The 72,089-nt window shown below is 37.0% G+C and overlaps 2 protein-coding genes across 2 annotated transcripts; both read left to right on the top strand.

Annotated features, from left to right (window-relative positions):
* The first annotated feature begins 23,765 nt into the window (after positions 1-23,765).
* On the top strand, positions 23,766-45,787 carry LOC129579435 (dynein beta chain, ciliary-like). Its single transcript, XM_055469517.1, has 42 exons — positions 23,766-23,876; positions 24,032-24,628; positions 24,715-25,291; positions 27,860-28,177; positions 28,309-28,460; positions 30,499-30,761; positions 30,937-31,187; positions 31,292-31,468; positions 31,616-31,825; positions 31,935-32,099; positions 32,164-32,337; positions 32,498-32,770; positions 32,998-33,951; positions 34,055-34,477; positions 34,610-34,732; positions 34,821-34,890; positions 34,959-35,032; positions 35,364-35,445; positions 35,509-35,532; positions 35,641-35,867; positions 35,949-36,173; positions 36,287-36,585; positions 36,731-36,876; positions 36,947-36,990; positions 37,121-37,576; positions 37,660-38,465; positions 38,529-39,228; positions 39,331-39,492; positions 39,654-39,902; positions 40,010-40,121; positions 40,271-40,533; positions 40,678-40,779; positions 40,908-41,102; positions 41,177-41,346; positions 41,435-41,573; positions 41,661-41,827; positions 41,935-43,639; positions 43,798-44,010; positions 44,074-44,912; positions 45,104-45,298; positions 45,410-45,519; positions 45,588-45,787. The coding sequence occupies exons 1-41, from the start codon at positions 23,791-23,793 to the stop codon at positions 45,507-45,509; spliced, it is 12,507 nt and encodes a 4,168-aa protein (XP_055325492.1). The 5' UTR covers positions 23,766-23,790; the 3' UTR covers positions 45,510-45,519; positions 45,588-45,787.
* An 11,432-nt stretch (positions 45,788-57,219) lies between these two features.
* On the top strand, positions 57,220-61,846 carry LOC129577946 (uncharacterized protein K02A2.6-like). The gene has a single exon (XM_055465823.1). The coding sequence runs from the start codon at positions 57,577-57,579 to the stop codon at positions 61,588-61,590; it is 4,014 nt and encodes a 1,337-aa protein (XP_055321798.1). The 5' UTR covers positions 57,220-57,576; the 3' UTR covers positions 61,591-61,846.
* Positions 61,847-72,089: the final 10,243 nt, after the last annotated feature.

Below are 72,089 nucleotides of genomic sequence, written 5' to 3'. Positions count from 1 at the left end.
AATGGAATAATAAAATTTGCTATGATGCACACACTGTCGTCCGCTGAATTTAATGAGAACGCACAGGCACACATTATGCGCTGCCAAATAAACAGAGCCGTTATGACGTTGTAATGTTTGACTCTTCATTTCGGCACCCATCACCTTCATCATCATCATCATTTCAATCTGTTCCACTGTTTTCTCGTAAGTCAAACTTCGTTGCAAAAAAATAGACACGCGCAATCATGCAATTGAATGAATGGCATCTTTTGAAGGCCGGGTCTAAATTCAAATGCGTATCATTCCGTTTGATGTTTTGTAAAACGGTGCCTTTCGCCAAAATGGCAATAGATTCACATTTTATCAAAAAGCCATCAAAATCGAATAGAACACATTCCCAGACTGCCTGCAAACATGTCGTTTATCAATATCAATATCAATATCCATGTCAATAAAAGCAACAAAGATTAAGAATCAGTTTAACAGGCATTTCTGTGTATGAATAAAAGCTGGCATTCACCGTGCTCAGAGAGAGAGAGAGAGAGAGAGACAGAAAGAGACAGAGAGAGAGAGGAAGAGAAAAAATATGCAAAAGGGGAAAAAAGTAAAATGCAACCATTATACATCATATATTAGTGCCGAAGAGTCTGAAAATTAAAAAAAGAAAAAAAAGGAAAATGAAAAGAGAAAAGACGGATCTTGCATGAAAAAAAGTGGATTTGGTTAAGAAAACCCTCGTTTTCTAATCAAATTCTTGAGTTTGTGTTATTTCTTCAGCTTCAGACAATATGTACACGAGTGTGTGTGTGTGTGTGTGTGTGTGTGTGTGTGTGTGTGTGTGTGTGTACATAGCGCAAACATGTCACGTTAGGATTGATTGAGGAAATGAAGAAAAGAAACGTGAATATTGTGTACTTGCATGACTGGATGAATGCAGAGAGCGGACTATTTGCTACTCGTCATCTTATTGTGTGATTATTCTCCAAGCTTCTCCTTTTTTTCTTCGGCTTAACCGATTTCATGGAAATATTTATATAGCAGAAATCGTTGTATTGTTTATTCATCGCATGTGCTGATATACGGTCCGGAACAAATTAATAGATAAGAAATGTATACCACATTGAATTTACTTCTCTCTGAACGTAATTTGAATGTCCCTTGTCCCCTAACAACGGGGTGTAAATCAGACACTACGATTATACAAAACACGACCAAACTAAAAAAATGAATCGCTGATGAAGGGATGATTGGGGAAATACAGTGAACGCACGGCACAATATTGTTCCGATGTGTTTGTGGAAATGAAAGCTTCCATTGTATCTTTGGTATTCATTGAATGTGTTTTGTTCAAGCATTCCATGTCCAGGGGGCCACTCATTACTCCACTTAGCAATTTTATTCATTTCAGCCAATCAACAACAAGATCAACAACAAATAATTCAACGCAACGGCTGGAATCAACACATTTTTCACTTTTTCATACTATAATACGTACACATTACACTACAAAATTGGTTTGCTGATTATTGTTGTTCGCTCTCATTGTTATCCAATTGTATGGAAATGGGTAAAAGTTGGCAAACGAGTGCGTGATTGTGCTTTGTTCTTTTAATGATTTTTTTTTGGATTTTCATCCACTGGGTTTTGTGTCAAAACAATCGCATAAATTAATGAACAATCCGAACCGAGAATTCATAATCTTACCAGGAGTATATGTATATGGTTTATCCTTTGCAAACGTACGCAATGGCGAAAATCCATTTGAAAAAATCAATGCCAAACGCTTGGTCACTCTCTTTCTCGGATTATTTTCATTTGTATGGGGGAAAAAATTGATGGTTTGACCCAAAAAGCAGGCGACCCCTTGAGCCTGTTGCTGTTCTATTGCACATTTTGTGAAATATCCAATGTCATTTGTTTGTTAACACTGTCGCGTTAAGGAAAATTACATATGCACGAGTGAATGTGATTATGTAAGATTGTCTATGTTCGCATCTTTTCATACTCCTGCGAATGACATGAAATCGCATTTTTCTCCACTTCGTTTGTCATATGTATGTACTTTTCGCATTTTCTCTCTCTTTTTTTCCTTTCCTTTTCTGCGTTATTTATTCGAGCAACGGAATACCAATGCCTTAATAGGAATGTGCTTATTTGTCGTAATCTATTGTTAAATTGGGTGCTACAAAATCGTACTTCTGCTACAACTTAGTATTGGGGGCATATTACCTCGTCTTATCGACGGGCTTTTTCCGCGTTTTTCCGGGAATTTTTTTTTAGTATCAAATCAAAATATAAGTGAAGCAGTGTGTGTGTGTGTGTGTGTGTGTGTATATAGTATGTGTTTGTCAGCACCGAGAGCATTAAATGCCCATATAAAAGCCGTATCACGCACGCGACACATCATAACACTGTGCCATTTTCCATTCTGGCTGTAAATGTGTGAATGACATGATGGCATTAATACTACGTTCCCTTCGAATATACATGAATGTATATCCCGGTGGCAGGCGTTTGGCAGCCAACGAGTAGCGTATATATTTTTTTGCATAGTTATATTTCAGCGCCGCTTTCCGCCAGTTCGCTTTTGGCCTTCATTTCACTCGCACTTCCATTGAATTGCAACAACGATAACCCGATATCTCTGTTCAACATTGCTCAACTCTTTTTTCCTTCTCTCACTCTCTCACTCTTCTGAACATCGATCAGTTGGGGTGAGCAATATGCAAACGCACATCTAAACCAATTTGATTGAAAGAAAAAAGTAAACCGTTTGAAAGTTCCCTTTGTGCGTGGAATCAGTTCGTTTTTCATCTTATTCGATTTGCTTCTTCTAACGAAAAACTGTTAAGCACGTTTTCCTTCAAATGAAAAGGGGAATAAAAGCCATTTTCGTTCTTATAGCAGTTATTTGTGAATGAGCTTATTGAATTGGGTCTCCAATGACATTGTCAAAGCTGAACAATCTGAAATTCATCAAATATTCAAAGTGCAACCAATAGAACAACGAATTTAATATGATTCTCGTTCTGTTGATAATTATGCATTGTGCACGCTTTCAATATACAGTAACTGTCACCAAAGGCATAAATTCAACTGGCACATCGACTCAGGTATATCATATACCCTAATTCATGACAATATAATATCGTACAAACAAAATAAAATGTCCGTTTAGCATTATGTATAAATATTTGAAAGAATAAGGACGCAAATACAACAAATCGAAACATGAGCTACGCCCAATGGCACTTTGTCTATTACCGTCTCCGCCTTCCTCGAATCGATATCAAAGTGCTGTTCATTTGGTGTGTCAACGAAAATATTCCACGAACACTAATAGTCGTTGAGCCAATCGAATTCAAAGTTGGGTTTCAGTGAAAGTGCACTAAAAATCGTCCGAAAAAAAAACGCTTCAAGAGTTCTCAAATGCAGTTTCGGTATTAATTACGATTTCAAAAGGATTCGTAGTGTTACATTGCTATAATTGGAAATGAATGAACTTATGCCATAAAGGTGGAGTTTTGTATTCTACTCTCGCTCTTATTTCTTTTTCTTTTTGTTACAAACACCTCATCTGGCTGAATGGAACATTAAGAAAATGCACTTGATGTATTTTACTTCTGGATAAACATGTTGAACTGAGGTATTTTACGTTGAACGAAAAAAAAATGGAAATTTCTGCAAAATGGCGATTTTTTCCAATTTATTCTCTTCTATTTTTGATTCCGCTTCATTTTTGGCGTGAATGATGTCCATTCGAACTGTACCCATCACGCGCAAATTCCTTTTTTCCATGGGAAACCATTCATATAAATCGACCTAACCCACATTGGAAAATAAATTTAATTCTTTGAAAAAACCATAAATTTCCGAGAATTAATTTTCATCAAATAAAAATAAAATGGACTTACACATGACATTCATTTGTTGAAATGTGGGCAAAATTCATTTATGAATTATAATTAAATGGACAGTTTGTTATGCACTTTGTTTATCATGTGTGGATGTGGATGCGGTGGCACTGTATCAAAATATATGAGCTGTATGTAAATGTATATTCAATAGTCAATACAAAGTTTCATACAAATGAGAGTTCTGGCTACAGCCAGTTTTCATTTACGGTTAAATTTCTGGCGAATTTTTATGTTGTTTTTGCCAAAAAAATTTTTTTGTTCCATTCTCCTTTTTTTTGTTATTTTAGCTGCGGAATTTCGCGTATTTGAGTTTTTTTTCTCTCGATCATGTGTTCTTGTGTCCTTCAACATTTTCACAGTTTGGATATAGCATGAATAGAATTGAAATTGACCACCATCACTCTTAGCGCCACGCTTTTCATATGCAAAAAATGCCATGCTTGCTGCAACGATGGCTGTGGCATTGTTATTTCTATCGTAGTTAATCACTTTTCGCTTTGTGTCGCATTTTCGTGGAACGACTCCATTCCAGTTCTAACAATGGCATCAATTTATTTAATCTCATGATGGAATATATGGAATGTGAGTCATTTTTTGTGTGTTCGTTGTTGTTGTTGTTCATTCAAAGGATAACAAAAACATAAATTATTCCAATTGCATCAAAAACAATGGAATAGAAATTAGATTTTTGTAGAATGGAAATCAAAAACAAACCAAATTACTTAAATTTGCATTCTCGCTTCTTTTTCCTCAACTATGAACGTTCCTGTCAATCATCAATTTGGAATTCATTTTTGCATTGCATTTTTTTTCCTCATTTATGATTTAGAGAAGAGCATATACTTTATGGAATTGGCTATAAAACATATTGCTGAATTCACTATCAATTTCATTTTCTTGCAATCGAGCAAAAAATAAAAATATAAGGCCATCGAGAAATGTCTTTATGTCGAGGTTCGGTGAATAATGATGGAAGTAACCAAAAGCCAATGATGTAAAATAAAGTTGGAAAAAAAAAGCTGAGCGCAGCTTCATGACCGCAGTCAAGTGTAATTTAAGTTGAAGAGTTGCACAAAAGTTCATGCACACGCGGTTTTATATATACACCGTGCGCCATACTATTGCCACAAAGAAAGCGAGCGAGCGAGAGAGAGAGAGGGTGCGGGAAAGGGAGAGATAGAGAACGATCTGACGAGACGCGAGAGCAGCTGAAAAATGAATGAAGCAAAAACTAAAAAGCATTAAGAAGAAAAATCGAAATAGAGATAAAACAACAGTTGACTGATGTCAAATGAAATAAATCGATTTAAGAATTTAACAATGCTTGCATCGTAAAAGATGGATAAAAAGAAAAGGGAAAAGCATCGTTGCCCCATCGCTTTTTATACACCGTCCGCATAAACTGAATTATTAAATTACACTTTTTATGGGTCGCAATCAAGATGAACACCATCAACATGCCTTCATGTGTAACATACACAACTATTTTTCTGCTCGAGCATGATCACGTCTTGAAATCGTTTTTCTCTCGAAGAGCGTTTTTGCCGATTCGTGGCGGAGCGCAGCGCGAAGCATCGCCGATGTGTGTATACAATAGTACGGTGGGAACACTAGGGGCATATAACAAAAAATTCAGTCGAATGAATATCTAAATTTTTACTCAAATATCGGAATTTGTGACGAATATTGCATATGTTCTGAATATTTTTACAAATGCTGTGAATGTTATGAATATTCTTACAAAGAAAAAAAAATAAAATCAAATTTCTGTGTACAGAAATTCACTTTTTTCACTGAACACTGAAGCAATGGCTATTTTAAGCTGCAGTTGTTGTCTTTTCTTTGCAGTTGTGATTATTCATTGAAACGGCAATTTTAGTTATATTTTAACCTTCTTTTATCTTTATTTATTGAGAATTTCGGCTCGCTTCGCTCGCCAATATTTTTAGCTAGGTTTTAATATTGCAGTCATTTTTTATTTCTGACACTTTATACTGCTCAATATAGTACTAGAGTTCCGAATGTGCAATAAAGGAAGTTCTACTACAATTTATTAGATTTCAACGAAAAACCTCACGAATGTAAATGAATGTGAGTAAATGTTTCAAATTTAACGTAAATTCGTGCGAATGCAATATTTATTCATTAAATATTTATTGGATTTTAGATATTTCATAAATAAAACGTTATTTTCAAATTTTTTTGAATGGTCATAAGCCCCTAGTGGGAACAATGTCGAAGCTTTTGGAAGAGCAAGCACACCATTTGCCCGGCGAGATAATTTAACTGAAGTACACGATGAACGACATCGTGCCATTTCGAATGTGATAAAAGAGTGAGCCATACGCAGTATGTACAGGCCCCCACACATATGTGCTAACAGCGGAACGCAGCACATACAACAAGAGTTGAAAGCTACTTATCGATATTATCTGAACAATTTTATTTATTCCATGGAATTTTCGTTTGGTTCAGCTCTCGTTCAATTTTTTTTCTTCTCGTCTCTTTCTCTACCTACCATCCCGCTCTCCTGCCTCTTCTTCTGCTCTGTCAGTTCTTCGAGCGCTTTGAAGAATAAAATTGCCGTTATTTATACTGTATACATTTCAAATTTACAGTCATTCACTCCTCTTACATTATGTCGATGATACGACGCATCCATGCCAAACTCCGCAATTCCTTTTCCCACAATTTTATAATGCAATGAAGGGAATAAAGAAGCAGAAAAAAACGAAACAAATTAAATGAAAACACAATAAAAACAATAGTCGGGTAGTTCACTTCAAGTGAGACGAAGCGGCACGCTGGCAAGCACGACAACAGACAAGCGTATAGCATCAAATTGCTCTATAACACAAAACGTAAAATGAAATCAATAGCTGTTACAATTGAAAAAAGTATGAATAAAAGCGCGCGAGTGCAGAAAAAAAATAATCCAGGAGATGTGGAACGAATTTGAAAAAAAAACGCGTCTAATTTTGTTTATGAAACGAATATTGCTGTTTGCCAATGTCATACAGCACATATACGCAAGCATTCATCAGCCGTTATTGGCATTCGTCGAAACATATTCAAAATATATATGATCCTCGTTTTGTTTCGTCGCATTATTTTTAGAGATTTTTTTCCCGAACATTCGGCACTTTGATATTCTCTCTCTTATTCGCTCGAAACAGCAACAACGCTTTGTTTATATTTCAGATAAGTGTAATTTCGGTAATTCATCAGAGAATTTAAATGGCAGAGCTATGTTTGCGTGGATGGCGTTCTGAGAATTGCTTTGCCAGTTTTCTCTTTTAGCTAAACTGTTTTGATTACACCGATTTTATGATGGAAAACGATGAGATTTTGCGAACGTTGTGGTACGTGTTCATTCAGAGTAATGTTGCTGTCATTTCATTTGCGAAATTGCGACAAAATTCTAAACAAAAAAAAAACAAATATTCGATTCCCACATTAAGCGGAAATGATGCATTATAAAAGATATGACGGATTGGAAGTAAAGGTTATCTAGTTCACTTAACCCTTTAATATGCGAATTCTTATTCTTGAATGATTTTGTTCAATGTTGTGTGCGGTAAAGAAAAATCTCCTATTTAGTTTTTTTCTGAAGATCGCATTATTCCAGTGAAAATCGAGGAACCATCGCATTTGCTCTAGAAATCTCCAGAAATGTGATATCATCAAACTAATGTTGCAGAACGATAAATTAATTTTCATCGCAACTTGCAATTTGCGGGAAAAAGCACACACATTTAGCCACTTTAAGAATCAATCCATATCAAAGGGTTAACAACACACGGTGACTCTAACGGAAATTCATTGCGTTGAGAACTGAACCATTGAAAAACGGATTTGAAATGGCGAAAAGAGAAAAAAAGCCGTCTACACAATGACAAAATTAAATAAGACGCAGAGCTTTACGCTTTTGGCAAATTTTTTATACGACTCTGATGATATACACTTTGTAATTAATTTGGAGTTTTGTTGTTCATGGGTTGCGACTTGCATGATTTGTCGCCTGTATTTTTTTCTCGCTGAAAACGAGCACCGGCAATAACAACAGCAAAAAGAGCAAGCACAAAAATCTGGATTGATGTCGACGTCGAAAAATTTCAATGCGATCCAAATTGCAGATATAAATTAACACTGGAATTGAAAATGATGGCGAAAATTAAATCAAGAGAAGCATACGCAGCTCAAGCGCCGTCAACTGTCTGAGTGATATAAAATACAAGCACATTTTTTGAAGATCTTAGCTAATACATTCGTCTTATACAACCTACACGCAATTGATCTTGTGCGGCCGCTGGCGTCACCACCTCCACTTCATGGGATAAATATGAGCATTACACATCAAATCAATTTATCACATAGCCCTTTTCGCGCGGTCTAACAAGAAAGTTGTGTAAACTTTTTGTTGTAACTGTAATTGTTCTTGTCGCTTTAGTCATTGTGTGTCTGGCGTTTAAATTGTGTGTTGTGTGTAAGTTTTTTCGTCGAAAAATTCCTTACCTCAACTCCACACACACACACACACACACACACACACACATGCGACGGTACAGTGCAGTTTAGCTGTAATTCGCTGGCATCATGACAATGATATTCGCAATTCGTACATATGGCTTTGGAATGCGTTGTTGTGCTGAACTGATGGCATGGTCTGATGGCATGCTCTGATGATTAGTTCAAAAACTTGTGAAATAGATAACAGCCAAAGTTTTGGCAAGAATGGCAGCAGAAAAACTTAACATTTTCATCGAATCCATTGAAATAAAGCATGAACTTCTAGCCTCATGCTTTTTCTCATTTTGGGATGGCTAATTAAAAGAAACCACAATGTACGCGACAGATTTTCCCTTCTGAATGCTAGTTATTTGAAGTACGACCACAAAAACATTCTTTGACTGAGTTATGTTTCATGTCTGCTGCATCAGACTAGAGGCGGGCATGCATACAGCATACATTACGAAGATAATACAAGCAAATACGTAGACACATACATGTTTTTATAGGAAGAAAACGCATAACAAATTTCGCAATGCGTCGATTTAACGCTCATACAGTGTTCAAACGGACTTGCAAATGAACACATACACACTGCCGGAAATTGTATGATAAATTCCACTTTGAATCACTTGAAACACGGGTGCGAAGAGCTTGAGTCAGCTTTTTATTGGCCGTTTCTTTCTCAAAGATTTGGAATAGAATATTCTGACTGTTTTATAGCACACAATAAAAGTGTGGGGAAGTAAACAAGTGGAGCCATTGACGAAAACTCTTGATATTCAGTGCTCACCAGTGTGCAATTTTGGCGATGCGGCGAAAGACGGTGTGTACGCATCCATTGCTTTTTTTTCCTTTCGTTTTGGCTAGATTTTATGTGAAGATAAATGCGAAATAAAGTGATTTTAAGCGCTCTTCAAATTGAAAAGGGGGAAAAATAGCAAAAACGGCAAACACACTCAACCATAATTGACATACATTGTTATATAAGTTGGAAGGAACTTCTATTTCTGGCGGATATCGAGTGGGAAAGTGTTTTGAAAAATGAAAATCTTGTTAAGTGCTAAAAAGCCAGCATAGGGATCGCCAGAAACTGCACACCAGCAAATCCTATGAATGATGAAATGAGAGTCTAAATACATGATAATTAGATTCCTTCAGCATTTTTTTTTCTTCGGTATCATTTACAGCTAGATGCACACATTGGGCCGACACAATGCGTGCTGTCAAGTTCACATGGCTGTCACGACGGAAGAAATGGGGGGTGGAAAAAGAGAGAGAAAGAGAGAGAGAGAGAGAGAACGACGGAGAAAAAAGAGAAAAAGAGAGATTGGAATAAGGTCTAAGTGAATATGTCAGAAATGAGTCGGCTCCCATTTTCTGATTTACGTTTTATACAATCGTTAACATATGAATGCATACCTTCAATTATATTTTATTATATGACACATTTAATCTATACACACGAAAGGCCTTCTTCTCCCTGCACAATCTTCATGGATCTGACATGAGCCTAATTTTTCTTCTCTTTTTGTCTCCTTTTTTCGTTGCTTGGACTATCGCATATATCAAAATCATCTATTTGCAATATTTAGACCAAATAAAAAAGAATCGAATTTCTTCTTGGACTCGGACATTATCAACATTACCATTTTTTTTGCTTACGTTGTCACCGGCCCAATAAAGCTATATGCGACATCGTTGTCGTCGTCGTCGTTACCGCCGAAAGCGCTGAATATCATTTCTGTCTACAACGTTACGTTCCAGTAACGTCCAATGTTTTGCAAATATTGAACACGCGTTGCACGTTTACATTTGAATGTAAATGGGATTTCTATTCATGTACACAATATTCGCAAACATTTCATTTCATTTGCCCAGCCTAATATCCTCACTACGAACGAAACGAAGTCTATGTTCGAAGCGGGCACACAAATGGCGAGGATACATGAAATTAAACATGGATTACTGAAAGCATACACCAAATCAACCGGATAATTCGAAACCAAGAACTATCTGTGCAAAGTGTTATTGGGCCGTTTCCATACTAAAAGAAACATTTAATTTCTTCGAATGTTAGACTTGGGTTTCATGCGGTTGATAAAATTTCGACTTTCACACTATGGTTTGTATCAATTTTTTTCTTTCCACTCTCTCTCCAATGCTCTCTCTCTCTCTCTTTCTTTCCTTCTTCGCCATTCATTCACATTTCCGCACGACTATTTCTTTCTTACGCTTGAAATAGTTTTAATGCTATTTATATTTGCGTAGGTCGGTTCCATGGGCACAAATCTCAGTGTATCGAGTATAGTTTACGCTCGTACATTTCTTTTTACGCGGATAAACGTACTATCGAGTGCACGTAAATTCAAATTTGTAATTCAATCTGGGATATGGCACTTCGAGGGCACGATGCCAATGAGAATGCGGTGTGTTGAAGTCAAATGACTAACGCATAATGGCAGAACAAGAGAGACGAAAAAAATAAACTAAAAACACGAAAACGTTATCAAATCCACTTTTAGACGATATTGACACGAAAAAGTCCAATTTTACCGCGTTGGCGCATAAGGCGTGTGAAATGGCCTCATTGAAAAGATTTACGACTTTAATTGGGAGCCATTACATTTCTTTTTTGCATTAACTTTTGCGCCTTTTAATGGGCTACAACTGTTGTCACGCTAACAATAACATGTACGGTCATCGAATAACTATATGTTGACATTGGACGAGGTGTGTTTATCTGAATTTCATATGCGATTAGATTTCTATTCAAAAAACACTGAGCATCAGAGAAATGGCAGAATTTAGAAGACGTTTTCAGAGCTGAAGTGTTTCACAGCATTGACTTTACATCTTTACATCGCTGTTATACGGTTATGTTCCATGAATTCATCGAATTCGAGAAAAAAAACGAAATCGAATAGCTAGCAAACAAACAAAAAATATTGAAACGAGAATGGAAATGACGATCGAAATGGATGCGAATGTTTTTTTTCTGCGTCAACAGAAAAGAAGAGAGAGAGAGAGAGAGAGAGAGAGAGAGAGAGAGAGAGAAATCGGAAGCAGAAAAAGCAACGAGGGAAATAGAATCGATATCACGCCATCAGTCTGATGCAGAAGCGATATATGCGATGCCAATGCCGATGACCAAACGCACAGAGACACGGAGAAAAGAATTTCAGTGTAAAAATATGCATCACAGTGAATCCATTGAACGCGCTTGTTGATTACATTGCCTTTGAGTGCTTACAAAGCGTGAAGCACTTTAACACAACAAAAATGGATCTACAATTTTCGATCCGTTGACAACAATGCAAAATGTATAAATTTTTATAGTAAATTGTTAGGAGTCCGCAGTAATTTCTATGCGGTTGACTCTTATCATCCGGTCGTTTCGTCATCGCTTTGTTGTTATTTTTCTTTGGGCGAAGCAAACATGTGTTTTAAGATTGCTGAGCATTTCAGCATTTCGTAAGGCACGGATATTTCCGAGCATATCGAGTGGCGTGTGTTGCTTCGTGCAGCCGCAACGACTCGACCGAAGTGTGTTCAGTTGATGTGGCTGCACGCAGCAACAACATACACATTCCGGTCGAGTCGTTGCGGCTGCGCGTAGCAACGCACGCCACTGTATCCGTCGTCGATATGCTCGGATATATCCGTGCCTTACGAAATGCTGAGATGCTCAGCAATCTTAAAACACATGTTTGAGGCGAAGCAAAGAGGACAGAAAAAAACCACATCAACACACAGAGGAAAAAAAATTGGTTTGACTTTCTCTCAATGGCATTTTGAACATAGAGGGAAGGAGATTTGCATAAAATATTTCATCAATTTAGAAGAGAAGAAAAAACCAAAGACAAATAAATCGCTTTTACAACAATTTACTGACGGAAATGGGATCCGTTGGAATGAATAACTTCACCAAATGGGAAGCAAATTTTTGTCGGTACCGCTATAATTCTACTTTTGTTTTGCTTTTGTTGGTCTACGCGAAAATAATGCATACTCCAGTAATCTCAAATCATCAGATAAAATCACAACTTACTTTCAAATTTTTTTTGTTGTTTTGCTCATTGGCTCATACTTTTTTCTCCATTGCTTTGCTTTCCATGACACACTCCATACCTTTTCGCGCGCATTTGTTTGTTCGTTTTGTTTGAGGATGTGCGTGCAAAGTGGCGCACGAAAATGGCAGGTGGAGACACAGCTATAAGCTCGATTGAATTATATTCAATTTGGTTTTGCGCCAAAGCGAATGCGATGTACTCACGTTGTTGTCTCCTGATGCAAATCTTAGTGTAGAATATAATTTTAGCAAAAGGGCGACAAAACGATTGCGATGATTAAAAAAGTTTTATTTATTAAAATCGTTTCTACCAACGCTAAAATTGCACACATTTTCGTTTTGTTACAAAACAAAAAAAGGACAGAAGAAGAAACCTTGATCACACTGACGGCAGAGTGAGAAAGAAAAAAAATAATTACGAAGTAAAAACACAATGTTACCAATTCCAACTTGCAAACGTATACACACTTACACAGAAACTATTTTCATTTCTGTTCCATGTTCCAACAAATTTGAACTTTTCAAACACTTTTGTAGTTTCAAGTAATAAATCCTCGATGACACAATCCAAAAGTGTCTGTTCGCCCGTATTTCATTTTTCTTCCATTATTTTCAATTATTCGATGCCAACGACACATCGACGTTCTCGTTTCCGTGTCTTTTTTTGTATACGCTTCTAGCTTTTATCGCTCTGATTCAAAAGTTGAACTTGATGCATGGTATCTAATTATTTTCAAATATTTCAAGAATGTCACATTTATAATGATCAAAATTTTCGATTATTTAATCATTGAAATGAGATGATGCAAATTTCAAAAGATCGTATGATTTGTTGCCAAGACCAACAGTTCATACCGTATAGTTGCGATTTCAATTTCACAATGTGAATGCATTTCTCCATATTTTATTGTTCATAAAAGCAACAAATGAGAAATGCTTTTTTTTATCAATCACTGAGAGCATACGACCATAAAATCTGAATATTGCATACCAAGAAGAGGTTAGCCAATTGGAGTGGATGGCGCGCGTATGTGTGTGTGTGTGTGTATGTGTTTAATGTAAGTGATTTAAGATTCATGAAAAATTACAATGCGAAAATGGTTGTTGGCTTTTGTTGCGAAGTAAAATGGTGAAAAGCCTTTTTTCGTCGACGTAATGTCGCTATACATGCCCCGCAGCATCTTGCTATGCGGCCTATTTTACATTTTAAATGAAACATATGCGAGACTTCGAATCGTTTTGTTGCTTTATCATTATTTTAGTCAAAATATTTTCCTACTAGTGGTGATTTGTTGGTATCCTTGTCGTTCCACTTTCTATTTCGCTTCTGTTCTTTTTCCCCTTTCAAATGAATATTATAACCATGCACCATGCGGGATTTCAAAGAAAATATTCATGCACCACTCAGACTGAGTGGCTAATGTCTGGTGTGTATTTTTATACCATTCCATGTGCAACGAAGTAGAAAAGGATAGAGAAAAATGTGCAGACGAGCACAATTTAATTCGTCCATTTAGACGTTTGATTTGTTTTCGAAGAGAAATTTTGAACATGGTTTCAATGCTTTTTTTCATTTTCCCAAATATTTATTCAGCCTCTCAATATACAAGGCGCTTTGACATTCGCATAATGCAATCGAAAGCGACCAAAGTGTTCATGCTCTTATTCAACCAATTGCAACTGCTGTGCCGTACAAATGTTGGAAAATTGTGTCTGTGCTGTTTCCGATTTTATTGGGAGAGAATACAAACCATGATGATCCGTACGCCCACGAGAATCAATTTAAAAATTTCTTGTTCTACAACAGCACCGAACAACGTCTATTCAAACATAGAATTTTGACGCGAACGTCATATCGACGCGCTATTTGATGTTGATGTGTGCGTTTCGCATTAAAACAATCAACAGTCTACAAAGGATTCAGTACGTGGTGATGGTGGTGGTGGTGGTGCACGAAATTGAATGGCGTCACAAATATATGCATAAATTGAATTTGGTTTTATTGAGAACCATTTGTGTATGAAATTCACATACGATACCACTCCTGTACTACCACCATACTTCAAGTACCGATATTTTCGCCGAAATGTCTTTATTCACTCTTCATTCTTGATAAAAGCCATAATCCGCGAGAGAGTAAAAATAAACGAATCAAGAAAAAAAAAACGCATCCATTTCGTCTATTGCTTTAGAAGCACCAGCGCACAGACGGAGAAAAAATAAGAATCTTTGTGATTTCGCAGAACTCTTGAGAGATGTTCGGCAATTGGATGCTCGACAATCTGATGCTTGAAAAGTAAGTTGATGAAACTTTCAACTGGAATTTTATACATGTTCACATTTTGATTTTATCGAGCTTTTTCTTTCCACGATAAGATGTACCCTTGTGCTCTATCGGCTCTCTTCTAAGAGAGCGGCCGCCTTTATTCGCGCTACTCATTATCCCTCTTTGAACATTTTTTAAAACAATCACACCAATATTCCAAAGCACGAATTTATTTGTCTGCGCTATCGCATACTCCTCTTTGCTGCTATACAAAACTACGAACACACTCAGTATAAACTCATACGCATCTATTTACCTTTGCACTGTGTTCGTGTTTCTAGTGAATATTCGAGAGCGCAGAAAAATAAATTCACGCACTTTTCGATATACAAGTGTGATTGCTTTAGAAAATGTTCAAAGAGGAATAATGAATAGCGCGAATGAAGGCGCCTGCTCTCTTGGAACAGCGCCGATAGAACACACGGGTAGGTATGATGAAAACATAACGACAACTGTTTCTTTCGTGTGAAAAGTATGAGAGTTTTTGCAAAATGACGCACATTTATATGCAATAGACAGGAAATAAATGAATATTTTATTCCAATGATATTATTGCCATCGTGTATCGTGTGTCGAACGGTTCATTGGCTCGTTTCAAAATGCGTGTTCATATTCGCCGAGAATGCGCCGGCTGTGCTTTACACTGCGTGTTCTTGATAATTGATGAGTAGGATATTTTTTTTCTCACGCCCAGCGCACAGTGTCGGAAATTCTCAGCTTCAATCTCTGTCTCGTCTGGCCTGTCACTTATTGCAGTAACTTTCGGATTCTGACGAATGTCGTTCCATTGATGTGGCTCCGTTTCAACTCAATTGGGCGACACAAACATAGTAGCACCACAATGTGGTGGCACCACCCAAACAAAGAAGTGGGGAGATAAATAAATTAAGATGTAAATTGTTCGGTGATGACGACATGGCGGTGCCATATATCATGTAAACAAATAACCACAAATAACAGCAAAAACCGGAAATGAATGCAAGCACACAAGTTCACTACGATTATTTTTCTTTTCTTGTTCATTTTCTTTTTGTCTCACTATCATTTCGGGAATTTTTGCGGCTGAATGATGATACTTAAATTTTGCTGATGGCACTTTCATTATTCATGACACCCAGAACATCAGCTTATTTTTTTCTCTCTCTATACTTCGACAGAGTCGTGTCAAAAAAGCAAATGAAAAACCAAACTGATGAACCTTAAAATAACGACCGAAACGACTTCATTGGTAGCTCAGTTGTTCGATTCCATGTTTTATCACTCGTCCAAATTTAACAGCTCTTCGAACAGCGGGCCAACAATTTTCTTTTTGCTTTGGTCGTATCTATTGTTTCTCCTTATTAATTCTATCTAATTGCTTGTTTCAAGGTTTTTCGGCTCATGAGAGAACGCCTCTCTAAATCGAAAGTGCCAGGTTTCCCAAATCGAAATGTTTCTACAAGAAAAATGCGTGGTAGGTTGTATCAATTACTGTGCACTTCACAACCAGCTGACTATATCTTTGCCGCTGCCGCGATGTAATTCATGACACAGCAGTCGTTTTTTAATCGTTCCGAGCTCAAATCGTAATGAGTGTTTGCGTCCCAAGGTAGAAAGTAAACATACACAGTGAGCGAGAGAGAGGGAGGGAGAGAGAGAGAGAGAGAGAGAGAGAGAGAGAGGGGGGATAAATGAATAAGGAGCTTTTTCGTTGGAATTTTTCGAACAACAAATATTTACGTAAGCGGATCTATCATCTTCTACATATGAACAGCTAAAATAATGTTCACCTCTCCTGATTGTTTACCACTGGTAATACTGTAACAGTCAGCAAACCAGTCGCCCACAATTCAAGGTGGAAAATTACTTAAGCTTTGGGCACTATTTATGCTTCTAAACAATTTGTAAAATCTGCGCACCACCCACACATATTATCATATGATTATTGACATATTTTTCAATACTTAAAAATAACTGAAATACACCCAAAAGCAGAGCCGTAGCGTTCATACATACATTTGGTGATCCGCTTCAAGAAATTATACGCACCAATTTTGTGCAGGCAAACATTTAGCCATCAGATCTATGTATTAGTGAGCTGTGTGTAGCGAGCAACGTATTTAGAAAATTCGGCCCTGTGTCAAATACAAAATCAACTGCCAGGGATACTTTGAGGTATGCACATGTAGGTATAGGGCTAATGTGTGTAGTCTGTACTCTATGCATAGTCTTTTGAGAATGAGCAGCCAATAATGCAAAAAAATTACTAAAATTCAACCCATTCATTTCCATTTTGAGTCATTAGCTACAGTTGGCGTGTAAGCCTCTTTCTCTATTCCTCTCACACTTTCTATGTTCTATGTATGTGGTTTCATGTGCTCAGATTGTGTAGCGCTTGAATCGTCGAAAAAAAGCAATCAAGACTTGGCTATTCAGAAATGAAAATATATATTCATATGAGCTTATGCATATGATCTGAGGTGAATACGTTTCGCTATATGTATGTACATTTAAAACGTGTTTTAAAATTGAGGCTGTGAGAATGAAAATGGCAATACAGGAATAAACATTCTGAAGCGCATCAAGAAAAAGAAATTCGCAAAAATGAATCATGAGTTCTGAATATGCAAAAGTGAAACATGAATTTACATGGGCAGCATAGGAGGTTCATGGTTCACTTTTGCGTATTCAGAACTCATGATTCACTTTTGCGAATTTTTTTTTCTTGATGCACTTCAGAATGTTTATTCCTGTATTGCCATTTTCATTCTCACAGCCTCAATTGAGCATTCGGATTTCCTTCTTTTTCCCGTTTTTGTTTGTGTTATTGTCCCGCAAAGATCGCATCGTACCCGAACGAATTCAAAGTTGTTGGCATTCGCAACGCAGGAAATGTGTTTTTAGTGGAAACATTTGAATTCACTTTTAATTCGGAGAAGAAAGCAAAAGTAAAAAAAACAACACATATCTACGTACATGGTAGTGAGCAAGAGCTTTGAATTGTATCTTTGGCAACGTAAATGTGAAAAACGTGCGATAAAATACGAACACGAATGAATAAAACCTTAGCAAGACAATCTTTGTTTTTTTTTGCCATTAAGGTGTGCATGCTACAATTGATATATTCAAATGAGTGAAAGAGGTAAAACTATGAAGAACAGTCATTTAATAAGTTGGAACGGGATTGCGCTTTTTTGGTCTTCCAAACGATGGAATCAAAAATAAAAATAGAAAAAAAATGAACTTGTTCCGAATAATGTAGATTAAGCAGAAACTGGCATAGAATCAAGTTGGTTAGCGTAGTTTGAGGGAGAATAAACCAAAATTGGATGATAATCGTTGTGTTGAGCCTAACCGTCCAACCGTAAAATGGTCCTGCATAAATATCGAATGGACCATTTTGCAAAATGAAAAGTTTTGTTAACATTCACATTGAATTCATTCATTCATTCGGTACTGCGTTGAAACATTTTGTATGCGGGATGGATATTACCTCGTATTAAAACAATTACATTTGCACATTTGACCCTCTCCATTGAAATCCAACTGAATCGGAAATACTTTGTGTAGAAAAATAAATCATATGCATGTATTGTACGATTTTCCAATTTAATGCGCCATTCAGAATTCATTCATTGTAATGAATGCCTACATTAAATCGGATACTTATGCTTAATGCTCTTGCACTAAAACTATCATTTTTATTTCGAGCATTCTCGTTGATTTTTTAGTACGTGTCATAAGCACTCTCTTGTTCTCTTCTCTTTTGTCACACGCCCCTGGGACCTTGGTTCGATATTTGGTGCTTTAGCTATTGTTTACATACTCATACCAACTATTTTCAGCGCTGGAGTTAACCAATTGTAAACTTTGCGTACATATTTTGCAATCATCACAATGTAATGCTACAAAAGAATGCCAATAGTTCCGAAAAACCGAAACAAAAAGAAAATCGAATTTTCAAAAAACTTTGCTAGCAATCACACAATATTTGTTGTGCACTTAACTCGGTCTCTCTCCCTTGTTCACTTCATCTTTATCCTATCTATATAATTTTGAGAAATAACTAACGAAACAAATTGCTTCCACTTGCTACCGATATTGATCTTTCACTCACTGTATACAGAAACCAACGACTGTTGTACATTTGAACACAACATTTCACCATTCTTTCAAACTATATCCATCCAATGTGCCGTGAACTGTATGCATCTATCGTTATTTGCTATACATATTTTTGTACACAATTCATACATAGCTAAAACCGTTTTATTTCTCTCCGTCTCGCTTAATTCCGAAATAAATGAAAGTATTGCAATAATTTAAGATAAAGTTCAAGTAAACCCATTACCATTCTTAATCAGAAAATGTAGTTAGAATACTATTTATACGTATGTGTAATGAGTGTGTTTATTGTAGAGAAAATAAAAATAAATTAAGAAAGTTGAAAAGTTGAAAATCGTTTACCTTTCAAAGTTGGTTAGCTGTTTTTTCTATGTGTGTGTATGTGTGTGTGTGTGTGTGTATGTGTGGATGTGGATGTGGGCAACACCGCAAGTTTGATGATGGAAACGGAAAAATGACTATGGAGCAAAGTTTCTCTAAACTATGTAAAATATTCTCACAAAAAAGTTAACACACTTTCAAATTGATACTGCATTATGATCGTTGTACGTATAAAGGATTTGACCACGAAAATCAGATAGATCGTTGTATCGTTGCCCGAATGCCTCTGCTTAACAGACACCAGACTTTGTTACTTCGAAAGACCGAAAAAAAATGTTCTTTAACGCAAAATTACAAAAGAATCTCAAACATTTTTTTTTATTCTTGGCTATCCCTATAAAATGCACGCAAAATACGACCATATTATTTTCGATGATGGTTCTTTTTCTTTATATTCTTTCCACATAAATGTCATAAATGAAACCGATATTACGGTGTTTGTTATTCTAACTTTGTTTTCTTATTATTTGAAAGTTTTCGAGCACACACATACAAATTCACCTGTACTAAACGGGATATTAAAACTTTTCATATCATTTCTTTATTTGAATTTTTCGAAGCATTAAAGAATGAAAACGAGAACAAACGAAAAAGCGTGTGTGTGTGTTCTTTTTGCCTTTAAAATATTCGAATAACCCCGGCGCAAATGTTTAATTGATCGAATGCAAATATTTAACTTTTTTTTTCTGTTTGAAGCGGAAAAACCAATTTTTTTAAATCAAAAAATGAAGGTCAACTCAACCTTATTACGAATAATTTTAGTGAATCGAATCAATGGTCGAAGTAGTTCGATTGTTGGAATTAACTATTGTTTGATCACACTGACTGAGCCGGATTTTAGTTCTGACCTTTAGATATCGGAGTTCGGCAATAAACTGAAGATATTTTTGAAAAGATGTAAACAAAGTCGAGTGAAGCCGCAGATTGAACGGCTTTGTTCTCCTGTTGAATGCACACGTTCATACATTTTCCATGCTATAGTGCCTCCATTGGAGGGGAAATTTTGATTGGCTTGTTAACTTTGCGCCGGCGCAAAATCCAACAAACAAACACTTGTTGTCGTTCTCCAGTGTATTTAAATCATTCAGTCAGTCAGTCAGTGTCTATGCAGCTATGGATTATCCTCGTATCGTTGGATGGTTTCATTTCACCATTGCACTCCACGCATATTGCCGCTTGTCGATGACGACGACAACGAAATGATTCTTCTAAAGCATACCATGTGTGTGCTTCAGGTTTCTTGTGCACTTTTCTGCCATCGGACCTAATTGAAAATTTGGAGTATTGTGTGCTGTGTATAAAAGACCACTGACGGCATTTTCAAATGCATATTATCATGATAATGGTAGTTACGAATGTAATTAGCAAATACAAATTGGATTATATTGTTAGCCAATCGTAGATATAATTTTAATTTGTTGAACAAAAGCCATAAATTTGCTCGTCTATTCAACAAACACGATTTCAATGCCATTGAATCAATGGCGACGGTAATGCATGTCTACGATTCGAACTGCATCTTATGCTCAAATTAATTACGGATAATCCTTTCTTCTCTCCTTTTTTTGGCTCGTGTGTGCTCAATTATTTGCATTGAACAGGATTGGGGAACAGTAGCGCGGCACAACTGACGAAAACCGAACAGTGAGAAGAAAAGAACGCAGCCGCTGATGCTCTACGACAACAAATCACGTTGTACACGCGGCGGCTATCAACCCGTCTGTTTTTCATTTAACGGATTTTGGTTTTTGTCTTTTTTTTTGTTCGCATACGCACATCCTTCGGCAATTTCGTCTAGCAAGCAGATTTTGCATGATGCGTGCGTGCCCTTTCTTTATTGATGCAGCACAATCTTGCCACACACACACACACACACACACACAAACACACAAACACGCCGAGCATACAACAACACAAAAAGACATAAAAGTCCAGGCTGGAAAGTACTTTCGTTGTATTATATATATACAGTATACAACTACTAATAAATCATTTCGCTCAAATTGATTTGGATTGGACGTACGATTAGTTTGTCGCTGAATATATATGTATACTTGTGTGTTTGTGTCCCGATGCCATAGCATCACCGTAACAAGGGTTAAAGAGCACAAGAACTTTTGATTCAGCAGAAAAAAACATCATTGGGTTTTTATCTCAATCCTGCAATGCTTTTTTCGCTCTCTCTCTGTCTCTTTGGGTTCGGTGTTTTCATTCTCACCCTTTTACGCTATGCGTTTTATTGTTTGCTGTTTTGGCGCCATTGAAACAAGAATGAAAAAAAAAGAACTCGATACACAAAGAATTCATCGAGAGAAATAGAGAGAGAAAAAAGCGCATTAAAGTGTAATGAAACTGTGGAAAATTCAATTCACTGGGGAGGCTGCAATCGGTTCGCTGATAACAAAGTGCCATTTGATGCTCGAAAGTTTTAACGACATATGAGGATTTTTGTCGAAGAAAATTGCAAAATAAACGAATCAACAGCGGCATTTTGCCAATCTATCGCTTGGTTGGTCTATCGTTACGCGTGTACACTGTACAGTGTACACTGTGTGTGTGTCTCGTGAATGCGACTGGACGAAATCATCGATTGTGTGTCGAACAACGTACCAACGATAACAACGGTTGATTCACACTGTAATCGCACCGAAAAATCGATGTACCAAAAAAAAGAAAACATGCAAGATAATTGAATTTCAAATTGCGTAAATTAAGTGACGGTGAGAGTTTCTTAGAGCACATAATACTACATAAATACACACACACACACACACACACACACACGGACTACAAGAATAAATCGAATGTAATACAATCCGCTGAACTGCAAATGTTTCAACACATATTCGCTTCTTCTTTTTCTGCTGCCGTATGCATAAATGTATGGAGCTACTGATGAAGATCTTCGATTAAACTAAATATTCGATGAATTCAAATCGATTCGGAATGAATCGTTACAGTGCATCTCCAGTCTCATCGCTGAATACAACCGTGCACATCAAACAATATTTCTGATTTGATATGTTCAGCCAGTTTGCCATGGTATTGACGCGATCTGTATGCGTTCCAGCACAAATGTGAACTACCTTGTTACATTTCCATTCATTCCCGAGTGGTTGTTGTCGCTTTCGTTGTTACTGTAGTTATCCATAGTTACGGGGTATTTGTTAAATCTATACCAATATCCGTATTATTATCCGTAGTTTTTTTTTCTGTTGCCTGCCATTCACTTGGTTTGTCATACGAAATTCATGAAAATTATATAATTTTTGTTGTATTTAAATAGACACATAAAAGAGTTGAATGTAAAAAAGGTGAAAAAGCAAAGGGTGTATACAACAATGAGTGTGTGACGACAAAATACGAAATACACATTTATCGACGCTACTATTATATGCAAATATAAATAAACAGGAAGGAGTGGAGAAAAAAATACCACACTATCATTGCACGAAACCGTGGGGAACACAACAAGAGAAAATTGTACAGAAAATACATATAAAAAAAACAAAATGAACATGATAAACGAGGAAGCAAACGAAATTGAAGGGGTTGACGAGGATGATCCATGTTTGTCGTTTGTATCGAATATTGTGCTAAAAACGATGAGAATGAAACACGAAAAATGGATAAAAATGATGACAACTGATGAATATAAAGTGAGTGCAAAATTGATGTTTACCTAATTTGATTAGCTTAAACCAACAGTTATGGTGATGCCATTTGAAATGTATAACATGATATGATGTATCAATCTGTTTTATTTTGGTTCCGTGTGTTTTTGATGTATACGAATACGAATACATATCTGACTGGTTATTTATTCGATGACTGGAATGGGATTGGATGATTTGACCTCCGCTATAGTCGATAGTGTTTAAATGGCGCTTGAATATCAATGAGCCAATGCTGATAATCTCATTAACACCAACTGGGGCTCTCTGTGCGAATTTGGCCTACACCTCATCATCGATTCGGGGAAAATCTTGTTATTTTATCAAGAAACTACCGCAGGCGTTAAACATTGAAGACATTCACTCGGTCTGTATTTGTTCAAATAATGAGCGAGAGTGTTTTGTTTTTGTTTTTGTTAACACACGCACTCTGCCTTTCCGTTTTTATTTTGGTCGGTCGTTCGTTTGTTCGCATTTTAGCTGATCCTCATTCACCCTCACTTCACTGAGTAAATGCCGCACCATCCCCAAAATTCTATGTCCAATTCCATTTGGGACACCTCATAACTAATTATAATCATTGGTACTATATACCGATACCTGGTTTTATGCACGTGTCTCAAATAAATATTTATATTTCGGTTTAAACAGATGTTGCTGTTCGGCGACATATCATCGTCAACATTGGACACCTTCAATGTTTTGATAGAAGAAATCTACGGATCATTGCTCAACAATCCACTCAACCGAAATACATGGCCAAAATTGCTGCATATTGATGTTTCGGATAAGTTTTATGAAGTCTTGGAAGATGTGGCCGTCGTAATGGGTAACTTGAGCAATAAAACTTTTTTGCCGCTGCCGATGAATGTGAAGGAGTTTACCGAAACGGTTGAACAAATTGTTCTTGGGTTAGTAAATGAATGTCGTTTATGTATATATAGAAATTATTATGCACTCTAGCAAAAAAAAAACTATTAAATGAAGCCACATGGAATGATGTGCTAAAATGGGTTGTTGCTATTGTTGTTGTTGTTGTTGTTGTTTATTTTTCGGATTACCCAAGGACGATGGCTTGTGACACAAAGTTGCAAAATTTGCTGGAAGGAATCGTCATCAAATGGAGCTACATTATCAACGATATTATGATTGAAACATCAGAGAAACTTTTCCAAAATGATGCCCAACCCATGCCACACGACGAATACACATTTTGGAATAAGCGATTGGCCAATTTGGAAAATTTATACAAACAATTAACCGAAAATAATCGAAAAATGGTGGGCGTAATACTCGAAAAAATTGAATCGGTTTATTTTACAGCATTTCGACAATCGTTCGAGAATGTGGTGGCGGCACTCACACAGGCCCGCGACGTTACAATCCATTTGAATGCATTTGCAAAATGTACACATCTCTTTCAAAGCCATCATTTTCTCGAATGTGGCGCACTCATCAAACCAATGCTGCATTGTATGTGCCTCATGTGGTCACAATCAATTTACTACCCGAAGGAAAGCTGGCCGCTCCTCTTCAGACTGATTGGAAACATGCTAATTGATGAGTCAATGAACGCATTGGATGCAGAAACTTTATTTCAAAACGACATTGAAGACACCATCATGAAAATCACCGAAATTGTTGCCATTCTAAATATGTACAAGTGAGCTGAAATTATGATCGATAATAATATAATAGAGTAATTGTTGTTATGCTTATGCTAATGACATTGGCATTTTGGTTTCTTAGGAGTGAGGTGGTGTCGCATAAAGCTAGACTGGACCAATACAAAATCAAAAGCAATCAACCATTGATGATGAAATGGTCTTTTGATGCAGAAACAGTGTTCGAGCGTCTGAATGCCTATTTGATTCGTTTGCACGATGTTAATGACATAATTGTTGCGGCAAATGACTTTTTGAAATTGGAAAAGATCGAAATTGGTGGTATCAAGGGTCGTCACTTGTGCGAACGCATTCGTTCTGTTCTTGCCGAATTTCATACGCTGTACAGTTCATGCATTGCAAACCACACGAATTTGTTGGAACCATCGAATAATCAATTTAAAGAATTAAAGAGAAATTTCCAATTGAACATCACCATTTTAGAGAGGAAATTATCGCAAATTTTCATGGAAACATTTGTGAATTGCAACAGTGCTGAATCAAGTATTAAGACCATTGAAATGTTTGGCAGCTTATTGAAACGACCCATAATAAATGAACAAGTTTCAAATCAAATTGAAAACGTCATCAAAATTATTCAAAGCGATATTAACGAAGTTCACAGCTTATTGAAGGACAGTTCACCTGGCAAACGAATTTTGGTAATTGGATGAGCTTTTTTTTAAAGAATCGCAAACCTTTGATTATGTCATTTTATTGCCAATTCTACCTTGTCTGTGGTTTTCTATTATGCTCTGGTCAATTTAAGCTGCCGCATGTTCGATACTCTTCACCCATCGCAGACTATTTGAATTGGCTGAACATGCATCGGCGGCGTCTAGGACAACTCACCGAATGCATTACATTCGTAGAATATTCGTAAGATATTTGATTTTATAAAGAAATACATTAGAAAAGGAAAAAACGGATTCATTTCCATTAGAATACCCGCATTTTTCCCGTAGGATTTTTGAATCAGCCGATGGGCAGCAAGCAATTAAAATGAAAGACGATCTAATGGTTTTGATCGAACAAATGGAATGCGACATGTTGGCACACTGGTCAATGGACGTAACGGAGACAATCCATGCATGTACATTGCAAAACTTATTGATGAAGACAGAAAAAGATCTGGTCGCAACGAATTTCGACCAAAATGTAAGCATAACTCACTCGTTCTAAATCTACCTACCTACCTACCTACCTACCTACCTACCTACCTACCTTTCGCATAATGTAATTAGGATTCGTGGTTGCCATGAAGCAATGTGAAATAAGGTCAACCACGATAAAAGGAAAAACGTCAGTACAATGCATGTCGTAATACATGACAAAGCAGACAGGCTTCACTCTTCACAAAGAAACAAAACGAACTGAACAGAAGAGACGAAAAGCAAAAGGACAGAAAAAAACCATTTTCGTTTATGTTTTGGATGAAGGTTCGTCATTGTCTGAGAATTCAGATCGGATTTGTCCTTTATGGGAGCAAATTACCGTGATTTAAGACAATGTATTACGACTTTGGCTGCAGCGTATAAAGTTGTTTGTATTCCAATGTTTATAGCAGAACACAACCGATCCCTTCACATATTTAGATACTTAATAACACTAAGATAAAGATAAATGCAAATCAGTTTTGCACAATGAACTTCGACGTATACGTTGCAGTTGGTTGCGCTATACGCTGAACCCGAAGCATTCTCACGATGAAAAACGTGATATCCAGTTCACTACACATTCTCATTCGTTCATTTTTTTTCATTGAAAATATTACCACTTTTCACCCGCAGCTGGATCTTGCACTGAAGGAATGTGCATTACTGATGAGAATGGGTCATAATAATTTACCGCAATGTGCATTAAATTTGTATAGAATAAACGACTCACTGTGGGTAAGTACTTAGTACATTCATCTCAAGAAGGCGATGATTGGCCGGATATTCAAAGCCATCCGCTTGATGCGCACTTAGTACTACTATGAAGGCAATCAATTGAATTTTTGGCTAAAATCTTTTTGGCTAAAATCTTTTTGGCTGAAAAATACACAATTCCCTCATCGATGCCAAAATGCAAACGCCTCTCCTCCGACGAATCTCTCCTCCGACACAATTTTCGCATACTCAACAAATTACGTCAAACAGCATCAAATTTTCTATACAACCATAATTCAATACACAGACAAAACTTATAAGCGAAAAGAACATAAATAAAAAAGTTCAAGCATGCACAAATCTAATCTCCATAAAATAATTTAAACACACAAATGAAAAAGTATAAACACAAACGGAAACTTTTGAATTGTGCATATGATATGCAAATATATGGCGTGTTGTTTAAGTTAGTGGTTGTATATTTGAGTATGTGTGTACGTGTGCATGTACGTAACTGAACGTATGTGTGTTGAAGAGAACAATTTTTATGACCTACTTCAACCCATGTTCTTAATGTTATGCTAAAGATAAACCAAAAATCAAGCGCCTTATCTGCACACATGCCGAACAGATGAAACGTGATGAACACGCGAATGAATTCAATCTGCTTGTTCCATCCATGTTGCAGGAGTCTCGGATATCACTGTTGCGCATAGTTGAATATTATAATTTTGTCCGTGAAAAGACCGAAAAATGCGAATTTGATATCATCTCTGGGCAAGTCGAAGTGATTGCAGCTGATTTGACGGTTCTCATGGAAAATTTCACTTGGATCAACTTTGGTAAAAAAAATATATGTGTATATTGTTGCGTTTGTTCGGTTCGTTTTTGGTTGCGTTTACAATTAAATTAACTACAAACACACTTGCTTTGGCGGTTTGCTATATGTTGACTTTCCAATTTTTAACTCATTTATTTTGCTCAAGTTATTTTGCATAAGTAAGCATAACGTACCAAATGCTATAAACTCAGATAGATGACATAGATATCACACACCATTCGCACTACGCTTTTCTTTTTAGCGGCGCACATTCAAACTTAGAATTTTTTTATGCACGAATTTATATCAGCTGAACACATTTCTATCCAGTTATTTCATTCGGGTTGGTAATCCCTTCTCTCTCTCTTTGTCTCTTCTCATCCTCTTCTCTCCACTTTTTTCCTCTTCATTTTCGGATTATCACGTCTTTTTTGGCTATATGCGTATGCGTGTATGTGTACGCGCGCGCGCGCTCAGACCAAAATTGCGTTAAAATGATATACGAGAAATTATCTCGTCTTTATCATCGAATAATAAAGACTCATGAGAATATCAATAATATGCTGGATAGCATACGAATTTGGGGCAAAGTGCCATTATATCAACGCCGAGAGGGCAACGCGACTTCATTATTGGATATCGATGACAGATCGCTAAAATGTAAGACGCGCTGCGTTGAGGTGAACAATTCAAAGAAACTTATTGAATACACCATGGAAGAGAATTATCGACTGTTGTTCGGCATGCCATTACTCGAGCGGAAAAAAGAGTTTGGCAAGGATCGATTGCGTAACACAATTATTCGGAAATTCGGCAGGCACCAAGCGAAAGACAAATTTGAACGAATGCCAAGTGTGGTAAGACGCCAAATTTTGTTTGTTTGTTTAACTTTAAATTTATTGAAGTAAACTTTTATCATTCTCTCTTTAGTAATTTAATGCGGCATTTCTATATATTCATTGTATTTTATTTCGAATCCAATTTCCAGGTTGAGTTGGTGCACATTGATGTGGTTGCCGGTGTGTCTGGGCAAAGTGAAAAAATCGTGAAAAGTGAAGATAATCTGAAGCTTTTCCGACCGTACGAGGAATACGTTGACAAATTAATATCACAAGCGCTGCTTAGTGGTGTTGAGTCGAGGTTTGTGTATTTTCTCTCTCGCACGTTTGCTCGCTCTTCTGCGTTTTTTTTTCTGTTTGCACCAAAATTCCGACTAATTTTCTCAGATTTAATTCAATTATGTGTTTTATAGTAAACCTAAACGGAGCAAAACGAGCGATAACGTTAATTATAATCACCATACTTTCAGTTTGAAAGCAGTTGTGGTCTCATTACACTAACAATTTATTGCGCAATATCGTTTTTTTACTTCGTCTACTGCATTATGTGTCAGTGATGTGTCTGTCAAACAAAACACCAGAAGCAAATACAAAAACCATTTAAGCCATTTAAACCGCTTTTGCATCATTTAGACATTTATTCAACGAGATTATACCGACACTCGTTCTTCCACGTCACACTGTCGTTTCCACTTGCAACTATGGGGTTCGTATGAGCATGCATTTCGAATGTTTCAATGTCGTTAACCACAGCGCACTCAATAGATTGAATCCATGAGAATGTATGCAAACCATTGCAGAAAAAAAAACTAAAACAAATACACACACGTGCATTGAATGTAGCGCAGCACATAACTTGTGACGAAAATGCCAATTTCGAAAACGAATTTCGAAGAAATTGTATTATTTTAAAGTGATTTTGTGAGCGTATATGATTTTATCACAATTCGATGAACTGAACACTTCTTGTTCCGTGCAACAACGACTTCAGCCGTATTTGTGTATGAGTGATTTGGTGGCCGTTGACTTCATCAAACCAAGATGGAGGAAAAAATAAACGGAAGATCTAAATTGTAATGAATGAACGTGAGAGTACTTCACCAAAAATAGATTCGAATCTAGTTGGAATGTGTGCGCGTGAATCTGATGTATACCGAAGACGTTGTCATTCACCCTCAATGTTTCAGAAGACTATGAATAAGATAAACATAATTGATTAGGTGAAAGACGCCTTTACTATGCCAGTATTTCTTCAGTTTATTCGCAGATATTTTTTTTCTCCGTCGTGCGTTTTCCTGCTTCTCAGCGATGTGTTTCATTTTTATCGTCTCAATTTATGTATTAGATTTTTTTTTGCTCTGCCAGAAGCTCAGCTATAAATATATTTTGTTGTCAATCGACTAGAAAATAGCATCACTTGCAATTGCCTTTAATGACTGATTGATTTCGAATTCTGGTAGTAACAGCCACTTTTCATACTTTGCGATAGTGCGGCCATAGTAAGCATTAAAATATCAAAGTCTACAATGTAACACAGTGTGAAATGATCACCGATAAGCATTATCTATCGGCTCATTCTTTTAATGTGGATACTTCCAAGCGTATGCAACAAAAAACAGCGCGTCTGAATTTCATGCATTAATATACCGAAAAAAGAACAAAGTAGAAATAAAAACGTCTATGAAACGAAAATGTTGTCAACATCTTATGCAATTGCAAGATAGTAGATAATTTCGAGACGGAAAAAACACGAACATAATTGTTTCTTTCGTATTTGTTGCTGCTGCTGTGTAATACACCGGCGATATTGTGTTGATTTTAAATTGCGAGCGTCTACATCCCATCACTTCCCACAGAGAAGCGCACAATAAGATGTTATTGTCACAATAACGTAACGAGTGGTGTGTCACTCGCTCGTTCTTACACTCATCCGCACGAGTCGTCTCACATAACGGTGCAATGGCTACTTGATCAGTTGCACGCAATGCTGTATATGCGTACGACTGACACACCACTCGTTACGTTATTGTGACAATAACATCTTATTGTGTGCCTCTCTGTGGGTTCCATCTGTTCTCACCGATTCAAGGAGGAATGTACACGCGACTATGCTGACTCAGAGTGGAGAGAAAGAAAAATAATCCGAAACATAAGCCAACTAATGATATCGTTTGAATGGACAAAATTTAAATAAATATGTGGTGTGCGATGCGCGTATGCCCAATAGATAGAATCATTGAATAATAGAATATATATACATAAATTTATACATATCTAGACCCAAACACAAATGTTCTAAAGGCCTCATTTTGTATGATTCCATTTCCTTTTCAATTTAGTTTATCGTACATACTGAGTGGAATGAGCGAGGGAAACGCATTCAATGATAAAAATAATGACAATTCAAAGTTGTTTCGCATCAAACTGGAACTTTGGGACAATCAACTGAAGTTTGTTCCAACTTTGGCGAATGAAAATGACAAAGACAGCTTTATGCATACGATTAAGAGTTTAATAGACGACATTTGCTCTGTCTCACATCAAATTGATAGAATCGCTCAGCCAATAAGTGATTGCTCATCAGCCAAACGAACATATCAAAGTAAGTAAAGAGGCAAAAACGCGGGGAGGATGTTGGGTTTGGTAGAGAGGAAGTATTTAGATAAGAAGCTTTAGTAGTTTAAAACTGAATACATCGCACAAGCTTCCAATACGTTTACTATATGCGAATTACGAATTTTCCATTTATTTTTCCACATCACTATCATTTTCTCCAGTTGATTTAGATGAAAACAGAGATATTCAAAACATACGGAATATGATTTTAAAACATGCACAGAGTGCGAGCATCGACGCTCTCAATTACATGAAAACATTTTCAAAGTATCAGTACATTTGGCTGGAGGATAAACAGTCGTATTTAAAGCGATTTTTAAATGAATGCGAACAAAAATGCCTTAAGGATGACGATTTTCCGGGAGATAACATCGAGGATCCCAATGCTCAAATCGAGATGTTTCAAGCTCAGGTATGTATGTAGCGTATGAGCGTGTGTAGCGTACATTTTGGCCTTGTGTTTTCTATGATACACTGTACCAGTTTCATTTTACGAAAGCCTTCGTTTGACTACAGATCGAAAATTGGTTGAGTGTATTCGACGACTTTGACAGACTAGCAAATTATCAAACTATACATGGTTGGCTTCTGATTGACATACGGACATTTAAACATATCATTTTGAACCAGTGCTCCAAGTGGATTAATATGTTCAAGGAACACTTACTGAACTACGTTCTAAATCGTTTGAATGTAAGAATTTTCTCCCTTCAATCCCTGTGTGCGGCCAAACACACAAACTCATAATCACTCAACTTTCAAAGAAGCTTTTGAAATGGTGCATTTATGCACACTTTAGAAGCAAACACACACAAATTTGCTTACCTTTTCTTATTACAGGAACTGGAAGAATTTATCAACAAATCGAATGAAGTTTTGTCGTTGGTGTTTGACTGGGATGACTCAAATTCATTATTACGCATACTTAGCGTGTTAAACCAAATAAAAGAATACGAACCTTCAATTAAAAGCCTATTTCCATCACTCAAGAAAATCATTTATATGATAATGCAGTACGACATCAAAATTCCGAAGAAATGCTCAAATCAGGTGGGTAAAGACCAAAGTTTCTATTTGCTAAACAATACACAACAAGTTCATTGAATTCAAACATACCAAACGGATGGCGTGTGTATCGTGTATGCGTGTGCGTCATCAGTTTTCAGATTTGCCGGAAAAATGGTCCACCTTGTTGAAAAACGCTTCAACAATCAAATATGCAATCGTTCCAATTCAAGCCCATCAAATCGATTTGATCCAGCAACGCATAACATTTTTTAATCAGATTTCGAAGCATTTTCGTCAAGAATTCAGACAGAAAACGGTATGTTAGGATGTACGGTCTATCAAAGTAAATACAATACACAACATAATTCTCCATTACATAGTTTTTCCTTATTCCGTGCGCAAATGTCTATGGCCTTTTGGATGAGTGCAACTTGAAAATCGTTTACTGGGAACGGCAACTTCAGGAATTAGTGGAATCGGCTTTAATTTTCGGTTTACCGCCCCCATCAAAAGTCGAGCTGGATAGTTGTCGGAGTGAAATCAAATTGATCAAGGTTCAGGGCCATCTTTTACTCTATCTCTAAACAAAATACATTGACTAGGTCTTTTGTTCGTTTTTTTTTTGTACGGTTAACGATTTAAGACATTTATCATTAGTGAATTTTAGTTTTAGATTTAGTGCGAATAATACTAAAAAACAATCATGATTTGCAGCAATTATGGGATTTTGTGAATGTTATTGAGTCATGTGTGGGGAACTGGAAGCGAACGTCATGGAAACGACTCGATGTTGAAGAAATCGAACAACAATGCAAACGATTCAGTAAAGATATAAGATCATTAGGTAAATTGATTCGTACGTGGAAACCATTCGTTTACATTGAACGAATGCTACGGAATTTGGTAACCTCTTTGCGGGCAATCACCGAACTACAAAATACAGCGATTAAGGATCGACATTGGCTTGAATTAATGAAATCCACAGGGGTATTAAATGATTAGTCATTAAATGACAAAAACTAATTTCTTCTTATCACTGATAATTAATGTACAGATTCCGAAATTACCTTCCTGATATTCATTTCTTGATAACATCTTTGCAGCTGTTCTCCAAATTTGGAATGATTTATTTGGTAATTAATTTGCACTTGTAATGCATATCGATAAACTCTCATGCATTAATCTCATTTGCGTACGTTGTGCTTTCTTATTAGCTAAATATTCGATTGAACAAATCGACAACGCTGTCGGATTTGCTGAATTTGGGTTTGCATGAGTTCGAAGATGAGGTAAAACAAACGGTTGACAAAGCGGTGAAAGAAATGCAAATGGAAAAAATCTTAAAAGACATTGAAGCACAGTGGGCCACACTAACATTTGACTATGAACAGCATTCGGGTGGCGTTAAAATGGTAAAAGTGTCCGAAGATTTGATTGAAAAATTGGAAGAGAATCAAGTGCAAATTCAAAATATGGCCACGTCCAAGTACATATCATTTTTTGAGAAAGAAATCAAAGAATGGGTACACAAACTAAGCATGGCTGATATGATAATAATGACGTGGTCCGAAGTGCAACGCAAATGGATTTATCTGGAGAAGATTTTCTCGGGCTCGGAAGATATACGAAAGCAGTTGCCAACGGATTCGGAACGTTTTATGAAGACAAATCATGCATTTCATGAAATACGTGAGATGATATTGAACGAACCAAATGTTTTGGTCGTGACAAATCGATCGGGACTACACCTGCAAATGGAAGACATTTTATCTGAACTGATTTTATGCGAGAAAGCACTAAATAACTATCTTGAAACGAAACGACTGGTGTATCCACGATTTTATTTCATTTCGTCCGTTGATTTATTGGACATTTTATCGAATAGCAATGATCCCGAGATAGTAGGGCACCACTTGCCCAAGCTATACGATTCGATACGACGATTGAAATACAAGAATGGTAGTAAACTCGCGATTGGAATGTACTCAAAGGATCATGATGAATACGTGGCATTCAGTGCGGAATGTAATTGCAGTGGAAAAGTTGAAGATTGGTTGAATCGCGTGACCAACATCATGCGATACACACTGAATCGTTTATTTGCTCAATCCATCGAACTGTATGAGGATAAGACACGTGACAGTTGGATATTCGATTGGCCAGCACAGGTAGGTCAGCAGATATATGTATTGTTGTGCCAATCTTCCGCGCACACCCACACAGCTGATGAGCAGTGTATGTTGTTATTATTGTTGTTTTTTTTCATTCAAGGTTGCTCTATGCATATCGCAAATTTATTGGTCAATCGAAATCAATGAAATTTTCACAAAAATTGAAGAAGGTTATGAGAATGCCATGAAGGACTATCAACGCAAGCAGATTTCCCAATTGAATGTCCTGATCAATTTGCTGTTGGGTGATTTAAGCAGCGGAGATCGACAGAAGATTATGACCATTTGTACGATAGACGTGCATTCGCGTGATGTTGTATCGAAAATGATTTCACAAAAGGTTACCAAAAGCTATGAATTTCAATGGCAATGCCAATTACGCCACCGCTGGGATCGTTCCGATCAGGATTGTTATGTGAATATTTGCGATGCCGAATTTAAATATGATTATGAGTATTTGGGCATCACGCCTCGTTTGGTAATAACACCATTGACAGACAGGTGCTATATCACATTGACACAGGTACACACACATTTTCACAGTTCAATAAATGGAAACAAAATGAATTCCATTCGAATATAGCAACGAGACATCATTTTAAAATACAACGAATGAATGAGCAATCGATTAAACTGTCTTTCATTCTGTTGGCAGTCTTTGCATTTGATACACGGTGGAGCGCCAGCTGGTCCTTCGGGCACTGGAAAAACGGAGACGACTAAAGATTTGGCCAAAGGCTTAGGAATGATGGTTTATGTCTTCAACTGTTCAGAACAGGTATTTTATTTATTAATAATTTTTCAAAAAAGTTTAATTATATATAATTTTTATTTAATTATTTTTAATGAATTATTATATTTTACAGATGGATTATAAATCATGTGGCCAAATCTACAAAGGTCTGGCGTCATCGGGAGCCTTTGGAATTTTTGACGGTAAATCAATTCGAATGAAATAAAGACGAGAAAACAGCAACAATTAAAATCTATAATCTGGTATGCAGAGTTCAATCGGATTTCCATCGAAGTGCTGTCTGTGGTTGCGGTTCAGGTGAAGTGCATACAAGATGCAATCAAGGTAATTTAGTGATTTCATGTAGTTTAAATCCGTTATTTCAATTTATATTCAAAACAAACGTCACGATGAATTAAGGGTGGACGGCATTTTGTCACACTTAGAGATAAGGTAACTGCTATCGCTGAATACTGAATATTTCAATACATGTGCATGTGTGTATGTGGGAATCTGAGCAATAATTGGCTACAAATTAACATGAAAATTTGGGAAATTGGATGCATTTCACAACCTAATTGGATTACTGCGCAAAATTTCATTAATTTTTTTTTTCTTTTTCTCTTCTTCTCTCCACACTTGATTCGTACTTATTATTCAATCGGAATCGAATCAGAATAACAAATCGACATTCATGTTTATGGGTGACATGATTTCATTGGTAACGTCCGTGGGTTTATTTGTAACGATGAATCCAGGTAGAAATTTTCAATTCCAGAAATAATCAACCATATTTTATTCAAATCTCTCTGGGTTTTCAGGCTACGCCGGTCGGACTGAACTGCGTAAGGAGATTATAAAAATTCATGATGACGATGACGATAACGACGACGACAATAACAGAAACCACTTGAATTTTTTATTCTTTTTCTTCTATTTTTATATTGTCATAGCTGAGAATTTGAAGACTCTCTTTCGTCCGTGTGCAATGGTTGTGGCTGACGTCGCATTAATATGCGAAATAATGTTAGTTGCCGAAGGTTTTCAGGAAGCAAGATTGTTAGCAAGAAAGTTCATTACATTATATACGCTGTGCAAAGAGCTGCTGTCCCATCAGGATCACTATGATTGGGGATTGCGTGCGGTTAAATCAGTGCTTGTTGTTGCTGGCACATTGAAGGTTCGCAATATGTTGTTGTAAATTTCTCATTTTTTCCCCTCTTTGTTGTGTTTGGCTAACCGCAAACATTCAAATGGACAGAGAAGTGACCGACAACGACAGGAAGAGCAAGTGCTAATGAGAGCTTTACGAGATTTTAATATACCGAAAATTGTGTCCGATGACATTCCCGTTTTTATGGGATTGATTGGTGATCTATTCCCATCGATTGATGTGCCGCGAAAACGATCGTCCGATTTTGAAAAGCTAATTCGTCTATCGGCTATTGAGCTAAACTTAGAAGCAGAGGATGGTTACGTTCTAAAAGTAAATTCAAATGCCATATAAATTTATGATTACCTTTCAATTTTTTTCCTTCTATCAATTTCAAATGGGACAAACGTATACAATCCATAATAAATTATTTCCAAAAAAATAAGGTGGTTCAATTGGAGGAATTGTTAGCCGTACGTCATTCGGTATTTATTGTGGGCGAAGCTGGCACGGGTAAGTCACAAATATGGAAAACATTGAATGCTACGTACGTTCAGCAAGAGCGAAAGCCGTGTACATATGACTTGAATCCGAAATGTGTGTCGGCCAACGAGCTGTTTGGGTTTATCAATCCGGCAACGCGTGAGTGGAAAGATGGCCTGCTTTCATCACTGATAAGGGATCAGGCGAAATATGCTAATGACAATCCGAAATGGCTGATATTGGATGGAGAAGTAGACCCAATGCAAGTATCTCAAACATTCGCTTATGCATACATACATACCGTTGAACCGTTATTATTTCTAAATAATATTATCTAATCTCATTGGTTTTGAATAAATTCATCATCCGTTTTTCTCGCTCTTGAACGCGCGCATGTGTGTTTGTAGGTGGATTGAAAGTTTAAATACGGTTATGGACGACAACAAGGTGCTAACGCTGGCAAGCAATGAACGCATCGCGTTCACAAAGGAAATGCGGCTTCTGTTTGAGGTGGGCCATTTGCAAAGTGCGACCCCGGCAACTGTATCCAGAGGTAATGTTATGTCGAACCACCTTTGAACTCTAATTTTTAATTCACACAACGCATTCGTTGACACTTGCAGCTGGTATCTTATATGTGAATGACAGTGTTGTAACTTGGTATCCCGTAAGCATATTATCATAATTTCCGAAACATTTATTTGAATCACCTGTAAAGGCGCACGCCCGGTTCCTATATATATATTTAAAAGGATTATAAGCACTCTATTTATAAGCACTCTTTTTACAATTTCAAGATCGTTGCATCGTGGTTGAAAACTCGGAATAATGCTGATGAGGCAAATGATTTACTATTATTGCTGTTCGACCGTTATATTCCACCGTTGCTCGATGCCAATAAAAAATTCAATAAAATCACACCAATACCAGAAATATCATTGGTTCAAATGACCTGCCATTTACTTGATTGTTTATTAACAAACGAAAATGTACCGAAAAACTGCCCGAAAGATTGGTACGAAATTTACTTTATATTCGCCGCTATATGGGGCTTTGGTTCGAGCTTTTACGAAGATCAACAGACCGATTGGCGAATGGAGTTTAGCAAATTTTGGATAAACGAATACCAAACCGTTCAGTTTCCCGATAATGCATGCGTTTTCGATTATTACGTCGACAAAAATACGAAGCAATTCAAACTGTGGGAAGATTTGGTTCCGAAATATGAAATTGATACGGATATTCCTTTGCAGGTAATTATTTGAATGTGAATTCGGTTGGTGGATTAATGAATAAGCGAGCATCAAGTCCACTTTAACATTGATGTTTTTTTCAGTGTTGTATGATTCCTACTGCGACGAATGTTTGCCTGCGCTGGTTTTTGGACATTCTATTGGATAAAAAATTGCCGATAATGTTTGTTGGTGCGACGGGAAGTGGAAAAACGGTTACAATCAATGATAAAATTGCCAATTTGAATGACAATTATTCGGTGACACATATCCCATTGAACTACTATACAACATCGGAAATGTTGCAAAAAATTTTGGAGAAACCGCTGGAAAAGAAAGCAGGCCGAAATTATGCGCCAGTTGGTTCAAAATTTATGATTTACTTTGTTGATGACTTGAACATGCCCGAAAAGGATCCTTTCGAAACGGTGCGTCCGCATCAAATTATAAGGCAATTTATGGATTATAGTCATTGGTTTGACAGATCCAAGTTAACGCTCAAAGAGATCCATAATTGCCAGTTCCTTGCATGCATGTGCCCAACAGCTGGTGCTTTCACAATTGACACGCGGTTGCAGAGGCACTTTTTCACATTTGCCGTTAACTTCCCTAACGATGCGGCACTCTTTCTCATTTACCACACGATTTTGAGTCAACATTTGGAAAATGAAAACAAACGCTTCACCTACCATCACAAACGTATATGTAGAAGCCTCGTTTCGATGGGTTTAAATTTGCATAGCCGAATCGCACAGCTTTTTCTGCCGACAGCCCACAAATTCCATTATATATTCAATTTACGTGACTTGGCGAGTATTTATCAAGGTTTGTTGTTTGCCACAAAAGATACATGTCCCGAACATGAGGATCTGGCTCGCCTCTACATCCATGAATCGTTCCGCGTTTACAGGTACGGGTTTATTTTTTCTTTAGATATTTATAATGCCTTTATTTGTGGCTTTTTATATTATAGTGATAAGCTCATTGACGACTCAGATCTGGATGCATTTAAGAAATTGTGTCGTGAAGTGTTCAAAAAATATTTGGAAGAAATTGATGAGGCAAAAGTGTTTCGAGAGCCTCTACTCTACTGTCACTTCGCCGATGGCCTTAATGAACCAAAGTACATGCAAATCAAAGATTGGCCGTCGCTGACAAATTTGCTGTCCGAAGCAATGTCCACATACAACGAGTATGTGGGCCAGATGAATTTGGTGTTATTCGAGGATGCCATGTCGCATATATGTCGAATCAATCGAATATTGGAAATGCCCCGTGGCAACGCATTGTTGATTGGCGTTGGCGGAAGCGGAAAACAATCGTTAGCACGATTGGGAGCGTTCATTTCATCGCTGTCTGTGTATCAAATCCAATTGAGAAAAGGGTATAACATCATTGATTTGCGTTCCGATTTGAATATTCTATATCATAAAGTGGGCATCAAGAATATGTCGATAATGTTCTTGCTAACGGATGCCCAAGTTGCTGATGAATCATTTCTTGTACTCATCAATGATTTGTTGGCATCGGGCGAGATACCCGATTTATTCACTGATGAAGAAACCGATAACATAATAAGCTCCGTTAAAAATGAAGTTAAACAGCTCGGCATTGTGGACACACGTGAAAATTGCTGGAAATATTTTATTGAGAAAGTCAAGAAATTGTTAAAGGTTTGTTTTGTAGTCAACTCGTTTGTTCATCTCGTGCAGTACGCATATACTCATACACACACACACACCGATCATGTGAGACTAATAAATTTTTGAATACAGGTGGTTTTATGTTTCTCACCGGTTGGTTGCACACTGCGGCGCCGGTCTCGAAAGTTTCCCGCCCTTGTAAACTGTACCGCTATAAATTTCTTTTATGAATGGCCGAAAAGCGCTTTGGAGTCGGTTGCAAAAAAATTCCTGCTAAAAGTCGACATGTTACCCGTAAGTTGCCACTTGTTTTGCTCCACTCTGTAGACACACACACTCTCTCTTTCTCTCTTACCCGCACGATACTCGAAATGTCAAACCGTTTTGTCCATCGGCATCTTTCTCTCTCTCTCTCTCTCTCTCTCTCTCTCTCTCTCTCTCTCTCTCTCGTCTAGAACGGGCTGACAGAATCGGTTGCCGTTTTTATGGCATACGTTTTGGAAAGCGTTAATGAAATTTCCAAGAATTATTTGGCAAATGAAAAACGCTACAATTACACGACACCAAAATCATATCTTGAGCTCATATCATTGTATTCGAAATTGCTGACCGTAAAGACGGACGACCACATACAGCGCATACAGCGTCTAGAAAATGGTTTGATTCGATTAGCACAGTGTGGCCATCAAGTCGAGACATTAAAGGTACGTACGAATTGTACACAATACGCAAAACGTTCCAACATTGAATTCGTTAAAGTAAATCATGTTGTAATCACATAACGCAATTTTAATTTGATTAAACGATTTAGTATGTTCTTGCTGATCAAGAAACTACGCTCAAAGCCAAAAACGAAGCTGCTGATAAATTGATTAAAATCGTTAGTGCGGAAAATGAAATCGTTCAAAAGGAAAAACTAATAGGTATTGTGGTGCTAATGAAGAGATATTGTTATATTCACTTTCAACCTAATGGCATTGATGTTTTGTATGTGTGCACGGCGTCTCTTTTTCTGTCTGTCTGTCTCCGTCTCCATTTCTTGGGTTGATGCTATCATACTGCTCGTGTGCAGCGGCCGAAGAAGAGCGGAAAGTACGGGCGATTGAAGAAGACGTAACGATCAAAGCAAAAATATGTGAAGCGGATTTGCGAAAAGCTGAACCGTCGCTTATCGCTGCAAATGAGGCACTAAATACACTGAACAAAAACAATTTGACGGAATTGAAATCGTTTGGGACGCCTCCAAAAGCTGTAATTCACGTTTGTGCTGCCGTTTTAGTGCTATTTTCGGGAAAAAGCAAAATACCAAAAGACCGGAGCTGGAGAGCGTGCAAAGTTTGTTCCTTTTTTTGTGTCATTGTCGTTGCTGTTATTTCTTTAGAGTCCATAACTCGTCTGATTTGCAATTTGTGCTATTCCATTTTTTCCTCTTCTTCGTTTCGTTTCGTTTCTATTTCCTTATTTTTTTCGTTTTGTTAGCAAATGATGGGCGCTGTAGACAAATTCCTACACAAATTGGAGAACTTTGACAAGGAAAACATACCGACAAAAGTAATCAAAGCGTTACAACCGTACTTAAAAGTTAGTTTTTTTTTCCCTCAATATTTGCTGTTATTGTATTTTTGCAACAACAACAACAATAGACGAAAGAACGAGAAAAGGATATAAAACTTGTTGACTAATCATAACGCATTTTTTCTACGGTAAAGGATCCGGAGTTCGATCCGCAAAAAATCCTTGCCAAATCGACGGCTGCAAGTGGATTATGTGCATGGGTCATTAATATAATTGTATTTCACAATGTATTTCTGGTGGTTGAGCCAAAGCAACGAGCTTTAGAGGATGCACAAGACGAATTGAAGCAAGCTCAAGATAAATTGGATTTTCTGAACAATAAAATTTTGGTGAGTGCAATATCCCAATCGAACCACGATACAATGGAAAAACTTTCATTGGTAAATTATGAACAATTTCTCAGGAAATCGAGGCTCGTTTGAATTCGATTCAAAGAGAATTTAAGACAGCTATCGCTGAGAAAACCAAATTGGAATTTGAAGCTGAGAAAACGGCAATGACCATATCGTTGGCTCATCGTTTGGTGAATGGACTGGGCTCGGAGGCCATTCGATGGCATCAATCAGTTGAAAAGTAGTTTTTTTTTCTTTTCCTCTCACTGCAAATCAAAATGAGTTCGCGGTAATTGTTATCTGATAATTCTTGAAAATTCATTTTGCAGACTTCGTTTTCAAATTGAAAAGTTGCCAGGCGATATTTTGTTGATTTCATGCTTCATTTCGTATGTTGGTGGATTCACACCGCTGTACCGGCACGAATTGCAGGAGAACATTTGGAAACCAGCCTTCCGAGAACTTAAGGTGAATTTTCCCTCGAGTGTTTGTTTAATTCTCCTAAAAAAAATTCAAACTCGCTCCCTTTTTGTGCGTTTCCATTGAAATCACCAGCCCGAAATCCCACACACTGACGGTATTGATTCGTTGGATTTGATTTGTGATGATGCAACCATTGCCGCCTGGCATAATGAAGGCCTGCCAAACGATCGAATGTCAACAGAGAACGCGATTATTTTAACGAATGCTACGCGTTGGCCTCTGATTATAGACCCACAATTGTAAATATAGAATGAATGGAAATAATCGGCGAAGCCGCCGCTTTTGTACATGTTAGACGTTTCGTCGTAATTTTATTCTTGAATATTCTGCATAATATCAATTGTAGGCAAGGAGTGAAATGGATTCGACAAAAATATGGAAAGGAGTTGGTGATTTTGCAGCCGAATCAAAAATTATATTTAGATGAAATAGAAAAAGCCATTGCCACCGGCCATACGGTTTTATTGGAAAATATTGACGAGACAATCGACGCAGTATTGGATGCGTTGTTGAGTCGTCAATTTTCGAAACGTGGTGCAACAATAAAAATCGGCGATAAAGAAGTTGATTACAATCCACGCTTCAGACTGATTCTACAGACAAAGTTGGCAAATCCACACTATAAACCAGAGATGCAGGCACAAACAACGCTTATCAATTTCACTGTTACACGAGAAGGTTTGCAACAGCAACTACTTGGCACCGTTGTCAATGCCGAGCGCCCCGATTTAGAGAAATCGAAACAAGAATTGACGATGCAGCAAAATCATTTTAAAATCACGCTGAAATCACTTGAGGATGAATTGTTGGCTCGACTTGCGGCCGCTGGCGATAATGTTCTCGAAGATCCATCGTTGGTCGTCAATTTGGAAGAGACGAAAAAAACGGCAGCCGAAATCGAAGTAAAGGTCACCGAAACGCGAATAACAACAAAAGAAATAGATACAGCACGTGAAATATATCGATGTGTCGCTGAGCGTGCATCCATTCTATATTTCATTTTGAATGATTTGTGCAAAATCAATCCGATGTACCAGTTTTCGTTGAAGGCATTTATAGTTGTTTTCAAGCGAGCCATCAATCAAACGGAAAAACAGAACACTATCAAAGAGCGGGTGGGATCATTGCTTGATTCAATTACGTATGCCGTTTACATGTACACCTGTCGCGGATTATTTGAGAAAGATAAGCTCGTTTACAAAATGCATTTGGCATTCCAAATATTGATTCAGAGCAATCAAATTTCGTTGAACGAACTGGACTTTGTGCTGAGATTTCCGTATCTACCGAATTTACATTCACCGTTTGACTTTTTGCCGTCGCATCTGTGGGGCGGTGCAAAAGCACTATCAAATATCGATGCGTTTTATGGATTCGATAGAGATCTTGATCTGTCGATGAAACGTTGGAAAAAATTCATTGAAAGCGAAGCGCCCGAAATGAAAAAGCTGCCGGGCGAATGGAAAAACAAAACACCAATGCAAAAACTTTGCATATTGCGAACGCTTCGCCCGGATCGCATGATTTATGCAGCATCGTGTTTTGTGGAAGAAACAATGGGTGAGAAATATGTGGGTGTGAGAACGATCCCATTTTCCGAATCATTTACGGAGAGCTGTGCATCGACACCGTTATTTTTCATTTTATCGCCCGGCGTTGATCCGCTCCAAGATGTTGAGAAACTTGGTAAATCCATGAACATGTCGCCGGATTATCACAATTTTCACAATATTTCGTTGGGCCAAGGCCAGGAGCGTTTGGCTGAAGCGGCCATTGAGACAGGCAACAAACACGGTCATTGGGTGATTTTGCAGAACATTCATTTAGTAACCAAGTGGTTGCCAGTGTTGGAGAGGAAAATCATTGAATCTGAAGAAACAGCACACCCGGATTTTCGCTTATTTGTGAGCGCCGAAGCGGCACCAACACCTGAATTCCATTCCATACCGCAAGGCATATTAGAAGCATCGATAAAAATAACAAACGAATCACCGACCGGCATTAAGGCGAATTTGCATCGCGCCCTGGATAATTTCACGCAAGAAATGTTGGTAAGTTGAACCGACCGTATGGTAAACCAACGCCAGCCGGTCGGTCGGTCGGTCGGTTTGGGAGATAAAATAAATAACAAAATAAAACAAATGCGAATCGAATACTAAATATTCATGCATATCCTTTGTGTTTACGACCCCTTTTCTCTCTGTGCCAGGAAATGTGCTCAAAGGAAGGTGAATTCAAAGCGATTCTGTTCTCATTGTGCTATTTCCATGCCTGTGTAAGTGAGAGACGGAAATTTGGTCCAATCGGCTGGAATTCATCCTACCCATTCAGTATTGGCGATTTAACAATCAGCGTTTATGTACTATTCAATTATTTGGAGGCTAATCGAAACATCCCATGGGACGACCTACGCTATTTATTCGTGAGTATTCATTTTAAAAATATTCTAAACGTACGACCTGCTCAAACTCATGCCGATCGACAGGGCGAAATAATGTATGGTGGCCATATTACTGACGATTGGGACAGACGACTGTGTCGAACGTATCTCAACGAATTCATGCAACCCGCACTATTGACGGGAGATTTATTGTTTTGTCCCGATTTTGATGCCCCTCCAAATCTAGATTTAGCCGGATATCATCAATATGTTAACGATTTCTTGCCGAACGAGTCGCCGCATCTCTATGGAATGCATTTAAATGCGGAAATTGGATTTTTAACCACTCTATCAAATAATATGTTTGCGGAAATATTTGAACTACAGCCACGAGAATCGGGCTCGAGTTCAGTGATTCTGGTGTCACGTGAGGAGACAGTTAAGCAGTTAATTGAAGAATTTCAAGACAAAATTCCCGACGAATTTCATATGGCAGAGATTATGACACGGTTCGAGGAACGCACGCCATACGTTGTGGTTGTGTATCAGGAATGCGAACGCATGAATCAATTGTTGAACGGAATGAAACGATCGTTGCGTGAGCTTATGCTTGGACATCGCGGCGAACTCACAATCACATCGGAAATGGAATTGCTGGACGAATGCATAATATTTGATAAAGTTCCACCCACCTGGACAAAGCTCGCATACCCAAGTACGCTTGGATTGCAATTATGGTTTTCAAATCTTCTGCAGCGACATCAAGAGCTTTACAAGTGGTCAATTGATTTCAGCTTACCGATTTCAGTATGGTTGCCCGGGCTCTTTAATCCGCAAAGCTTTTTGACTGCCATAATGCAGGTTGCAGCCCGGAAAAATGAATGGCCATTGGACCGAATGTGCTTGACCATCGACGTTACGGGAAAACACCGAGATGATTACACGTACGTTGTTAGCATTAAAGAATACTATTTCTTTTGTGTTGCTTTGCATAACTGATGTACAGCATACATTGTGTGCCTGTGCCATACTGCTAAAGAAATCAGTCTGTTTATCGATAGTACTACACACTACAACACAACTATACACATGCCATTTTACCAATAATACCCATTTACTTCCGAATGAATTGCAGTGAAGCGCCTCGGGACGGCGCCAATATCGATGGATTAGTTTTAGAAGGGGCCAGATGGGACAATCTGATGAATTCATTGGTGAATGCCCGACTCAAAGAGCTGTTCTTCGAAATGCCACTCATTCACATCAGAGCAATAACAAAGGATAAACAAGAATTGCGTAACGTATACGAGTGTCCCATTTATAGAACTCGGTATGTACTGTAGAGAGAAAGTGTGAGAGCGGGAGAGAGAGAGCGGAAGGAAACTGTCCAATTTATGAGCTTCCTTTCCATTCATTTTCTCCATTCCGTTTTCGTTTCCAGCTTACGTGGGCCGACTTATGTGTGGACATTTAATTTAAAAACAAGAGAGAAACCATCCAAATGGATACTGGCTGGGGTTGCAATTGTTTTACAGCCATAAAACCATTTAAGTAAGAATGTTGAACATTGCCATATTTCCCTTCCATATCCGTATCTAACTAGAAATTTCTTTGATTAGTGATTGATTTTCGGTGTTGAACAATTAGCGAAAATGGCAAGAAGTGAAACGCAAATGGAAATATCAGGGTTTGAATAAAGTCCTCTTTTCGGCGGAGACGGGAAGTTCCAGTTTTAAAATGCAAATGAGATTATGTGCAAAATGAAAATAAGCGATAATAAGCTACTTTACATTTTACAACATAAACTAGTTAACGTAGAATTAAAAGGGTGCACAATTAGTGGCTGCTTGTTTACCATGGAAAAAATATAATAAAAATAAACTTAATTTGGTTCATGTGAATTTCTGCTGTAAGTCAATGAATTGAATTCTATATATTTAGCATATTTCATAGATTATTTGCTAGATTTACACTTTAGCGCTGAAACGTCGTTGGTGCAAAAGCTTTGTCATTGAACTCAATGCGAAACGTACTAAAGAAAACCGTATGCTCATCATCTCAGTTTTGAGCTGACAATTGGTCACGCATGAATTAGCATGTGAATATTGGTTTATAATAATTAAGCAGATAAATTTGTAAACGCTTTCGCATGTGCATATTGCCTCCATCCACATGTTGCTATAAATATACCAACGGATAGCCACGTGCTCGCAAGTAAATAAGTGAATTTCTCCGTATGTATTTGTATAATGTGTATTACAAGGGCACTGAATACAAGTATACGATCGATATTAAGTTGATTATTATCAGATATCTGTAGCGTAATCGCATTTTAAATAAATTCATTGTGGAATGCATTTGAGCACCCATTTAATTTGGGCCAAAATTAATTGCAAACGGACATGCTTTTTGAATCGAAGCCATTTTCAAATGAAATGGAACGAATATATAAAATTCAATCGATGATGCTATAGAAAGAACACGTACTTTCAGCGGTAAGTTCTTGGGAAAAAAAATGAAACGTGTTAAAGTTAGTTAACCTTGAACAATATCACAGCATAAACACAAATAAATAAACAGGACTGAAGCAGAATAAAACATTCATCTATTACTTGGCATTTCTAGCGAGAAAAAAAAATTGTATTACATTTGGAAGCACGAGAATAAAGCAATCTTGATACATTTCACGAATTTCAAAACCAATCGTTTTCCAGACACGGGGTTTTCATATAAATTTTTAATTTGATTGATTGCGCAATGCCGCTCAAAATACACATACAGAAACAAATAAACGTAAACGTGAAAATGGAATGACTGTTTGTGTCTGTTACGTATTTTTTTCCTCTTCCATCTCTCCTACGGAAATATAAATGTATACAGCATGCAAGCTTGAGTAGGCTACCAAATGTCACTATAAATAATAAATTTTCTAATGTGTGTGAAAGGAAATTTATGAAAAATGTGCGGTGGTATACGGCTAAAGAGGGTGACTCATCAACATTGTTTTCAACATTCGCACACGTAATAATATTCACCATTGAGCAGGTGGAAATGGTGCAAACGGCCAAGATATGACGGAACACGTTTCAAAATCAAGGAAAACAGCGGAAATGGCAAACGGTACGAAAATAGTCGGTGTTTATTTTGGCAAAGTGCGCGCGTTCAACAATCTATTGTTGGTCATTGTAAAATTTTGAACAATAGAGTTCCTTGAATTTCGTGTCCATCCAACATTTTCTTTCCTATTTATTTGTGAATGTTTGTGAGTTTGTATTCATTTTCTCTCATCTTTCCTTCTTCTTCTTCTTCTTCTTCTTCTTCTTCTTCTTCATGTTCTTTTTTTCTTCGTCATACCATACCCACTATCTTTTCTCACGCCATTTTGGTATTAAAGATAAAATTTATAGTCAAACTCGCTTTATGTAGCCCATTTGGTATCTTAATCCATCAGCATCACCCATAACAGTATTAAATTCATATTAAGTTAGTACAAGGCAACAGGACCAATGAAGACGACGGCGACGGCGACGACGACGAAAATTCGAAACACAACCAAATAAAATAAAATCAGACTATAAACCGTTCATGATATCAGATGGGCACATGTCATATTCGCACAAACACTGACGGAGCATAAAAAAATACGTGGAAACAGAATAAAACAGCACAATACTTCCTTTCTACATCAATTTCAACATCAGAATGATGAAGATATTGCGTGTTGATTTTTTGCTTCTGGAACAAGCGAGAAAAATAGAACAACGAAAAGAGAAGTGACAACCATTAAAAAGGGGGAGAAGGAAAAATCGAGAGAGAAAAAATAACGAAGCAACATCAAATATTTTGCTTTTTACAACTTTGGCTCTTTGTTCACGCAACTTTATTATTGATCAGTTGCAATATATTAATGCGTTGCCTATTCGCTTACGGATAAAATGTCTGACACAATAATGAATGCCGTTTTTACTTTAAACTTTGACTTTAAACTGAGCAGAAAAATAGGAAAGCCAAAAATACACAAACACAAGCCGACGCCAAATGGAAGGCGAAAGGAGTTTTCAAAACGAAACTGAAATGTATATTGAATTCTCGATGCTTCTGAGAACCAAATATTGGTTGCCCATTTTCGGTCATAAATCTCTATAGGATAAGGTATTATTTACGATATCTTATTGGCATTCTGCATGCAGCGAACAACCGTGGATTTTGTAAGTATGCATTGGATTGCAAAAAGTTGGCTTTTATCTTTTTGTCTAGTGTGTGTATGCATTATATGCTGGACATGTGTACACAAGTTGCGGCTTTCCGTTTTCAACTCGTTATTTTCAATAATGCGCTTTGTTTAGACTAGCTGGAATTCATAAAGTGAACGATTGCGTTTCGAATCATACAAGAGGAAAATAGTATGCTGTGATGTACTACTAGCCAAAGTCTAGGGGACAGACACGATTAAAAAAATAGTGATATTTCGTTTAAAAATAGCAAAATTAGCAGAAATTAGAGAGACTGAAACTTTTTTGTTCCATACATTGAGCATTGCCAATACATTTCCTTATGGAGGTTGTTTTGTTTATTTACCGTTATTTGTCAACAAGTCTGCCTATATCAACGCATTGCACTGTACATAGTATATGTCCATAAGAAATACACAGAGACAATGCAAAAAGATAGGCAGATTTGTTTACAAACAACAATGAATAAACAAAACGAAAATCTCCATAAGGAATGCATTGATAATACTAAATGTGTGGAAGAAAAAACTTAAAAAATTAGCAAAAACTTATGAAATTAGAAGAAACAATGGAAAAATCGTTCAAAATAGTTGAATTAGGACAAATTGATACCGTGTCTTGCCCCCAGGCCAAAGTAATCTGCGTTTTATTGGGGTTGCTTTGGTAGTACATCAACATTTTCCTCGCATGATGACGCTTTCTTCCTCTCATTTGCTTTGTGTAAGCCTTTGAAATCACACTATGCTTATTTGTATATTTTTCACACGTCCCCCAATATCTGAACATATCTATATGTTTGGTATTGAAACCGCCACAGGGAATGTATTCATATTGAGCGTAAATAATAGATTACAATGTACGTCACAGAAGGCTATTTTTATGCAGATGAATGATTCCATGTAAATCTGAATATGTTGCAAGATTTGACACCCACCGAAAATCGCTTTTTGGTGATGCTCGTCTTCATTTCTCTTGCTTTATTTTTCCATTTGCCCTTACGGCTTCTGTGAATAGCTTGATGCTTTGGTGGTGGACGTATTTCATAATATTCATCTTCTATCGAAGATATTTTGAATTACTGACCCATTTTTCCATCTCTTATTCTTCTCACTTCTCCCTGCCTCTATTCCGCCCCTGGTTCATCGATATTCTTCGCCTTTTTTGACAACAATACATTATCATTGGAAACACAATAGAAAACAAGAACGAAAATAAACAGATACACTCAAATCGACAAATTGCCACAGCATACAAATTGATTTGTTTTACCACATTATTTCATTCTTTGATAAAATAATATTAATCACTCATTTATCATTTGGTGTGGACATCAACCAGATTTGCGCAAAAGGATCGAAATATCAAAAAGCCGATCCACATAAGCGAAAAAAAGCCCCCGTTGTCTGACAATGAATAATGTTGATAAGATTTTAATATGATTATTCAACTGATATATCATTCACTGTGTGGTCAATTGTACTGATGTTACGTTAACAAACTATTGATAAAAAAGAGTTAAAGTTTCTTGTTTCCAATGCTTAGTTTGTAATTCTTTTCTAGTGAACACACAATGGTTGCTGCTATTCATGCACACAAAGCCATAACTGCGTTTAACAAGTGACATACTTTCAATACTTTTCATACTACGCGAGAGAGGGAGAGACAGGCTAAAAAAAGAATAATGTGGAAAAGTTTCCCACGGTGAATGTAATACACTGAGTGTCGCTATGAGATTTTCGAAGAGAACAGATGCCAAGAGCGAAAAGGTCGAAGATTATAATGTATCGAAAATTGGATGCTGATAAGAGGGAGAATAGAAAGAAGAAGAAAGAAAAATAAATATCATTTTTAAATGGCCAGACACAACATTAGCCTCATTTCATTTTTCTGGTTAATTGCATATGCCAACGATATCTGATAAGTTATGAGCTTATAATATTCTGATTATATATTCAGAGTGTGTAATTGTTATTATATATTGCTAGAATAGGTCCTCATTATTTTGTGTGTTGCTTTTGTCAGCATTGCTATCGTTTTTATATATTTTTTTCAATCATTCCTTTAATTAAAGTTGATATTGATTGCCAGAATGTTAAACAGCAGCCGAGAAGATAGACTATTGCCAATCAGCAAATACGTGACTTATTTGCAACAATCAAGTAAATTCTATAACGATGAAAACAATTCTCGAATTCAATGAGAGAGAGAACAGGCGATCTGTGGAGAAAATATGCACGCCACCAGACCATTCGCATCAAAAAGTATAAGCGTATTGCAAATCGACAGTTCCAATCGACCGGATTTGTGGCTCCATGCCACCCTTGTAGTCATTCATTTCGATGTTTCACCGCATGGAAATGTTCGCAGACTTATCATTGCGCATTATTCATTCCGTAAACGATTTTTATTTCAAAAGAGAGAAAGAGAGAGAAATCGAAATAAACGTTGATGCCTTGTATAATAGATATGTGTTCATTGGTTTCACGATGAAAATGTGATAAAAATCAAATTAGCACACTGGATACAGATGCCAAATGTTCGACGGATCAACTTTGATTTAATTAATCTCGCATTCATAGATTATATTGTTTTCGAAAAACAAGCATATTTTGCCTCTGTTTTTGCTTCGTCCAACCATACAATAAACTATCGAACGGCTACAATTCAATGCACATTCATCTATGATGGTAGTTGTTGACATTTTTCCAATATCGTTCGGAGACATCAAAACTCCTTCCGAAGGGGAAATATTTTCTCGTAATCCTTTCCTTAAATATTCACGTTTTTCTCCCATATGTGTGCTAAATTCAAATAAGTAAACAGACAACAAAAGTTGAATAAAACTGTAATCTAGGAAAAACGGAACAATCGCCCAACTCCAAATCAAGCAAATGGACGAGAAGAAAATACGTTTACCTTCATTAAATAGTTATGAATCATCCAATGGCATTAGTTATGCGCACTTTGTTTTTATGTCGTGTGTGTAATGTACGAATAATGGCTTTGTAGTATGATATGGTCTCGCAATTTGATGGCAAGCGTTCCGACTCTGAAATCTATCAACTTGATATAACGTACAATGTATATACAACGTATGCACATGGATATGTGCGTATGTGTTGTGTATTCTGCTGCAGCAACCGAATGGAAAGCTCCGAAAGAGTTACATGCGAGTTTTATTTGGCATAAAATAGTACATTATCTTGTTGATTGTCTTGGAGTTCGTTCTGCGTGCTTTGTGAGCTCTGTATTATACACATGAGATATACATATAGCATTTATGAATGCGATGCCACCAGCACGCGCGTCTCATATACAGCCGAACCAATAATTGGATGAAAATAAAAAAAAGGAAATCTTTGAGCAAGCACAATTTTTTTTATGGTTCACTGATTATTGAAAACTCGCTTACACAAAACAATCGACTACTTCGCATTCATTCATGTGAATAGCGAAGATTGGCATTGTATTTATCTGTTGATTTGGTTGCTTGCTTGCTTGAATCCTGTAAAATGTAAAACTGTTTATATTTTTTTTTAAATAAAACAACAATAAAGAAACAAACATGAAAAACGTCATTTCTGTGAATTTCACTTATTTTAATAATTGAAAGAGAATTTTATCCGAAAATATACGGACTTTATGAATTTAATTCAAGGCCAATTCGTTTGAATTTTGAGAGAAGAATAACAAAACGAACGCTATGCCACGCTTTAGCAATTGTCCCATTTTTTTATGGCAAGAAAGAGTTCCATGATGTCAAGACTTCTATGTGGATGGTGCAAACAAAGAATAATACGCAATTGGAAAAGGATCCCTTATATGGACAAAAGTTTGGCACGCTTAATGTGTATATTATTATACCTCGTCGGTTTGTGTGTACCAATTTTATGTGTTTTCGGCTACCCACTAACAATGGCATCGAGTCACTATTTTATTTTATCGTTTTGTGGAAAACCGCGACTATATGTATTATGACGATAACGGCGATTACGAATTTCTTTTGTGTTGTACGCGTAATATGTACACCACAAGTTTCACACCAGCGAAAATTGTCTTGAATATAACACATTTTTTAGTGCTTTTTTACGTCTTCCGTCAAAAAGGGCTTCCTTTCAATTATCGCAACACTTTGAACATCCTCTTGGTTTTGTGGCACTTCTCGCTTGTCACAACTTTTTCCAACATGATTATTGTCTATTTGCATTGATTGCAAATAATAAAAAAAACTAGAGCTCATCATCCAGCGTTTGGGCGCTCAAACTAGTTTCAAACAGTTTTTTTTTCTTTTTTCATAAATCATAAATTTTGACATAATCAGAGTTGGATCGTTATTTACATGCGGTGAATGTGCACGAGATTACACATATCGAGTGCCGAAGGGCTTGGGACGCCTGAAATACGGCAATATTTTCACATATTTCTCTATTTTCAGTCATTATCCGTCATATTTCAAATATTTGGAATATTTGATGTAATCAAGGCAACATTTCAGTAAAAATTTTGACATTTCTGACGTTTTTTCACTTTTCCGCACACGAAGTGTGAAGGAAAGTATAGCGATCGTCGTGAAAATTTTAAATTTTCTTTGTATACACGATAACTTACAAAATAGTAGAGCAATTTTGCTGAAATTTGGCCAGGAGGTAGCTTACGTAAATATCTTGGATGTATCAGAAGTTGGACCAAATTGAGCCAGTCCATCTGGTACTTTTAAGATTTTCATTCAAGGTCCCCCCTTGGATTTTTTCGGTAATTTTTTTTTTTCACCACAAAAAATGCATTTTTTGGTTATTTCTTAGTCTTCCTCGCGATTTTTTCGTGGTAAACCGTGTTAAACGATGTTTTACCACGGTGGCCGACCATGATGGTCTGTTTTTAATTACTTTTTTCGCTTCAAAATGCATTTTCTGGCTATTGCTGGCTGTTTTTTATATGTTAGCCGTGTTAAATGGTGTTCTCACCACGATGGACGATTTTGATGTCCTTTTTACTGTTTCGAAAAACCCACGAAAATTCCTTGTAAACACGATAACTTTCGAATCTCTTGAGCGATTTTGTTTAAATTTTGCAACATGGTGTCTTATATAAATATCTTGAATGTATCAGAAGTTGGACCGAATTGGACCAGACTATCTGGTACTTTTGGTATATCATGGAATTTCACTCAAGGGTCCCCCCTTGGATTTTTTGATCGAAAAAAAAAATTCTATATTTTTTTTTACTGTTTTTACGCGATTTTCCCATGGTAAGTGATGTTAAATGGTGTTATAACACGATGGTCGACCACGATGGACTTCATACCATTTTTACATAGTATAGTCAATATGGGTATCATATGAAAGGTCTTTGAACGGAGATGAACATGAACACCAACCCGGTCCATCACAGTTATGTTAACACCACTTAACAGCATTTTTTTATATGAATAGTTGACATGGGTGTCATATGAAAGGTTTTAAAATGGGCGTGGACATGGACACTATATCCGTCCATCATGGTGACCATGATGGACTTCATACCATTTTTACATAAGTATAGTCAATATGGGTATCATATGAAAGGTCTTGGAACGAAGATGAACATAAATACCATCCGGATCCTTCATGGTTATGGTAACATCACTTAACAATTGCAACATTCCATCCAAGTGATCTATATTTTACATTCTACCGAAAATGTGCGGAAAAGTTCGTTTTACATGGTAAAACATTTTATTTTCTTTTTGGTGTGACTCGATATTATTTTGAATACTTCTGTTTGAAATATTTCTCTCAATTTTCAAATATGCCAAATATACAAAATGTCCTGATGAATTTTGCGAACAAATCATGCTTCAATAGTTGAAATATTTGGCATTTTTGAATATATTTCAAAATATTCCATATAAATTTGTTCGTATCAAGCCCTTCGACGGATACTTTGACTTGTTACAAATGTAAGCCAATGCAAGAGTACGCGAATGTATACCTACTTTACTTCATCCAATAAATGTAAATGTGTTAAAGTGAAATATAAATAATATAACATTATAAATCAGAATAAACAAAGCCACCAGGCTTCAGCCCAGGCCGTTCTTTCATGTTCACACAATTGATGATTCCACAAATGTGTTTTTCTTGGTCTTGTTTTAGTTCACATTTTTGTTTCCACTTCTTCGTGCTTTTCTTGTGTGTGAACAGTGTATGTTATAATCTGAATGTCAGCTCTTATAAATTTTCATTGTCTGGTTGAAGTTGCTCACAAAGATTGCCTGTAATCATGTAATGAACTATGAAAGCGCTTCATCACCTTAATTTAAAACCGGCTCATCTGTGAGGGGCAAGAGGAAGAGGTGTGTGTTGTTCGTCTTCATTTTTCATTTTGTTCTGAAATTGTTTTAACAGTTGCGAGAAAGAAAGTGTGTGTGAGTGAGAGAGAAAGAGAGAGAGAGAGAGAGAGCGAGAAAGGGAGGAAGAGAAAAGAAATCGGAACACAACAAGATTTTAAGTGTAAAAAATCTGATTAAGCTTGCTTGTCTCCGTTGCTAATCCAACACAAGGTCTATCTATCATCAGCACGTTTTTAAGGAATTTTCTTTGGTTTATCATTCAAATAGACACTTGTTGTTGTGCGGTCATTTCCAGCATGTCGCGAAGTTTTATCGCTTTTGCGAAAAACTTTGGCACACAGGAGAATGATGAATGAGGCTATGACAATAAAATATTCATTATAGATTCATGTCTATAAAAGAACTTTCTGACATTATCACCGCCGTTAATTCGATTCCATTTGCACGTAAGCATCGAGCTAAATAGCACACACTCGACTTGATTCCATCACATCTTCTGTTGTAGGTGACTAAAAGCAGATTCCGTGGAATTCATACATTGCATTCACAATGTATGCTTTGCGACCTTTTTTATAACAAATAAAATGTATATTTATATTGTTGCGATGCTCAACATTGAAATCTCGTTATGATGTAGTGAATCAGCATACATTATGTCCTCGTGGGATGGCATAAACAAATTTCACCTATCGACAAAGAAAGCACAATGAAAATCAATGACGCACAAAAAAAAATCATATGCAAATACGGTTTAACTGCTGCCAATAAAAGCGAACCGTCTGAAAATAAAAATTTTTTTATCGCTACAATCGCAGGAATCGGTATCAATCGGGAAATAAGGTGATGTTCCGTTTTCTTTTGTTCGATTTATGAAGTCATTTCGACGCTTCTTTTTTGATTTGCTTCATTTACGACATGGTAAGCAAATTTGGTGGGTTTAACATAAAACCTGAATAATCTTGTACAAATTAAAAACACAATTAAGAATGTATTTGAAAAGCACTTGTAATTCTCTTTTTACAAAATGATGATAATGCCTGTTATTTTGGTAAAAAATCTCCCAAAAGATTGTTCGAAACCGTTGCTGCTGTGTTGTTGTTGCTAATGCTCTACATCGTCTAAACGTATGTGCTGTGTTGTGCATAGACAAAATGCTGTTTGTTTACAACAGACAGCATTAAATACGTGCATAAATATGCTTTGTACGCAATTTTCTCATCGTTGTAGAGAGTTTAAAAATCACGCACTCAAAACACATAATACTAGACACGTACATTGTGCTGAATGATTTTGACGTGTTCCTTGATTTGCTTTGCTTTGCTACCCATTACCGATGAAATCTCACTACGTGAATCTGCATACAAATTCCACGATTATTCTCCAGTGTATGGATTTTGGATTTATTTTAATAATCAAAATAAATTTGTTCTTCCTAATTTCAGCAGTCATATTGTGTTTCTCTTACAAATGCTTTTGCAATGTAACCCTTTTTCCAGTGTGGAACAATTCAAGAGGAAAATATGCTAAAAAGACAGAAACAGGAATAGAAAGAGAGAGGGTGAGCAAGCGACGACGACGATGTCAATGAACCAAATCATGTGGCTGGGATAAAAGGGAAAGCAGCAAACATCGTCTTTAAGATTTGCACGTCCCATGCACACTGCATCCAGCCAGATGTTCGCTCACATCTTATTTGGGATGGTGACATTAGCATGATTTGCCTTTTTTTTCATGAAACTACTTTTGTTTTGCTGCACTTATCATACCCACAAGAATGTTGATGCGATGATTTCTGGTGGAAAACTGAAAATCATTTTCGATTCAAAAAGTATTTCGATTTTTATTCTTTATTTTGTCGTAGATTATTTTCTTGAGAATCATGTAGAAGTCATTGTATTCGTTCTCTTAAATGGAAAATTGCGTCTTAATCAATCTGTGAATGCTCAAATCGCGTAAAATATTTACTGGAGTCAAATGAAAGAAATCATTGCCCTCCATCGCTGAATACGGTCTATGCGACAGAAATTTTACGCACCATCTAAACTATTCTGATCCTTGTCAAACAACAACAACAAAAAAACGGAATGATACGACAAAAAGAGCAATGTCCTCGAGAAAGCAGAGATTAATATGGGATATTTTTATTCATATAAGATAAAAATTTCGCATAAAAATAACAGATATTTTTCAAGCATTGTGTTCAACGTTCAACGCGTTCAATGTTCAGAGTCCAAAAATATCTAATATTTATCGCGCGTTGTTTTCAGCGAAACGCATTAATACACAATAGCGATTCTGCACACACAGAATCGCTGTTTTTTTCGTTATACTCTTCACACTTACGATGAGCTGCGGCGGAGCGTGCATGCACATGTTTCGCTCACTTCTTTCTTTGAACACTCTTCGTGTGTCAACACAATGTCTGTGTGTGTATCGCTTGTGCCGTCATTTGTAAACGACGTCAATGAGCTGGGTACAAAGAGTGTCGATCGAAAGAAAAGAGCAAAACATATATATGCATGCATCGCGCAGCTCATTGACGTCGTTTACAAACGACGCAACAAGCGATATGTTATACCTAACTTCATATCATTTCATACAACTGTCATTTCACACGATGTAAATATGAAACAACTGAATGTCATTTAATAAATCAGTCTATTCTCTAACCTCAACTACAACAGTTTGGCGACGAAGGCGACACGCGAAATGCACTAATAGTCACAGTAAAAAAATTAGTCATTTGATACGTAAAAATAAATTAGATACAGTATTTTTTTTTTTTTTACATACAAGTAAGTCATTGAATTACGGAAAGATGACTGAAGAAACGAACCGAGTAGGAGCTGCGAATCTGGAGGATGGAAATGATCAATTTCATGATTCCATTGCTACGTTACCAGCACAACCGGCACAAGTACCGTTTGCAATTGAACCTTTTTGTTCGGAGGATACCACATGGTCACGTTGGATTGAACGATTTGAAACTGCATTGGAAATTTTCAATTGTGCACAAGGCCGTAAGAAGAAATCGTTTTGTACTACATGGGCTCAAAAACGTACAACATTTTGTGTGATCGAATTTTCCCGAAACATCCGAATGATTTGATTTACGAAGAAATTGTGCGTGAATTGAAGTCATATTTCGATCCACAACCGAACGAGATGGTGGAGAATCACCGATTTCGGCTGAGAAACCAAAAAGAAGGTGAATCATGCGATGATTTTATCAAGGAATTGCGACGATTGTCGGCACATTGCAATTTTGGTGAATACTTGGATACAGCGCTACGAAATCAATTTGTGTTCGGATTGTCGTGTCATAATGTACGTGTGCGTTTGTTGGAGAAGAAAAATCTCACGTTGGCGACCGCCGTTGATATTGCGAAAAGCATGGAATCATCAGCTCGTGGCGGCAAAGAAATTCAACCGGAGAAAAGTGAGGTTAATTTTGTCCGTGACAAAGCAAAGCATGACACAAAGAAACATCCGAAACCACATACAACGAAGTCACACAACTCGTCACATGCGACGACCGATACGACTACCACAAAGAAGAGTCGTAATTGCTTTCGATGTGGTAGTGCACACCACATGGCTTCATCGTGTAATCATATGAAGACAACTTGCCGATACTGCGGTATCAAAGGTCACTTACAGTCCGTATGTTTGAAGCGGAAGAAGCAACAAACACATCAGATCGAGGAGAGTGACGTACAACATGTCGATGAGTTGCTGTCAATAATGGAGAGTAACATACTACACGAGGAACAACACGTTGATGAGCTATTGGCGATTGAATCGCATACTGAAGATTTGTTACACATTTCCAACACCGAATTACGCTCTAAATTTTTGTGCAACTTACTAATAAATGATATTTCTATTTCTTTTGAAATTGATACAGGAGCTCCCGTGACGATCATGAGCTTAGTGGATGCGCGGGCACATTTCGGTGAATTGGAATTGCATGACAACGATTTGGGACTACAAAGCTACACGAAAACACCCATTGAAGTTGTTGGGTTTATGTACGTGTCAGTGACGGCACGCAACGTTAATTCAAAAGTATCCAGTACAAAAGTGAAACTGTACGTGGTCAAATCGGATCGTAAGCCACTTTTAGGACGAGAATGGTTACGACAGATCAAACTTGATTGGAAATCAGTTTTTGAGAAGATGATTTTGTCACCGGAATGTCAAAATCTACACGCAATTGCTACGAATACTACGACTACATTGAAATGTTTGATTCAACGCTACGAACACTTGTTTGCAAAATCAACTGGAACAATTACTGGTACATTGGCTCGTTTGCCAGTCAAAAAGGGTCAATCGCCGAAATTTTTCAAGGCGCGACGAGTTCCATTTGCCTTAGTACAAGCCGTGGAAAAGGAAATTGAGAAACTCGTGTCAGATGGTATTTTGGAGAAAGTTGAGACGAGTGAATGGGCTACTCCAATCGTACCTGTACCAAAAGGCAACGGTGAAGTACGAATTTGCGGAGATTACAAAATTACAGTGAATCAAGCATTGCTCGTTGACGAATACCCACTACCTACGATTAACGAACTATTTAGTTCCATGGCGGGAGGCCAGAAGTTTTCGAAAATCGACTTATCGAAAGCGTACTTACAAATGGAAATTCATCCAGAGGATAGGGAATTGCTCACACTTTCTACACACAAAGGGTTATTTCGACCAACGAGACTCATGTTTGGCGTGGCAAGTGCGCCAGCCAAGTTTCAACGTTTCATGGAAACATTACTTTGCGATATACCAGGTGTTACGGTATTTCTTGACGACATCAAAATTACTGCTGATAACGACGAGGAGCATTTGCGGCGTTTGCAAGAGGTCTTGAAACGTTTACATGATCACAACATGCGCGTCAATTTGGAAAAATGTGAGTTTTTGCAAGACAAAATCGTTTACTGCGGATATGTCATCGATAAGGAAGGCATTCACAAAGTGGAAGAGAAAATCGAGGCGATTGTCAACATGAGTACACCGCGTGACAAAGAAGAGGTACGTGTGTTTCTGGGTTTGGTTAATTATTATGCACGATTTTTACCAGACTTGAGCTCAACGTTGTATCCGATTAATCAATTACTCCGAGATACCATTCCATTCAACTGGTGCAACAAATGTGTGAATGCGTTCGATGAGGTGAAACGATTAATGCAGTCCGATTTGGTGTTGGCACACTACGACCCAACGCAAATTCTGGTTTTAGCGACTGATGCCGGTCCATACGGTGTTGGAGCGGTGCTCAGCCATATCTACAAAGACGGTTCAGAGCGACCGATACAATTTGCATCACAAACATTGTCACCAACTCAACAAAGATACAGCCAGATTGACCGCGAGGCGTATGCGATAATTTTTGGCGTGCGAAAATTTTACCAGTACCTTTACGGAAGGAAATTCATTTTGGTTACCGATAACAAGCCAGTTGCACAGATTTTTTCGCCGTCGAAAGGTTTGCCATTGATGTCGGCTACACGAATGCAACATTATGCGATTTTCCTCGAATCATTCGATTTCAAAATTCAGGTGAAGAAATCAAAGGAAAATGCCAACGCGGATGCATTGTCACGTTTACCAAATCCGCTTGATACGTACAATTACATCGAAGAAAGTGAGTTAATCGAAATCAATGCGATCGAAACTCTACCGGTCAGTGTACCAGAATTGGCCGATGCTACGGATAAGGATCACACTATGCGAAATTTGATTCAAGCACTGAAACATGGACGTCGTTGCGAGAGTAAAGATCGATTTGGCATTGAACAAACAGAATTTGCACTTCAACGAGGATGTTTGATGAGGGGAATTCGTGTCTACGTTCCACCGACCTTGCGCGAACGAGTTTTGTATGAGTTACACTCAGCACATTTTGGAGAGACTAAAATGAAAAGTTTAGCGAGAGGTTATTGTTGGTGGCCAAAAATGGATTGTGACATCGAGAATTTAGTCAAGAATTGTCGAGATTGTCAAAGCGTCCGACCAGAATCAAAGAAAGTCATCGTACATCATTGGATGACACCAAATGAACCATTCGAACGAGTGCATGCCGATTTTGCCGGCCCAATCATGGGTAAATATTTGTTCATTTTGGTTGATGCATACACGAAATGGCCCGAAGTGCGAGTCATACCGAATATTACGGCCGAAACAACCATTGCGGTGTGTCGAGACATTTTTGCTACGTTTGGCATACCAAAATATTTCGTCAGTGACTGGGGAACGCAATTTGTATCTGGTGATTTTCAAGCATTTCTCAAAGTCAATGGGGTTGAACATCGGAAAGGAGCACCATACCACCCAGCTACAAATGGACAAGCAGAGCGGTACGTACAAACGTTTAAGAATAAAATCAAAACATTGAAATGCTCAAGAAACGATTTGAAGAAAAACATTGCAAACATTTTGTTGGCGTATCGTCGTGCAATTCACCCAGCCACGGGCAAATCACCTTCAATGTTAATGTTTGGACGTCAAATGAAGAATCGTTTAGATTTGATGCTGCCAAATGAACACAAACAAGAAGAAGAACACGTGAACATCGGAAAGAATTTCAACCAAAACGATCGAGTCGCTGTTCGTGATTATTTGTCGAATGAAAAATGGAAATTTGGCACAGTTTCGCAAAAATTTGGCAAATTACATTACGAAGTTCAATTGGAGGATGGTCGTAACTGGAAGCGACACGTCGATCAAATGCGTAAAGTCGGAGACGAAATCATTTCGAAACAATCAAACGTTCCAAGTGTTTCGAATGAACCAACGAAAACACCAACTCAAATTTCCGACAATGTCGAAACTTCTATGCAAGCACAATCGTGTGTCAATGAACCAACACACAATCAACCTACATTCATCGCTGAGGAGCCATCGAAGGAGTCACTACCATGCAATTCTAATTTACCGATTCCGTCGATGCCGTCTGCTGAGGTTATGAACGACAAAGGAGTTCCATCGCACAACGAGAGTGAACGAGTAATGAGAAAATCAACCAGAGTTCGACGACCCCCAGAGCGGTTGCAATACCACTGATTGAATAATCAACTTAAATTTGTTTTCTCTTTTCAATTGCTTGTTGCATAGAAGATCGAATTAAGTTTAAAAAAATTTTTTTTTTTTCTTCTTGAATTATTTTAATAAAGAATAGATAAGGAATTTTTCATTTTTTTTGCGGGGGAAAAGCTGTTATACCTAACTTCATATCATTTCATACAACTGTCATTTCACACGATGTAAATATGAAACAACTGAATGTCATTTAATAAATCAGTCTATTCTCTAACCTCAACTACAACACGATATACACACAGACATTGTGTTGACACACGAAAAGCGTTCAAAGAAAGAAGTGAGCGAAACATGTGCATGCACGCTCCGCGCAACTCATCGTAAGTGTGAAGAGTATAATGAAAAAAACAGCGACTCTATGTGTGCAGAATCGCTATTGTGTATTAATGCGTTTCGCTGAACACAATGCGTGAAAAATATCTGTTATTTTTATGCGATATTTCTATCCCATATGAATAAAAATATCCCATAGTAATCTCTGCGAGAAAGAAAAAAGAACCTGCAACAGACACAAAAACCTGTACATTTACTCAAGTAAATTTGGCGTCAGCTCAACAATCATGGTCTCAGTCTACAGCAACTTGACAAACATGAAAATTGTGTACCGAGGAAATATCGTTGAAATATCACGTTATGTTTAATATTCTCTTTCATGTTAACTTTTAGCTCAGTTTACATTTTCTGATTTGATTATGTATAACAGCGGCTGTTTCGGCGTTTCTTTTTGCTTCTTCATCTTCTCGAGTTGGCCTATACATTCGAACGACGTCGGGAATGTGGGTATTTGTGTTTCGCACATATGGTGCGTTATTCATATGATTCATTCCACTTCGTCGACATTGTTGATGACTCCCGTTGCTGCTGCCGCTCCAACTTCTCTACCGTTCGCTCATGAATGGAATCCGATCATTTCGTGCGTTTTTTCCTTCTTTCAAACCGCCAATATCAGATGATTTAAAAGTAATTCCGATGGCAATCAACATGGAATGCGATAAAGACAAGATCACTGAAGGCAAAAGTGATAAATGAAAATATGAGAATTGTGTTAAAATATCGATCCAATCAATAGAACACAGGGAAGATCTGGTCTTTCGAAAAAAAATTCTACAGATGAATTGTGTAACAATCTGATGTTTAAAAAGGGCATAATCATACTTTCATTTGATCACTCAATAAATAATGTCGATGAACTCTGAACACTGATTTCCAAATCGGCTTGTTGAACACTTTAATTTGAACGTGAATCACCCATAAAAAAAATCTCCGCTTCATTTCAATAGATTCATTATTGCTCATATTGGTGGATAAATTACTGTTTACCCAACGGAAAATTTAAATGGAGTAGCAGCAGCGAACGGAACAGAAGAAAAACGAGCACATCAATGTGATAAAATGTTAATTACCAGAACGGACTCGAATTTATGTTTAGCATTAAAATTCTAATCTCCATTCGGAATCGAGATCTAACGATAATGAATGATATTTAATGTTGAACACATGTTGAAGGATAATCAGGGGCGTCTGAAAAATGATATTAGATTGAATGTAATGAGAACATGATGGATAGCCAACTGACCCAGTTGTCAGAAGGTCACGTGCAAGCAAAAAATGCAGTTTCAGATGCACCACGATTTATTCGGAGTACGACGTATCAGCACGGGCTTATCGAGCAAAATCACAATTACATAAAAACATCATTTACAACACAAACGCAACCTATTTTGTTTCGTATTCACACAACTGTGCATTCAAATCCCTTTCAGTGTCTGTCCGATGTTTGCGTAAAACAAGAAGTGAAAGAAAGATACGATGTAATAATACGATGGCGCCAACACATATTGCGATCAATGTGTGTTGCAAATCGACCTCAAACTGAGACACCACTCAAAGCAGCGATCAAACATGGCGTTTTAACGGCTAAATTCATGAATGAACTAATCTCAACGTTGAATAAATAACGAACGATGACGACGATGTCGACGTTCAAATAGATCTCAGCTTTCAATGGTTTCGAAGGGAAGCACGTGTGAGATTATTCTACTGGCTTCTCTTTGTCAACGATTTGAACTCTCATTCGGGGGGCCTTTCAGTCTAAGCCATTTTCAGTTTCCAAGAAAAATTCACTCATTCACAACCGTTATTTTATACAATTACATAGACGCTAAGTCTATAGCTTTCAAGGGTAATCATATTTTAAGCACAACACTGTCACCGAGTATTATCCGTATCATTCATCCAGTTATGCTTTCATTGAATATTTCTTCTATATTTTTTTGTTGTTCGTTGTGTGTGCTATATCGAATCGCGTAGCACAATTCAAGCACGTGGCATTTATCAGATGAGATGTAGCTAAGTGAGTTGAATGATACAGAGAAAGAAGAAATTCGTGTAAGTAGCTATAACTTAGGCCTATTTTTTCATTTGCATACAGTACGCCCCCGCAAATTAGAAATGAAATGTCCCGAGACCATTTCCAATTTGCGGAGTTTTCTAATTTCTGAGGTTTTTTCAATTTCATCCAAAAACGGTGTATCAAATGAAAAACTGATAGGGGGAATGATTTGCTTAATTGAAAACAATATATTAAACACTGTTCAATCAAGTATTGTGTGTAAATACATGCTTATAAGCAGTTATTATAGTGATTATAAATATATAGTAAGTCTGTTAGTTACTGGATAAACTACTCCTCGGAACAAAACGAAATAAATGATGACCTAATCGGTTTCGATTTGTTAATGATTGATGATTGATGATTGACGCAGACAATATTGAACAGATTACTTCGTGACTTAATTTTTAACTTCATGGTAAACGTCGAAAATCTCAAGCTGATCTGCTAATATAGTTATTTAACGAAATGGAAAAGACTTTCATCACATTTTTTCATTAAAAATGAAGTAAATTTCTCTTTGTCTTGAATTAAATGATTCGGAAACCCCGTAAATTAGAAATGAACCCCGGAAATTAGAAATTTTCCATACAAATTTTCAAACCTGAAATTCATTTCTAATTTCTGAGGTTTTCTAATTCTCGGGTTTCTAATTTGCGGGGGCGTACTGTATGTAGAAGATATTTAATGAATATCCTGATGTAACACTCGCTGATTTTTCAATTGGTTCCAAGCACGACAAAGTTCCGTCTGTTAAACAGACTCTGTTTCTATCCAAAATGCATGCTAATTATTATGTTGAATGTTTCAAGTAGATTTTCTTCTTTTTTATTTGCTTTTGTTTGTTTTTTATTGTTTTCTACTTTTTCCACATTATTGGCGGTTGTTAAGTCCGGCAATAAACGTCGTCTATATGATTCGAAAATGATTTGCAGTGAATTTGTTTTGTGTAAGCTTTTGTTGGTATGCCGAAAGAGATATGGCCAGGCCGAAACGAGACTGAAGAAAACCAAAGTTTGTTGGCCAAAAAAAACAAAATTCAGCACTTTATATCCATAGCTAGTCGTTTGATGACGTCGCGAAATAAAATTATGATCCATATAAAGTTTCTCGCCGCTCCATAATTCTATTATCGATCCACCAGCTGAAAAATACAATTCCCCCTTTCCCCTTGACATTTCATTTTATCATTAATTCGCACGCTACTTTAATTTCACGTTCATTGGTCCTTGATTATTTCTTATGACCAGCGGCTATGCACTCAACTTTGGCTAATCTTTCAAATGAGCGTTTGCTAATAACTAAGAGTAAAATGTACACCAATTGTCGAACGAGCGAGTGAGAAGTGAGAGACAGAAAGAAAACGCCAGCATTTTTATGCTATTTCATGGAAAATAAATCAACGAATGAATGAGATGGGACACAAGGCAATGGAAAGTGTTGGACTGTCGAACAGTGTGAGAGAGAGAGAAACGAAATGAGCCAAAAAGTGCTATGGAAATGTAATTTAAATAAATCTCGATACAAAAGCTCACTTATTTACTAAAATTACACCTATTTAACGCTCAAAGGTGTGCGCATGAAACACAAATTACTTCTGACACTTTGAGCTGAAATTCGGTTTTAATTTATGTGTTTCGGTCACCTTTTTTTCCCCTGCACCAACGTATAATCATCGGTTTGGAAAGAAAATTCAACGAAAGTACGAACAATAGTGCAGGTGTGCACATGGGGTTGGTTTTATTAACCTTCAAGTCTGTCAGGAAAATAGTAGCATTGAATTACAGTGAATTCATGTGAATGAAGAGCAGTAGAAAGGGTGAGAGAGAGATAGAATGAGACAGTCAACCAATTGCAAGCAAATTGTTTGGATATGCATTTCTTCAAATTGAAAGATTAAATGAATAGACACTTCAGATTTATGCGTGCAATTTGGCTGAGTGCAATGTTTTATTGACTTTCCCACTTACTCGTTATATCTTTTCTTTGCATTTTTCATTATTGCAGCAGTACTCATGAAAATTACGTTGAAAAATCTTTGCTGCTATTCCATTTCCAAGATAGCGAAAACCTGCTCATTTTTGGCAAATTCAAAAGCACACATCAGCAGCAGCACCAGCAACAACAACAATAGTGGCAAAAAAACGGTGATAAAATTTATCATGCTAATAAAAGGGTCATTGCTGTGAACGTTTTGACGGGCATTCCCATTTTTATTCAAACGAATTGATTTAGATACAGCAGTTATTGAAAGTTATCTTCAACGTTTAAGTGACTCCCGAAATCCCCATTGAGGTGAAATAAAACGGAATCAAACAATTCTGATTGCAACATTTAACAGGCAATTTCGGATGCTCATAAATTCCCACAATATATTCAATTTCCAGAGGGAAAATCTTCTTGAAACGTTCCTCTCTTCGAAAGGCATGTATAAACGAGAGATAGAGAATAATTATCGGAAATAGTGGATATGGTGGCTGCATCGCAGAAAAAATTATCTGTCCCCAAATCACATCGGCCAAAGGTTAGAAAAAGAAACCGTCAAATCACTCTTTATTGACTACAAATACACATAAACATTCGCATTTTGGCAGTGCCTAAAAAATCAATAATGCTACCAAATACTTTGAATACTGGATTTATAAATGAACGTAAGTTGTGTTGGAGAATAAAAAAAATGAATCAAATTAAGTATTCGATGTTTCGTTTATTGCAGAGATATTTTCACTGAATATCTTTGGGGTGTTGCGGCATTGATATGTGTTTTCTATACACATTTTTTCCCTACGCCAAGTCATAATAATGCGTTCACAGTTGTTGCTTATGATGACCACGTTGTGCAACCCTTGTAATAAAAATAAATCGAAATTTGGTGTTGGCATCATAAAAACGATCGTAAATGGCTTTTGTAAAATTAATGTGCAAAAAAAAGGCAAACGATATTTGTGCGAAATTTTTTATTGCATCGCTCTCCCATCCTTCTCGCTGTTCATTCATATAATACCAAGTGCCCGCTTGACACACAACACAATACACACAGCAATACGCAAATGATTGTTTTGCTCCATCTTTTTTTTATTGACTGAAGTTTTAGAAATTTGTCAGCACTTTCGTCGTGTCAGACGATAAAAGCTTTTTTTTCTCTTCACTTTCAAACAACAAAAACACGAAGCCAGCCGAAATATGTAATGCAAAGTATAATTGACCGAATAACAGAAATAAGTTTCATATATATTTTCTTTTGTTCACCACGTAAATTCCAATAAATATTCATCAATTACTTTTACAGTAACCCCAGCTGCTTGGTTCAGCCGTTGTTGGCAAATTTTGTGTCGCAATTTCTGCCAAACAACATTTGAATTGGGTGTGCGCACTTTGCATAATATTCATGAATGAAAAACCAAATCGGCCATGTAACGGCCGTAGTTGTATATTTTCGAAAGTGTTTGCGTGTCTGATATAATTGAATTTTAGGGCGACCGACGAATCGTCTAGCGCCTACGAAATTGAGCTTTCGTCTTCTGAAATATTATCGCGCGCGCTCCATTTATCAAATGAAAAAAATACAAGAAAAGCCTAGACAGAAGCCAACAGAAAAAAAAACGCAACAAAACAATAAAACACCAAGACCAATTTAATGCCTAGATAATCTCGTGATGGCAAGGAAATATATATGGGCAAAGCAACATTCGTTTAGAAAGCACTCAATGTCAAGTCCTGAAATTCAATGCGTCACTCTGAAACAATTGGGAAGGACGTGCATTGTTTTTGGCAAATGCATTTAATAAGTCTTATGATCTGGTAAATCAAGTAGCATGAAGTAACATTTTTATTGCACGTATTCCTATAAATTTATCAAGTCATGCTCAAGTCTGAAGCTGCAGAAAAAATCTCGCGGACTGTGAAAGTAAGACATATAATGCAAGCGGACATTATCGCCAACGCTCATCAGCACTTAATCCGTGTTAAATCATCTTAACTTATAACACTGTTTTCTCTGTGGCAAGAGCTTCGCGAGACAATCGAAGGATTCGAAGCAGTGAACACAAATAGTTGTGTACGACGAAGAAGCAACCACACAAAAAAGACACGTCGGATTAAATGGTAGGAAAATTCGTAATTTCGACCACAAAATACTCACAAGATGAACACCATCATCACAAAGGTAATGCCATTATTCCAAGCGCCAAATATTGTGTGGCCATTCTCATTCAATGGAATCTTCTTTTTTTTCGTTCTTTCTCATTTTCGTCGGAGAATATTTTATTAGTTTTATTGTCGGCCAAATGAAATGCGCAAAATGTACTCCGACAGCAGTGTTCGTTCGGTATACTTAAGCATGGACAATCTGCAGTGCTCGACCATAATGTAGTACAAACACCTTTTAAATACATAGCAGCGCAACAATGGTTAAGAAAAGAAATGGCAACGGGTGTCAGTGGAACATCTGCAAATAAGGGCCACTACAATAAATTTCAAATTATACGTACAAACAACGGGATAGCAGTAGACAGAGTGAACATTGTCTACGGAATTTCACCATTTGTTGGAATACTGTTAACGGTAATGGCGACGATTCGGATTTCATTTCATTTTTCTGCTTTTTTTTCGTCTCTTCTTCTTTCGTTTTTGCTCCCAATATATCTATTTCGATTACCGTGAACGATCCGAGAGAGCATAGAGCAAACTAAAAGTTCATTCCCATAAAGTACATGCAGCTGATCCATTTGAACTCAATGGCAAAAAAAAACTTACATAAAAAAAATAAAGGATTCTCTCCAAATGTTTCGTGATTTTCGATGAGGTTAGGTGTTTTCGTAAACTTTGTTTGAATTCATTGTTTGTTTTTATGTTTGCCTGCAGTCATTGTGTAACGAATGAACAGCGTGCATTGAATTGTGCGTGCAATGCATTGGTTAAATTCCCTGATCCACCACTCACTATTGCATTATTTGAGAATGCAATGAATGAATTCGCCTATCTTAGGTCATACGATGTATGGTTTGAAGCAGGCGTCTGATGGTGTCATCATCAATGCAATGATTAAAATTATATCGTACGCTTGCTGAAGGCAACCTTTGACTTGTCTCAACAGTTCTTCCACAGCTCTCAAGCCAACCGTGTACAATGTGCATGTACAGCTTGTGACGCACGACAGCCACGATAATAATGTCGTAGCTAAAAGTCCATGATGCATGAAAAAGACCAACACGTAAGAGAGTGTCTGTGATTGTTGGAGGTACGGTGCACATGTGCTAAGGGAGTGCGCTGACGACAAGTAACACGAACAGTAGCAACAACAATAACGGCCAGGCGAAGAAAAAAATCACAATCGCTTTCAAAGGACTTTCGAAGACGATTAAAAAAATACCAAACAAACGAGAGGATGGAACGGCGAAAGCAAGAGAGAGAGAGAGAGAGAGAGAGAGAGAGAGAGAATGTGTACGAAAATGAAAAGACATAAAAAAATAAAGCATAAAAACAACGTTGTACAACGAGTACGTGTTAAACAGAGCTACTAAATTCTTCATTTTCACTTCATCTGTTGACGCCGAACTTGAGCACCGATTTTAAATGCAGACACCAACCGTACGGAAAGCATGAGCAAACGACTGGCGGAAAATAAAACACAGAATCCATCGTACGAAATTTGGTGAATGCCATCAGTCAAACTTGGATGCCGCATTACTTTTTTTCTCATTCGTTCGTTCGTTTGTTTGTTTTTCGTCCAGTGAATTTAGTTTTTCATACACGTTTTTCGTTACCTTTTCGTCTATATACAAATATATTATAGAGAGTATACATTTTTAGTCAGAATTTCTTTCAAACTCTCACATCTCCCTCTGGACTAGAACAATCAAGCTTTTAAAATGGCCCACAAAAGCGAAACTACAATAAACAAGTTTACGATCGGCCGACAGTCCACCATCTAATTGGCTGTTCAACTTTCAAAGTGTCTCTGGTCAAATCACTAAAAACCACAAACCTCTCTCTATCTCACTCTCACTCTTTATCTGTCTGATGAGTGTTTGTTGCGCGGGCTGCTTCTATATATTTGTGGACATTTGCGGTGTTGGCACTTTTTATCTGTTAAAGAACGTCAAGTTGCTGACAAAGTTTTCGCCGCGTCGTTCGTTTATTAACGTTTGCTCCGTTTCATCGTTCAACAAGAGTAGGCATTCACTCGTAATCATTTCACGTAATGCCCCGACCGTAATCATTATTATCCTATATTTTAGCGCGAAATTATGCAGGCGGCAATGCCATGTCCAACGTACAAGCTTCTTTTCAATTGCAACGTAATTAATTTTTCACTTCTTTTTCACCCATCTAAATGGACAGGCCAATGTTTTGCTAGACCTGTCACTTTCACTCGAAAATGGAAAGTACTGACGTTTTTCCTTTTGAATGAATTTCCGTACGGCTTTTGGTTGAATGAGAGCCAATGCTGCGGCAAAGCTCATACCTTATACAATGATCACTGCACAACGTAGTATTCATTCGAAGAGAGTATTTCGGTTTCAATCAGCAAACGGTTTCCCATTGTAAGCTTTTATCTATTTATAAGTTATGTTGGCTTGATTCACTTTGTCTGCGAATAAAAGTGATAAAGAGCAATTTTTTTTATTTTCCGGGTCCTTTCGATATATTCTCCATATTCTTGTTTAACCCTTTGACGACCAAGATTGAACGGATGGGAATTTTGCAATTCTGATTGCAGATTCGTGCTCAGCGAACCCAAAAACTGTATAAAAATGTTATCAAAAATTAATTTTTTTAACTAGAAATATGAAAAAAATGATGGGACATATATGTCCCATTGGTCGGTAACGGTAGCTACCTTTGTATGGAAAAAAATATGTCTCCCATAAGAACTACGTGTAAAATCTTTTTCGTTTTTAAAATATTCAGAATTGTTTTGAACCGAAAATGGTTTGAATTGTGCTTTGTTGTGCCCATTTAATCACGAATTTATTGATATTTTTGTAAATTTTTGTGTTTGAAAATTCGCGAATAATGGCCAAAATACAGGGAAATACGGGGTATTTATTTACCTTTACCGACCAATGGGACACATATGTCCCATCGCGCCAAACGCAATAAAAAGTGGAAAAAACGTTTTTTCTAAATAAAGTCGATGATTTTTGGAAAGTAATGGACATTTCGCACATTATTCCAAATTTTCAGCTTTAAAAGTTCCACCGTTAAAATTATATAGCATTTGGCGAAAGTTGAAAAAAAAGTTAAGATTTTTTGACTTTAGAGTGTTCTATCCAATTGCGTTTACAAAAAATATCCAATATTATGGTACTTTCTGATAGCTACATTAATTCTCTTTCAAACGAAACCAATTTTACTAAAATTGGTTAAAAAATGTAGTTATTACAGATGAAAAACAAAATGGGACATATGTGTCCCATTGGTCGTCAAAGGGTTAAGCAGACTTTGAAGTGGTCTTGATGCTATATGGGTGTTCTTTACCGTCTCTTTGAAAAAAAAAAGAGTATATTTTTGGTAAATCTATGCCAATGTTGTACTTATCTACAAATTTTATTATATTTCTGATAATTTGAGTTTTTTTGTATACGTGTCTTTGATAAAACTGAAGATTACACCTAAATCTCAAAATTTTTAGCCATGTACCTCATATCAGAAACGCGAACAATAACCTGGCGACAAAACGAAGCAACAGTTATCACATTCATTCTGAATGATTCAGTTGATATAGTTACGGAAGAAAATTGCGTAGCATGATTCATTCATTTCGCTCAATACCTCCATCCCCACTACTTCATAATGAGCCACATGACACAAGTGCACTATGCCTCTTGTTGCTTGTCACAAATTATAACATATCAATTAAGCAACACTAAACTCCATTTGACAACTTATTAAAGCTCAACTAAAACTATTCAACGTGTTGACATCCTACGGAAAAAAATGATATTAATTTCCCCTCATATTGAACGGTATTCGGTGAAAATGCGAACGATGCGGAAACTGAATAATAATGAAACAACTCAAGGTAATCATGAAATAATTCCGCTGTTATATTTATTAGTTTGATTCG

This window comes from Sitodiplosis mosellana, unplaced genomic scaffold, assembly GCF_009176505.1.
Source record: "Sitodiplosis mosellana isolate CC-2019 unplaced genomic scaffold, AAFC_SMos_1.0 Smas_scaffold_6226, whole genome shotgun sequence".
In the NCBI taxonomy this organism is placed as follows: Eukaryota; Metazoa; Arthropoda; class Insecta; order Diptera; family Cecidomyiidae; genus Sitodiplosis; species Sitodiplosis mosellana.
The sequence above is the reverse complement of the archived record's forward strand: the minus strand, read 5'-3'. Positions and strand labels throughout refer to the sequence as shown.

Excerpts from the sequence above, each read along its gene's own strand:
- LOC129579435 (XM_055469517.1), top strand. The coding sequence starts at position 23,791 with ATGGGTAACTTGAGCAATAAAACTTTTTTGCCGCTGCCGATGAATGTG. Across the intron at positions 35,868-35,948 it reads TTGTTGCTGGCACATTGAAG|AGAAGTGACCGACAACGACA; the intron begins GTTCGCAATATG and ends TCAAATGGACAG. Across the intron at positions 41,347-41,434 it reads TGGCATCAATCAGTTGAAAA|ACTTCGTTTTCAAATTGAAA; the intron begins GTAGTTTTTTTT and ends TTCATTTTGCAG.
- LOC129577946 (XM_055465823.1), top strand. The coding sequence starts at position 57,577 with ATGGGCTCAAAAACGTACAACATTTTGTGTGATCGAATTTTCCCGAAA.